This window comes from Salvia hispanica, chromosome 3 (genome assembly GCF_029641045.1).
Source record: "Salvia hispanica isolate PSC_SH4W2 chromosome 3, Shi_PSC_v1, whole genome shotgun sequence".
Classification (NCBI taxonomy): domain Eukaryota; kingdom Viridiplantae; phylum Streptophyta; class Magnoliopsida; order Lamiales; family Lamiaceae; genus Salvia; species Salvia hispanica.
This window is the reverse complement of record NC_142694.1, coordinates 17084152-17145121: the sequence shown is the minus strand read 5'-3', so window position 1 is coordinate 17145121 and position 60970 is coordinate 17084152. Positions and strand designations below refer to the sequence as shown.

Below are 60970 nucleotides of genomic sequence, written 5' to 3'. Positions count from 1 at the left end.
ACTTAAGTAACAAAACAAGCAAAATTTGATTATAATGATAAAAAAATTCAAAATGCAATCAACTCAATTAACAAAACGAGCACAATTTGATTATAATGATCGAAATGCAATCAACTCACACTACAAAAAAAGTCAGTTTACCGACGGAATTGGCGACGGAAAGTTTTCGCTACGAATTACCGACGGAATTACCGACGAAAACTTTTCGCTACGAATTACCGACGAATATTCCATCGCTAATTCTTTTCCTTTTTTAAATTAATGTATTTTCCGTCGATAAAAAAAATTATCGACGAGTTGTTTACCGACGGAAGTCCATCGGTAAATTTTTTTTACCGACAGAAAATACATTAATTAAAAAAGAAAAAGAATTAGCGACGGAAATTCCATCGGTAAGTCGAAGCAAAAAATTGTCCATTGTGATTCCGTCGATAAACTGACATTTTTTTTAGTGTCAACTAACAAAACAAGCACAATTTGATTATAATGATAAAAAATTCAATCAAAAATTGAAAATGCAATCAACTCAAGTTACAAAACGAGCACAATTTGATTATAATGACGTAAATGCAAGTCAACAAACGCAAGCCCACACCTAAAGGAATGGGGTCCGCTGACGTGGCGCGGTGCCCCCAACCCCACCCATCACAGTCCCTGTTTTGGAATATGTGGATCATTTTAATATGAGCACTACTTGACCTAACTATGGGCCCCACATAAGTCCCTCGAATATAGGAAGAAATGTCCAACCAAATATTTTTGTTCCTCACAACATGTCACATATATTTAAATCAAGGTTAACTGCACTCTCTATTTCAACATTTTTAATTTGTTTTCCTCTCTGTTTGGAATGATGAGATTTGTTGGGTTTTTAGTAGTAGATGTTATTTTCAATATTGTTTTATTATATAATGGAATTTAGTTTTACTGCACATGATTGTATAATATAGTTTTGTGCTTCTGAAAAATATTGTTAGATTTATTTATGTATATATATAAAGACTGTGACAGTTTTTTCGGAACCTCCAATTAATTTTAAACAGTGCAGACGAAGCATCTTTTTTTATTTGAATAAGGAAAACTCTAAGATTAAAACATGTTATTCACAAAAATGAATTGTTTTGGACTTCATCGAAACGTTGATTCAACTTTTCAGCTTAGATATCAACACATAATGAAGTAACTCAACTCGTTAATGGTCAAGACTATTCACTCTCTCATTTATACGTCCCCCCCCCTCTCTCGAACTACACACTCATATTCACTTTCACAATTATACATTTCACTCTTTCTCAAACTACACACTCGTCTTCCATGTCAAGTGCAACTATCCTATATTGTGCTACATTCATATGCACATTAAGGTTATCAATCGGAAAATTAAGCCAGCGCCTAATAGACTCAAACAGAATATTGCTCGAAAGTCTAGGGCCACTTTGTTCGAAAATTAAACTCGGTTAAATTAAGAAATGTAAAATATAGTGGTTTAAAAAGTTAGTGAAATATAAAATTTATTTTTTTATATTAATTTTATAATAAAATGTGAATAAAATAAATTATGAAAATATGAATCTTATAATTAGATGAATATAGTATAATTAACTGAACACACCATCTAACAATCCATCGGAACCACTAAAACTTTTGCTCATAATTTAAATGGTGGTAGATCGATATAAATTTTTTTAATATGTTAGAACAAAGACATAAATTTCAAAGGAAAATAGGTCCACATGATGTAATATGCTTAGGTACACCGCTTGACACACTCCAAAAGCCAACTTCATTGATTCTCTCTCATGCAAATTGCTTCACCCCGACCAAATTTAAGAAGCTGTTCTGTCCGCCGAAAGGTCCCCAAGATTCAACACTAATTAAAGCCAATCAAAACTCAGCCCCAACCCCAACTGTGCCCCTCCAAACCCCAACTTGTCCAAATTTCTTTACACAATATTATAAAATAAAATATTAAAAAGGTACACAATTTTCCTGGAACTATCTCTGCCCAATGATATTCTTCAAGTCTGGATAAGTACGAAATCATGGTTTTTATAAGCAAACTTGCCTCTTTGCCACGCAATTCTTACATGGATTTGAGGTGGGTGTCTTTAGGTCAAAGTAGAGGGCACATTGATTTGTTTTTTAAATAGTTTCATTCCTTAAAATTATCGATGGACACGACATGATTAGTCATTAGTGGGCATATATGCGAGACTAATTTACAGTTTTGTGGAGAAAAGTAGCAGCATCTTTTGTCAGCTTTCTAGGGTTTCTTCATCGAATAATTCATTTGATTTTGATCAAAGTTACCGTGGAAAATGGAGAATGCTAGCAACATGGATCGTGACGTGGTACATGTCCTATAAAAATATCAATATTGTGAGGCTTACATTATTTTCTAGTTTCTACTACTACTATAACTTTTAATTACAAATTTAAACAATAGTCCTCCCACCTTGAAGGTAGTTCAATTTGATCTTGTACTAAAATTTACTAATATCTTCATAATTTAATTTCAACAATTCTCTATCAATTGAATAGAAATATTAATCAATTTATTATAGAAATAGTGATGCATAAGAATACAAGAAAGTTGAAAAAGCTAAAAGCAACTCAATTATTCAAATTCCAACAGTCATTGGATGCAGAAAATAGAAGAAGATACAGATAAGGAAGCAAAAGCTATCGTTGGAAATACATTCATTTTCCCCTACTTTTTCCTTCTACACATAATCAACCAGCAAAAAGAGGGAAATCCTGCGCCGACGACTTCAAAATCAGCCGGAAAAAATCTCCGGCAAATAAACCTCTCTACGAGGACCCAAAAAAAAAAAAAAAAAAAATTCGAAAAAAACTAATTTAACTAAACAAATTCAACAATTTCACTTCATTCGCTCGCCGATCTCCGCAAGTCGTCGTCACCGATTCCTCCGAATTCATCGACGGGCTCCCGAGGCGCCGCGGCTTCTCCGGCAAGACGCCGCCTCGGAAACCCGGCGTCAAGCTGAGATCGAGATCGGCCTTCGGCGCCGCTGCTTCCTCGGGCAAACGGCGCCGTTTCACCGGGCTGTGGAGGCGGAACGCGTCGGTGCAGTCCGAGGCGTCGTCCGGCGCCGACGCGCCGCCGAGGAGCTCCGGGAGTGGCTTCAACGCGCCGCCGCGGAGCACCGTCTCCACCGCCGCCTGGCACACATGCCAATTTCCCGTCCCCAGCAGCCCCACCGCCCCGTTCACCGGATTCACCGTCCTTCCGGCCGCCTCGAACAGCAACGACTGAAATAGAGCTGCGTAAAAAAAGAAAAAAAATTAGTGCCGAGTTTTTTTTAAATTAATAAATGAACATAAATTTAAAGGTCGCCTCAATAACTAGTTAATTAATTAATTAGTTACCTGGCCTCTGGGAGTGGGGGACCGCGGAGATGAAGGACATGAGGCCGGCGCGGCCGAAGAATTTGGCGACGAAGACGGTGGCGTGGCCTTGCGCTTCGGTGGTGTCGATCCACTGGAGACAAGGTCTTAGAATACAGGTCTCGCTGCAGCCTTTTCGAAGGACGCGGCAGCCATTGCAACTCATGCTCTTCTTAGATGGATCAAATAATCGGAGAAATGTGAAATATGGGAAGAGGGAAAGGGAATGTAATGGAATTGAATTTGAGGAGATGGAGAGGGGTATATATAAAGAGGAAATGGGAAGAGTGGGGTTGAAGTTTTGGAGTAGTTAACTAGAGTTGAGTTGAAGGAAGGAGAGTGGGAGTGGGTGTGGGTGCGTGGTTAGGTTAGATTCCCAAAGTATTGGGCAATAGCGGCTCCAAGTTTCCGCGGATGGCTATCCTCAACCGTTGGATTCTCCATTCATTTGCTCTAGATAACCTATCACTTTCACTTTTATTTTTAAATATTATGTTTAAAATATACTTCCTCCGTCTACCATTTAAAGTCCCCCAATTGGTACGTGTTTTAAAAATATGAACGAAAGTTGATGAAAATTCCGTTCTGTTAAAATAGGCTGAATTTTCTTTTTTCTTGTCTCGTAGAAATAGTCCAAATACATTTATTGCCTCAACCATCCATTACATTATTTCAATTACTTTTTTATTATTATCTTTTACTTTACCATTACACATTAAAGTTTGTGTCATTTTCAATTAGCCTATTTTTATGTAATGTATGGAGTACCCTACAACATGCGTCTATAAAAATTGGCTTAATAATAGATGACATGAGTTTTAAATAGTACTACGAAATTGATAAAATAAGAGATAGAAAAAAGTTTAAAATTATTACTATTGAAAAATGGGAATCACCTTTCTAGAAGTTTTTTTATTATAATAGAGAAACTATTTTTTATGGACTATGTTAGTATTTGTTTATAATTGAATAACGTTTTAAAGTGAAAAAATGAAATACTATACTCCATCCGTCCCAACTACTTTGAGTCGTATTCTTTTTTAAAATGTCTCAACTAAGTAGAGTCAAATTTTTTTTAAAAAACAATACATTAATCACTCTCACTTTATTCCATTAAATACTTTACGCCTTTTTATTTTTCCTACTCTATTTTGTTTTCTTTTTCTATTTTTTATTAATCTTTTGTGTCTAAAAAATTTGACTCAACTTAATTGAGAGTGGATAGATTATTAATCAATTTTGTAAACAAATTGATTATAAAATTTATCATTTGCGATGCGTGCGTAGAGACGTCTTACTACAAGTTGTACAATTAAAACGAGGGGCCGAGTACGAAATACGAATGTCCTACCTTTTTCATGGTTGCGTCTACGGCCACAAATCGATTCCGACAGAAAAAAAAGTTAAAAACAAAAGAGAGAGAAATATCTATGAGTATATTGTGTGGGGCACATTAATTGATTCCACAAGCCTCACAATTATCTTGGATTTTGGAATTAGCTTATAAGTTTGTAATCTATTTGTGCATAATTAAAACAATTGAATATGTAGCAACAGCAATCATAGGTAGGGATGCTAATTCAACCCGAAATCTGTGGGCCGGCCCGAACAACCCGATAATATGAGCGGGTTAGGGTTGTAATTTTATTACCCGAATACAAAACGGGCTAAACGGGTTGGCCCGAATGGGTTGGCGGGTTGAACGGATTGGCCCGAACGGGTTGCGGGTCGGCCCGATGGGTTGTGAGTTTTAATTATAAAATATTAAGTTTTAGGTGTTTTTTTATATTTTTGAATCTTCAATATTCATTCTACACAATCATTAGTTTTATTCAATCTTCATTCTACACTTTTCCACTTGATTCCACAATATCAGCTTTCAAGTTCCATCTCAACTCATTATTGCATCGTCTCATCATCTGCCACTAGTGTCTTACCACCACCAAAGCCAATCAAGACAAAATTAAGAACCAACCCATCAAAATTTTAATATATTTATCATTTTAATAATGATTCATGTAAGATGTGATTTTTAATTTTCATAAAGAATTAGTTACGAACAATGTCATAATAATGACACGAATACAAGCTTTAATTTATATTGTAGTTGATCGAGATGAAAGGCTTCTTTTCAAGTATTATTGAAGAAAACTATGAAAATTTGAAGATTTTATATGATTCTAAACTAAAAAGAAAAAAGTATCTAAAATTTAAAATCATTTTATAGAAGAAAATTTTGATACAAGAGATTATTTTCGAAAGCTTTTAGGCCCGAATAGCCCGATGGGTTAACCCAAAATCCGACGGGTTAGGGTTAGGGTTAAAAATTTATGACCCGAAAAATCCATAACCCGAATGGCCCGCAGCCAAATAGCCCGGCGACCCGAGTGGCCTGGCCCGAACCCGAACGGGTTAGTCCAATTGACATCCCTAATCATAGGTATCAATGTGTAGATTACATTGAGATTTTCCTTCTATTAGAGAAAATTTCTTGCTCTGAAACATCTCAACAATAATGGGTCCGAGAGAATTCTAAAATAAATGCTTATAATTTGTCACTAGTATAATATTGTTGGTATTTTGATTTTTGAGATTCAAATTTATTACCCTATACTTAAATTATTGTACATACATTTATTAATAATATTATTTGATAATTTTCATATCATTTCATTGGTTCATCAATATTTCAACTTATTTTATTCACATTTCATTATAAAATTATACTATGTGTAAAAATGTGAAATAACATTTTATTGATTTTTTTTCTAACTCATTTTCATTCATATTTAAAATAAGTATTGGAAAAAAGTAAGATCCAATATTAGTGAACTCTATAATGTATTCTTAAGTATGACCAACATAATGCAAAAGACTTATAATCTGATATATAAAGTTATAAATTTTTTTGTTTTACATTTAAATATTACTAGTATTTGAAAAATCAGAGTGTATTCACCAAGTTCTCTATTCTTGTATTCGGTCGTTGGTGATTACACAATAATTACATGTAAGTTCACATACTTTTCCAAATCATATGTTTGCAATCCTGAATTATTATAATTCCAAAATATATTGTAAATTTATATATATTTCTAATTATATATTGTTAATTCATATTGATAGGGTTTTAAAGAGAAATTTAAAAATCAAAGAGCGAGTAACTTCAAGTACCATCTCTATATAATTAACATTCCTTTTTTCCAAACAAACGTTAATATTATGATACACCAAAAACAATGAGTGAAATATCAACTTATAATCTGGATGGAATTATTTTACATGGAATCCTAGCCATCCATGGTAATGCTAATTTTGCACTCGCTTACTCTATACTCAAAGAGCAATTTTTCTTTGAAGAAGCTCTGCTCTTAGAGCATCCACAGCGGCTGACAAATTCAGCCCGGTCTCGTCTCAGAGAGACGAGACGCCGGCGAGACGCTGCTGTGGCGTCCATCTCGTCCAGGTCTCGTCCCGAGCCCGTCCCGCGTCCCGTCTCGCCGAGGCAGCTGGCGAGACGGTCTCGCCACGCGCTGGGCGACGTGGCACGTCGCTGTTGGTGCGTGACGCCCACTCGCTGACCCCGCGAGTGGGCGTCGAATATCTGATTTTAATTTTAATTTTTTTTTTAAAAAAAAATCGATTTTAAATTTTTTTTTTAATTAACGGTAATATTACTGATTTTTTCAACGGTAATAATTTTTTTTTTTCTTTTTTCTTATTCTATAAAATACACACTACTCTCTTTCATTCTCCATTCCACACACAAACACTACAAACACCACATCTATTCTTTTCTCAATTCACTTCTCTTTCCCTCTCCAATTTCTTTAAAAATGTCCGGTGATGGAAACTCCAGCGGCTCCGGCGGCTTCGATTTAAACGCGTTTGGCGACTGGGGGTGCATGTACAACTCGCTGGCTCGTTCGTCAACGCCGGGCACCAAAGGCTCGACGACGCCGTCGCCGTACCAAGCTCCACATTTCGATCTGGATGCATACTATCGTCCCTCCCCCCCTCCGAGGGCAACGCAGGGATTGTCCCAAATTAGGGAGAATTTTCAGGAAGAACACATTCCGGAATACGTTCCGTTCAGCAGCGGTAGAGGCTCCGCCAGCCGCGATACCGAGGACGAAGAGACCCCGGTGGAGGAGGAGGTGGATGAGGATCTAGGCCATCATCCATACAGCTCCAAGGAGACGATGGCTCTATACACCTCTTGGCTCACCGTCTCGTGCGATCCTATCGTCGGGAATCAACAAAACAAATTGTGCTTTTGGCAGAAGGTCACCGAGCTTTACAACACAGATTCAAAGCCGAGGGGGAGTCGCCCCCACACCGTGAAGATGCTCCCCGCTCATTGGGACCGGGTTGACAAAGATGTCAAAAAGTTTTGCGCGGTCTACAGGGGTGAAGCGAAGCATTACCAAAGCGGAGCCAGCGAAGCCGACATTCTGCGAGCGGCGATGCGCGTCTTTAGAGACGACGTCAAAAAAGATTTCAAACATATCGATGTTTGGCAGCTGGTCAGAAACGAAGATCGGTGGGCTGGCGGTGTCCAGTCCTCGAGCTCGAAACGTACGAAGCACACGGGGGGTGGCTACTTGTCTAGTGAGGGCGGCGGATCAGGCAACGCCTCACATGAGGCTGGGGACACGCCCACTGAAGCCGGTGGCTCCTCCTCCGGTTCACGACGTCAGCCGCAAGGGACCAAGGCGGCGAAGGCGGCTAGAGGGAGAGGGAAGGGGAAGGGGAAGAGCCGGGGCGAATCGAGCCAGGCGGGCGCGGGCATGGGCTCGAACACTTCCCTGTGGTCCGTATACATGCTCTCCACGATGGCTGACACTTCCAAGATGACGCCTACCCAATACGAACATCATGTTCTCGGAATGCAGGCGATGGCAAGGCAACTTGGTCTTCAGCCGGGTGCACTGCCACCGGCTTCGGGGGATGATTCGCCGGCTGAGTAGTTTTTTAAGTGTTTTTAATTTCTAGTATTTTAAATTACGTGTGTTTTTATTTTTTTTAGAATTTTAATTATGTGTGTTTTTATTTTTTTAGGATTTTAATTATGTATTTTTTTATTTTTAGGATTTTAAATTGTAATTTTATTTTATTTAATGAAGTGTGTTTTTTATTAATTGGATTTGTTGAAAATAAAAATGAAAAATGAAATTGAATGAATAGTTAAGAGATGAGATGGTTAAGAGATGGATTGATGTAGGTGCTATCTCTTAGTTAAGAGATGGAGTGAAAAGTACAGTGGGGCCCATGAATAGTGAAGAGATGAGACAGTTAAGAGACGGATAAGAGACACCGCTGTGGATGCTCTTAAATTGGTTTTGATTTCTTTCTGGTGACTTTTCAAATGAAGGAAACAGAGCCTATGAATAGGCAAAAATCCCCATTTTCCACCTACAAATTAAATGCAAAGATTTGGGAATGCTTTTGCAAATCCATGCTTAGTCACTTTTGATAAAATTTATCCATTATAGTCAATGGAGTACTTCGTAATTTAATGGGGCTGGACCCATCAACGTCTTGTACTATTTACATGTCTATCACATTGATGAGAGCTAATTTAAATGATTTATTGTTATTAGATTTGAAATACTTGTTTTATGACGTTTAGTACTCCCTCATTTCCGTCTCATCCCACAACAAATGGCACACTTGAGGATTTACACGTGATTTTAGGTGATGTTGTTTTGTATGTTAGGTTCAAAGAGAAAATAGTACATTTATATTAATGTGAGAGAGAGCTTTTTTCAAAAAATGAAATGTGATATTTTTTTAAGACAAACTAAAAGGAAAAGTGTGACATCTATTATGGGACGGAGGGAGTACTTGTTTAGTAATGAATTTTGCTAAACGAGTCACCAATAAACATTGAATCATATACCATACATCAAAATCTTCATCTCGAATATTTTTTATTTTTGAAATAAATATCTCGAATAATTAGTTTTGAATATTGGGTTGCGAAAAAATGTTGGAGAGTTTAAATTTGCAAATGGTTTAAAGGTTGGTACTTGATACGTTTTACTCAAAGTTGGGATACAAAATAGTTATTCTATGGCAGTTATCTCATGACATTATGAATATAGGAGTCTGAATTTAGTAGAATCCCCGATGAAAATGTATAACTAACTGAGCTGCATCGAACCGAGCTCAATCCGGCTTTCCTCAAACTAGGCCGGGTCGGTCCGGCTCAAAAATTCATCGGGCCAAAAATTGTAGTGCTCAGCCTGAAATTCCACTGGGCCTTGAATATCTTAGCCCAGCCTAACCCCAACTCGGCTAGTGTCTCTACTATGTAGCCAATGACAAATTTAAGTTTATCAATCCAATTATAATAACTATTGTTCGAGAAAGGTAACTGCTTAAGCTAAGCCAAAAGTACCTAGGATTTATGTACGTAATCAAGGGTCATGCTAATCTTCTATCTTTGTCGTATCAATTTTATGAGATGTATACAAAGGGACGTGCAATCAAGGAATTAGTGGTCCATTTCAAGAAGATTAAAAATTCCATGGTGGCAGTCATTGTCAAAAGTTTCCTAGTGATAAGAATAAATCAAGATTCCAATGATTTAAGCATGACTACTATTTCTCCAAAACAAAACATTCGATTTTAGGTGGAAATTTAGTATAGTAAAAATGAGTAATCATGGTGCTAGATTGGTTGTGCCTATAGATGTGAAGAAGAAGCCAAGGGAGCAAAAACTGCCTTTGCACAACCGGTGGCACCCTGAGATACCTCCGGTGGCGCAGGTCCGCGCCGGAGAACTTTTCAGGGTGGAGATGGTGGATTTCAGCGGCGGCGGGATCACTAAAGAGTTTACAGCTGAAGACGTCAAGTTTCAAGATCCTTCTATTGTGAGTTTCTCATATATCTGTAATTAATTTTTAAATTATTTATTTTTTTGTTGGCGGACTTTCCTATATATCCCACTATAGATTCTTCTTTCCCATTTTTTTTTAATTAAGACCAAAAGGAGATTCACAAACTTTGAATTTAATTAGAAGTAGATTCAATGTGCCAATATAAATTTCTCTGCAATTCTGTCCATTTAGAACTATGTTGCGTGGAATATGTTGCACTCTATGTTCTATTGTTAAATATGTTATTCATAAGAGTTAAATTTGAAAAATTATAGGAGTATATTCTATTCATGAACTTATAATCCTAATCATCAATTCCTATAATAATTTAAAGTGCTAAAAATAAATATTATATACCCTAAGATGGAGTTAATTACGTTCCCAACCTATAAAAAAGTACTATTACATATATAACTTTTATAAATTCGCAAAATACACCTTAACTTTTCAGCATTTTATTGATGTATGTATTTTGTAGATAAACCTACCCATAAATAAGAAAAAGAAGGAAGAAAAATCCAAAGCACATTGACATAGACATTAACTAACGTAAAAACGACCCCAACTTAAAAGTCTCAACCCTATCACAATCTAATCAACTCCCTAAAACACGATACTCATACGTTTAAATTACTTTTTATAATTACCATTAATTTACCATCATATGATTGATAATGAAAATAATAATAATATTAAGAAAATTACAATTACAAGAACATCCCATCATATCTGTGCATAGTGATAAATACATCTTGCCAAAAGTTGCCAACATCATTTGACAATAGGAGAAGACAACTATAGGATTAGGGACCATCGGAAAATTTGCATCTTCTTTTGTCAGCTAGTCATATTCAACAAATTAATTATCTATTCATAAATATATGGAGTATGTTTCAAGATTTTTTTTTGATGTTGAAAAACTCTCCTCAAAAGCATAAATGATAAGATAAGGTGAACAAACAACACTTAATGAAGCAACCCCCTAATGAGTCATGGCCCCTCCAACTCCAAAACTATTAGTCCCAATAGACTTAAAGAAGAAGCCATGCCAGCAGAAGCTGCCACTTCACAACCGGTGGCACCCGGAGATACCTCCGGTCGCAGAGGTCGAAACCGGGGTGGTTTTTAGGGTAGAGATGGTGGATTGGACAGCAGGGGCAATCTCTGATGATAACTCTGCAATTGATGTTAAAACATTAGACCTATCAACTGTAAGTGCAACTTCTATTTTGTGTATGTACATGCAAACATTAGACTATCAACTAATATCGCATCGGGTCGGGTCGGGTACGGGTTCGGATACCTGATTCAACAGGCTAGATCTGACCCCTATCATCCTTTAATTACCCATTACCTCTAACCCCTCTTTCTCACTCCCCAAAAACAATACTTATTCCAAATAAGTTATTCGTCTGCTATTAAATGTCTCATCATTTAAGATCGGTACATATTTTAAATGGTGAAGACCTTCTATATTTTAATACAGAGGCATCAAGACTCTAATCTAATTCCATTCCTCAACCAAATTAGGATTCTCACAAGTACTAACTTTTATTGCCACACAAGTAACATACACATATATCTCAGGTTCATTATCTAAGTGGACCAATTAGAGTGGTGGATGCGGACGGGGATCCAGCCATGCCCGGTGACCTCCTCGCCGTAGAGATATGCAACTTGGGGCCTCTACCAGGAGATGAATGGGGTTTCACTGCGATTTTCGACAGGGAGAATGGTGGAGGATTTCTCACAGACCACTTCCCTTGTGCAACCAAAGCTATATGGTATTTTGAAGGAATATATGCCTACTCTCCTCATATTCCAGGTAATATGCATATTTCATTACTTGCACCTCATGAAAGTTGCAAACACTAACTAATATGGACTATTCAGGTGTAAGATTTCCGGGTTTGACACACCCCGGTATAGTCGGAACTGCACCTTCAATGGAATTGCTGAATATATGGAACGAGAGGGAGAGAAAACTCGAAGAAACTGGCCTCCACTCCTTCAAACTGTGTGAGGTTTTGCATTCGCGTCCCCTTGCAAACCTTCCATCCACAACCGGATGTGTTCTTGGCAAGGTACACAATGCCATCTAGCAGGAGCGGAGCCAGAAAATTATATAGTTAATTTAACAAATTTGAGAACGGACATTTAGTGAATATAAATATTTATATGGAAAGAAATTCAGAAATTTCTTTTTTTCTTCAATATGTCTGGACCACTGAATTTTTACTTCACATTTTCTTACGACAAATTTGCAACTAAAGAGAACGCACGGACAATTTGCAATCATATATGTTGCGTTACTTGTAGATCGAGGAAGGGAGTCCGGAGTGGGAAAGAATAGCAAGAGAGGCAGCGAGGACGATTCCGGGAAGAGAAAACGGAGGAAACTGCGACATAAAAAATCTGAGCAGAGGTTCGAAGGTGTACCTCCCTGTATTCGTGGAGGGCGCGAATCTAAGCACCGGGGACATGCATTTCTCACAAGGAGATGGAGAAGTAGCATTCTGTGGCGCCATTGAGATGAGTGGCTTTCTTGAGCTCAAGTAAGCTTATTTTTTCATCTTTTCATACACACCAAAAAAAAAAAAGCTCTGTTTTAACTGTTTCATGGTGTTAGGTGTGAAATCATAAGGGATGGGATGAAAAAGTACTTAACTCCGATGGGGCCAACTGCATTGCATGTGAATCCGATATTCGAGATAGGTCCCGTGGAGCCGAGATTCTCGGAATGGCTGGTGTTTGAGGGGATAAGTGTGGACGAGAGCGGGAGGCAGCACTACCTTGATGCTTCCGTTGCTTACAAGCGCGCTGTGCTCAACGCCATTGATTATCTCTCCCGATTCGGATACTCTAAAGAGCAGGTCTACCTTCTACTGTCGTGCTGCCCGTGCGAAGGAAGGATCTCGGGGATTGTGGACGCTCCTAACGCTGTCGCCACCCTTGCAATTCCGATTGCTATTTTCGATCAGGTGCCATACTACTAGTATACACTGAAAATAATAGTCTATTTTTAAAAGTTGCTGAGATTGACCAAAAATTGACTAAACTTAATGTCTTTCTAGCAATTTGTCCCACTAGCATCTACCAACAATATTTTCTTAAAACATGTGCACATCGAATGTTGCATACTTTTCATGGACGATGGACGTATTTCTTTGCAGGATATTCGCCCGAAAACTACAGGTGTGCCAACGGGGCCTAGGCTCTTGAGAAATCAAGGTCTACCGCAGTGCAGCTATGATGGAAACCTGCCTATCACCAAAAATCCGAGTGCCACAAATTAAGACTCTCATTGAACATGAAATTGGTCGTGTTAAGCATTTTTCAGACTATTAGACAGTTTGTATGTCTCAATAATGATGGATCATATATGAATTTCAATATATACTAGTACTGTATACTAGTAATTCTTAACCAGCAATGGCCAATTCATGTGTTTCGTGAGGCTTACTAATTGTAAGTGTGTTATATTTTACATTTTCATTTCTTTCCTAATTCCTTTTGTTTGTGTGTGAAGATGATGCATTCTGAACCTTTTTTCACTAGCTAGTAGCTACTAACCGACTATGCATGACCAAAATCGAATCTGATTCCAAAAATCCAACAATAAAATCTACCAAGTTCGATTAGATTTGAGTTAGACATTTTGGTTTTTGAGTTTATAATTGCTAAGCAAATTTTTTTGGACCCGTTTGGTACCATAGAATTGATGTTAAATTTGAATTGAGTCTTTAATTCTAAATTTTGTGTTTGGTACCAAAAAATATTTGGATTCAAATTTGAATCACGATTCCAAATTCACTCAAATTTTCAATTTGAAATTTATATCAAGAATGGATATTTAAAATTCACACATTGTTTACACATAGCGCACACACACTGTATGTGCATACACATATTATGGGCTAATCGAACTAAAATTTTATCGATCAGTTAAAACATTTTAATCCTAACTCTAAATGTTCAATTTCCGGGATAGTCCAACATGCTAATCAAATTGCTAATGATACGATCGATTTAATATATATACAATGATAAATTAGTTATTGGATCGACCCAGCCAATTATAAATCAGTTTTTTATGAATTCACTTATAGGTAGGGATGTCAATTGGGTTAACCCGCTCAGGTCGGGCCAATCCACTCGGGTTGTCGGGCTATTTGGGTGCGGGTTATTCGGACTGTGAATTTTTCGGGTTATAAATTTTCGGCCCTAACCCTAAATGTTCGGGTTTCGAGCTAACCTACGGGCTATTCGGGCCAATAGTAATCTTATATGTTACTAATTTCTATCCAATCCAATATTCTAAATTATTAAAAAGCAGATTGTCGCAAATAGTAAAGTACTCCCTCCGTCCCAAGATAAGTGACCTACTTACTTCTTTTGGGCATGAGATTTAAGGAATGGTATTTAAATAAGTTAAAGTGGAGAGAGTAAAGTATGTGAGAGGGAAAAGTAGAGGAGAGAAGGGAGAATAAAGTAGGTGGAGAATAAAATAATAAAGATGACTTTTTGCTAAAAATAGAAATAGGTCACTTATATTGGGACACCCCAAAAAGGAATGCAAGTCACTTATCTTGGGACGGAGTGAGTATTATCTAAGTGATCAAGAGAAAGAAAATAATAGCAATTGAAAATTGAAACAAAATAGATAAATATATCGTTTAGTTAATAGCACACATGAATCTGACTACAATTAAATGGAAATCATGCATTTCATAATTACTTCTTTATATCAGTATTTAATATTGATATTACCAAATATACTTCATATAAGTATATAATTCAAAATTTTAATTATATTTTCATATTAAATGCTCAACCCGTAGGCTAACCCGCAATCCATCCGGGCCAGTAGCCCGTCTGCCCGTGTAGCCCGCTTTTGAATATGGGTTGCGATTTTTTGGCCCTAACCCTATGATTTTACCGGATAATTCGGATCGACTCATGAGTTTCGGACTAGATTGACATTCCTATTTATAGGTCCCGTTTTTAACATTTACTTATATAGTATAAAGTGGAGGGACATAAATTTATTAAAATACATGGAGACATGACGGTCCAATTGCGAAGGGTGGCTCAAGTTGCGAGAATCATATTTTATGGATGAAAACAAATGAATTGGAATAATACTTGTTGTGCACACGAAAAGGATAGTAGATTTTCATGAAATAATAGTATATGCATACATAATAAAGTGTTAGGTCAAAGTATGAATTATGAATTTAAAATGTTGATGACATTAAATTCGAACAGGCTCTAGCAGTCTGAAGAATTGTGTAGATACTATATAGATACAAAATACAGTAAAGATCATGTAGGGTCTTGTAAGTATCCACACGACCATTAAATTCTTGTCTACCACTGATCTTATATTGCATCTAACATTTTACAATGATGTGTCGATGCTTGAGAATATATATCTCCCCGTTATGAACGTTGGTATCTAAGAATTATAAGTTGAGAGTGTCATCCTAAGATTTTCAAGACTTTTTTAATTTATTAAAATGAGTGAATTTTAAAAATGGTCCCTAAATTATGGGTTTATCTTGAAAATGGTCCTTGGACTTTGAAAATATCACCAGTAGTCCCTGGACTAAGGGTTAATATCAAAAACAGTCCTTTTGCACTGTTTCGAGACGAAAATGCCCTTTTGAGGGGTTTTGGAGGGTTTGGGCGATTTGGTCTTTTTACACTTTTAACATTTTAAATCTGATATTATTTCAGTTATGTACTATATCTGATATTATTTCAAAATTATCATTCTTCTTCCCTCTTGTCATCTCTACTTTGTTTCTTTATTTTAATATTAGATTTAATTTTATAAAATTAAATTTTTAAATTTCAGTTTTTAAATATCAATAAAATATTTTAATTATAAAAATTATTAAATAACAAAAAATAATAGTCATAATCAATATTTGATAGTGTCTAATATTTAATCAATAAGATATGCCAACGCCTTAGTTTTAATCAATATTTAATAGCTTTAATCATAAATAGATCATATAACACGATTTATTCTGAAATAAATATGCATCTAATGTAAGACTAATATAATTTTTGTTTATTAATTTGAAAACAATCAAAATGACTAGAAAATTTCAACAAAAATACTCTTATATAAAATTTTTAGTCAACTTCATAATATTCAATCACAAGCAATTATAACAACCGAACGAAAGCTAAATAGAATAGCTCATATTTTTCCATCATGATTAATATTATTTTTGTGTACTTCTTCAATTTAGCTGAATATTATATTAAATAAAAAAATAATCGTTTTAATCAATATTTATAGTGTCCATGCATTAATAGTTTTAATTAAAAATTTTTATTGATATTTAAAAACCAAAATTTAAAATTTAATTTTATAAATTAAATATAATATTGAAATAAAGAAACAAAGTGAAGGATGACAAAAGGGAAGAAGAATGATAATTTTGAAATAATATCAAATTTAATACATAACTAAAATAATATCAGATTTAAAATGTTAAAAGTATAAAAAGACCAAATTGTCCAAACCCCCAAAACCCCTCAAAAGGGCATTTTCGTCTCGAAATAGTGCAAAAGGACCGTTTTTTATATTAAACCTTAGTCCAGGGACTACTGGTGATATTTTTAAAGTCCAGGAACCATTTTCGAGATAAACTCATAGTCCAGGGACCATTTTTTAAGTTCACTCTATTAAAATTGTTTTTCGAATTTGCTCCGATCCATGCATCATCAGATGCTTGGAGCAAATTATTTTATTTCTAATATCTAAAAATTATTATTGACGTTATTAATTCTGATAATATATTAAAATTTTAATTTTGATTTATGCACCATTCGCACTTCAAGTAAATAAATAAATTAATAAACTAAACATTCATTTTTACGTAATTTAATCATGCAATTATTACTATGTTGGATAGGACGAGGATATGGTCGTGCTAAATATCACTATTTTTTTTAATATACTGTATATTTCTGGTTACATTGGGAGTAGAGGAATGAGGTGGGCAAGGCATGTGATGTTTGAAGAATAAAGGCAGTTTGGATAAAAGAACAGGAATGTAGACACAATTTGCCCATTACAGGTGAAATAGGAGATCATCTTTATTTCATTTTATCAAATTGGATTGTTCAAAAGATAAAAATGTAGAGATATATTTTCGCTAGTTTATTAAAATTGATCATTCGAGCTAAATTGTACTGTACTATTAATAGTGATAGTTAAAGATATACTTCCTCCGTTCCATAGTAATAGAGGCACATTTTACGTACTCGTTTTGAAAAAATAATTATAAATAGTTAAAGTGGAGAAAAAGTATAGTAAGAGAGAGAATATTATAGATAAGACTATTCTCTACATTATTCTTTCTCTTACTTTATTTTTTCTCCACTTTAACTATTTATAATTATTTTTTCAAAATAAGTGTGCAAAATGGAATGTCTCTATTGCTATGGAACAGAGGGATTAAACATCAACCAACTCTATCTAACATATACTATAAACAAAACATAATACGAACAAATATTTAAAAAAAAAAGAATTATCTATCCTATCAAACTAGATAGTTATCCAACTTCTAGATTATAGAAATTCATAAAATTTGCTACACCGCTTAAAAATCTTATCTCGAAAAGTTGTTTTGTGAAGCTTATCATGAATGAGAATTGTTTACTAACATCAACTAATCAAGCACATCTATACTAATAGAAGCAATTTAGGTCTAATAGAATTCTAACTCCAAAATAAGCATCATTTAGTGGCCCATCACCCATGTGACTCCACACCATTCATTTATATAGAAATTTCTCTTATTTCAATCTATGATATTTGGGCAACAATTTTCTTCATCAAGACCCTTTTACTCACTCCAATTTAATTATTTAATTGTTCATAAAAGTGTATTTCACATTGTGGGAGGCCATTATTTTAAATATAAGACAAAGACAATGTTCGACGAAATCCCAAGCAGAAAATAAATATAAAAGGCTTTCAGTAAAACACTAGAACTACGAAAATATGAGATTATTAAGATAGTGATATTTATTCATTTAATTTTGACTTCAAACTAATAAATTTAGTTTTTACTTCAAACTAATTCATTTGGCTAAACATATCAAATTGTGAGCTGATCAATTATAAAGTCAATTAACAAACCATCTTCCCATATTAAATTATTTTCATTTGCAATTTTAGAAAACACAAATCTTCAAAAAATTTATTAACTATGGTTTTGAAAATATCATTGAATTAAATAATTATCTTCTAGACTATCATACATAAAATTAGCTACCACTTTAAAATCTTATCAATAAAAGTTGTTTGTGAAGCTTATCGTGAATAATCAATTTTAACTACTACAGTATACTAAAATGAACTAATCAAGTAAATAAAGCAAATCAGGTGTAATTGAACTCTTAACCCCAAAGTAAGCATCATTAGTAGTGTCCCATGTGACTCCATACCATTTCTTTGATTATTGTATTTCAATTTATGATGTTTGGGCCACATTTTTCTTAATCAAAACCCATAATTTACTCCAATTTATTTCACAGCGTTGGAACTTGGATGCCATATTACAAAAGTTGATAGATAATGTTCGACGAATTTCCAATCAGAAAATAAAATATATATATATATATATATATATATATATATAGTCAATTAGTGTGGCAACAGTTTTCCATGAAACCATGACACTTTCTTCCACATTTTGATCAAACTTTGAAAAGACCGGTGAGAATTCTCAATTAAAAATTAAAATTAACAAACCATATTTCAATAAACTAAACTAAAATTGATGCAATTTGGTAACAAAGTCAATCTCATGTATCATGTGATAATCTCATATGGAACTTGCTAGATATTTTGGGTGGTTAATAAGTATCCAAAGAGAATATATCAATTTGTTTTCATTTTGCATTTTAAGAATGAAAAGCAACATTTAGTGCCTGAATTAGTTATCAATTAATCCTTTACTACTATTTAAATACGAATTAAGTTATCGAACTGTCATTCCATTGGAATTTATTGAAGACCGAGAAGCCTCCATTGGCTACAAATCTCAATAAGCCGCCGCCCCACGCCGTGGACTTACACCGAATTACTTAAGATTAAACAAAGCTTGAAAAATAAAAATCAAGTCTTTATCTTGTTTGTTTGATTTATGCACTTATTTAATTAATCTTATGTGTTATCTCAACTTTATTCAGTTTTATGCAACTAAACGTTAAGGGAAAATGGTGGTAGTAGTAATAATTTGATTCATGTAGTATAAAAAGGCGTAGGAAGGGGAGGAAAAAAGCGAGTCTTGGTGGTGGGGCGGTGGTGCTGTGAGAGACTCTGCAAAGTGAAAACATTCTCAGAAGAAGTGGCTTTTTTGTGAATACACGGTGTTGCTATGGTGGCTGTCAAACATTAGCGACAACACATCTTTTTTTTCCATGGTTTGGTTTTCTGCTTTCCTTTGTTGCCTTCTTCGTTTCCTAAAGTTGTAGTGCTTGTGTAAAGTAGTGTTTTTTCCACTTGCTTCTTCCTTTTCTGGTGTGATAGGTTGGTTGAGTGTTTGAGCTTTCTTTGATCTTAGTGGATTGATTGATGCAAGTATAGGGTGTGAGAGTTGGTTCTTTTTTGGTTTCACATGGTTACTGATTGTGGGTCTGGTTAAAGATTCATTTTTTGTGTGCTTTCATGATTTACTACCATTTTTCTTGGGTTGAGTTCTTGATTTTTGGGATTTAGTTGATTTCTTTGCATTTGATAGTGTGGTATATTGGATTTGATGCTTAATTTGGGGGAATTTATCAGTTGCTTTTAGTGTATGTTGGTGTTGGTGTTGGCTTGTTTTTAACCATTGATATGCTTACGCTATCTTCCAAAAACTAGCTGGATTCCATTTGTCTGCAGAGTTTGGCAGTGCTTATTTTCTCATAACAAGATCATGTTTGGTTTTGATAGGTCTCTCCGGTCTTCATTGATCCAAAAAGTGTTGTCGAGTAACGTGGATTCTTGATCTTGATTTGTGAAAGTGGACCTGTGGTTTTGTTCCTTGATTAGTAATGGCGATTGATAGCTAATGAGGAAGGTTGATGGTATCAAGTGTTTTGAGCACGTGGGATGTTTGCAGTATTTGACAAGAGTATATTGAGCATCTTCTTTACTTATTGGTCATTTTTGTTCGCTCTATCCTGTCGTAAACTTTTTCTACTCTCGGCCTTTGCCACTGCAGCCAAGCAAACTATTGATTCCCTTATTCGGGCCTTCTTCTCATCAAAATATCAAGCTCTCTTGCATCATCACATTGTTTCGTCACGTGGCATTAGTCCCCTTTTACTTGATCCCTCCTCTTAAGTTCTCAAAAAGTGCTGCGGTTGCTGGTTCCTGGAATTGCCCTTTCAACAACTGCAATTTGCTTCGGTTTGCGTTATTGAATTGGGGATTGCTGGTTTAACTATAGGAGGCAAGGGATCAGTATTTTGAAGGTTAGAGTACACTTTACCTGCAAAATGAAGTTTATGAAACTTGGATCAAAGCCTGACCAGTTTCAGACCGACGGAGACACTATAAGGTTAGCTATGTCTCTCATCAAATCCTTGCTAGCAGCTGTGTAAATGTTAAGTTTGAAACAGATTCTTGTTTTTCATATAAGTATTGCTGCCCCGAGTTTACTTTCACCATGTATGTGTACTGGTCTCTGCTCTAATTTGCATCCGAACTATTATATAGATTCCATGCTAACAAGACTGCTGTGCTAGTTCAAATCATATTTACCATTCTTTCTTTGTATATTTGCATTCCAGCATTAGTAGGACAAGCCAGCCAGGTAAACTGTGTTCGGCTCAAAATTGGCCGAGTATTTTGTATTCATCAATTTAACCATTTTCCGATATGGAGAGAGTAATAGAGTATACTCTTGCATAAACTATAGGTCAAAGATGGTCGTTCTTTGATTAAGCAGCCTATGATTATTTATTATAGATGTTCACTAGTCATACGAGCCTTTCAGCAAGAAGTAGATTTTTGGATTTAGCTATTAAAATGACAGATACTTCAGAATAGGATAGGACTTCATTTTTTCTAGCTGTTGGTTTTGCTTGCTTCAGTGAGTTGAGGGTATGCAACATGGTGTAACTGTAAAATGTACAAATTTGACTAACCCTGTTTATCTTTCAGGTATGTAGCGACAGAGTTGGCTACTGACTTGGTTGTTAATGTTGGAGATGTCAAGTTTTATGTTCATAAGGTATGCTCAATTCGAGGAGGCTGTGATTTAATCAATATTTTTCCAAAAGACTCAAGTTGTCTCAATTTAGTCTAAGTGACTGCTCCTGTTAAATAACCTTGATTTGTACTTTCTATTCCTGAGAATTGCTAGAGTTCTGATTGCTTAAAAGCCAATGTTGTGTTTTCATTTCAATCCTGTTCACTGTATTAATTGGTCTAGCTCTTTGGCCAGTTACTAATGGGGCTGCATTTTGTTTTAGTTTCCTCTCCTCTCCAAGAGTTCTCAGCTCCAGAAGCTCGTCACCAGTGCGGGTACTGACAACAACGACGAAATTGACATCCATGATATTCCGGGTGGACCTGCAGCATTTGAAGTATGTGCTAAGTTCTGTTATGGGATGGTAGTGACACTCAATGCTTACAACGTCGTAGCAGCCCGTTGTGCAGCTGAGTACCTGGAAATGTATGAGACTGTTGAGAAAGGAAATCTTACATACAAGATTGACGTTTTCCTCACTTCTAGCATTTTCCGGAGTTGGAAAGACTCCATAACTGTACTTCGAACGACAAATTCTTTTCTTCCTTGGTCGGAAGAATTAAAGATTGTCAACCACTGCCTAGACTCTATTGCCACCAAAGTTTGCACTGATCCTTCAAAGGTAGACTGGTCATACACTTATAACCATAACAAGCTTGTATCTGAGAACGAGCATGAAGAAAAATGGAACGGTGTGAAGAAACTACAAACAGTGCCAAACGACTGGTGGGCGCAGGACCTGTGTGACCTTCAAATCGATTTATACAAGAAGGTTATTACAGCAATAGTTGCCAAAGGAAACATGTCTGCAGATGTTGTAGGTGAATCATTGAAGTCGTATGCTTTGAAAAGGCTTCCTATTTTTAGCAAAAGCACCTTACAGGAAAGTGATTGCCTGAAGTACCGTTACTTGGTCGATACAATCACATCTTTGCTGCCAAATGAGAAAGGTTCCGTACCTTACGATTTTCTGCTGAAATTATTACATGCATCCATAATGTTAGATTGCTATGAGTTGGGGAGAAGGATGCTTATGCTAAAAATCTCTCAACAGCTTGATGAGGTAACTGTTGCTGATCTAATTATTCGCTCCTCAACTGGTGAAACAGCCCGTTGTAACATAGATGTCGTACATGGGTTGGTTGAGCAATTCGTGATGCAAGAAGATAGCATCCAGACTGGTAGTCCCGACGATAGTGAGTTCAGGGAGATATGTCCTGGATTTATTTCCGATGCTTCCAAGGCTAAGGTGGCTAAATTGGTTGATGGTTATTTGGCTGAAGCAGCTAGAGATGTCTCGTTGCCTCTGTCCAAATTTATCGATCTGGCTGAAATGGTCTCGACCTTTCCAAGATCGAGTCATGATGGGATTTACCGTGCTATTGACATGTACCTCAAGGTTTGTCTGTTCATTCCATATATCAAAATTCCCCACTCTTATTCCATCTTCAAGTTGATCATAACCATAAAGTCCTTCTCACTGAAGTACTATATAAAGATGAACTTGAATTTCACTGATTGACTATCATATTTTCTGCAGGAACACCCAGCGTTGACGAAGAGTGAGAAAAAGAGAATTTGTCGGTTGATGGACTGCAGGAAGCTTTCGGCAGATGCATGTGCGCACGCTGTACAAAATGAGAGGCTTCCGTTGCGGGTGGTTGTGCAAGTTCTTTTCCTCGAGCAAACCAGAGCAACAGCAGCTGTTGGGAACAACGCTCCTGAACTTCCTGGCTCTGTAAAAGCTATGCTTCCACGAGGATCTTGTGGGAGCTCCAGATCTGCAACTACCAATTCGGATGAAGATTGGGAAGGGGACCAGACGTCTGAGGAGCTTAAGGATTTGAAAGCGGAGCTCGCCTCTCTCAGGCTAGAAAATAAAGGAGATAGTGGCGTCATAGTAAATGATGCTAAATCGAATGCTGATAAAGCCACTTCAAAGAAGGTAAAGAAGATCTTCACGAGACTATGGTCAAACAAAGACAGACAAGGTGAGAATAGTAGCTCAGATACATCTGAAAGCCGTGCTTCTACCAGCGTGGAAGAAACAGAGGCAATGAAAGTGGCTGTACGGATGATGTTGCAAAATCAAACGGCGAAGAAATCACAGTAACAAAGTGAAAACGGTCTTCTCAAGATCCTCTGCTTAAACAAGGATCTATCAAGTAAGGAGAATAGCAGCTAGAATTCGTACAGGAGTCTAGAACAAGGCGTAACCCATCCAAGTAATCGGGCTACTCCTCTCTAAACTAAGAGGGAAGTGTTCAGTAACTATCATTTGTAAGTTTTGCTCCTTGGTTTTCCTTAAGATGTTACGTGTCATCCAGATGCAACAGAATGGAGAGAGTGACTGGCTAATCATTTTTCGACACTTGAGGAGCTTATTGGCACAAGAAAATGCTTGTCGGCTTTTATCCTTGGCATAGTAGAAGGTAGGTTTGGTGTGTATCTGCAACTGTAATTGGCCTAAGGATTTTTTTATAGCCAGCCATTGTGTATCTGTAGTTGTTTTAGATGTATTCTTAACAGTATGAAATTTTGAGTTGGGTAAAAAAGATTGCTAAGGCATTACCGCGTTTTTTGGTATAATTATGTCAAAATTCATCATGGATGTAAATTCCCAAATCTTGCGATAATAAGAGTCCAAACCAGAGATTAAAATGGGGTTTAATATATCCCTTTGGTGGCGTTCGCTTCTCCATAATAATAGTAGGATACAATATAAGATAAAGCAAGATGAGTTTTGCTAAATGAGTTGATTAATTGTTAACTAAGTTTAGTTCATATTGAGTATAGAGTTTGTAAATTGAAGCACTGGTAACATAACAGCTAGAGCTTTCTTATTTATATGATATGATAGAATAATCTTTATTCATATGATAAGTGATCTACTTCAATTTTGAAGAAAGCAAAAAAAGGGAACTCTATCTTGCATTGGGATTGGTTTCTTATAATGAGCTCGACAGCTTCCTCTTTTTGGTGACAGCAATAGAAGAAAGAGGGGAAGAGCAAGAAAGAGAAGAGAGACTTGAGAGGTGGTACGATTATAATAGTCAGATATAGGAGGTGAGATGAATTGTCATACTTGGTCAGTAAAAATGTTACTGTCTGGAAAACTATGCCTGAACGAAAGGCGATGAACGTATATAGGATTAAAATTGTGAAAACAATTAGCATATCTCAGTACAGAAAACAGTTCAACAACGATGAATTTAGAAGGTAATCAATGCCAAAGCGAAACACAACTTCTGCTTCATTTTTCAAGCAAAATCAACCATGAAAAAATCTATCCCATAAACCACACAAAGCGCTGATGCCCGTCAAACTTGTGGATGAATCAGATGGTAAGCACGGCATGCAGAGCTACTCAACTCGAATGACCAGTACAAGTTTACAAGAGAAACAAGAATAAATAGGCACCTCGAGTTTGAAACGTCCTTCAAATCCTAATGGCCACGACTTCTGCGGCTTTCTGAGTTCCTTATTGGGTTGAAATAAGGATGGGCCTGTACAAGATTACAACCATCAGTCAGATGGAGTTATATTGGATAAATTGTTTTTTAAGGACAAATATTATTTCCAAAATCTTGAAATCTGCAAATAGAAAGAATAATTCACTGTTTCATTAGAAGTTGGAAAACAGTCTGAGTGAAAAAAGAAGGTACCATTGCTTCCTTTGCAGTTGGCCTTTCTTGATGATCATATCGCAACAATTTGTCAACAAAATCAATTGCCTTCAGATGATCAAAGAATAATTTCAGTCAAACATTATATCACAAACTTAGTTAAATGGAAATTAGGTTCTTGGTAGCCAAATGGATAACTGCTTACATCAGGAGCAGCCAAATGTTGATTATCACCATTGATGAATTTTGTCCATGGCTTTCTACTATGCCTAGATTGGCACAAGAAAATCAGTATTATTTTCTAAACTTCCACTAAAAATCAGCAAGTGCAAAATCTCATATATTTCACCTTCCAACAAGAGCAGCAAGATTTTGGTCTAATTCCAAGCGGTACTTGTTCAAATAGGCATTCAACTCATCCGTACCCAAAACCTGTCATTTGATCAAGATTCAATGCTTTACTAGGTAGTAGAAAAATTTCAAACTATTTACATGAAACCAGTAATGAATCTGCTTGCATGTTAATCATCCACTTCCAAAACTATTTGTCATAAGCATAAACTTATTATGTATTTATACTAAATGATGCAATTAAACCTAGAAGGAAATAATCTAATTCAACAGAAGTTGAGAATTAATTGCTAAAACTTAGGATACATTCCAATCTCTGGCATGTGAACAACTGTCTGAAAGAAAAAATGAGCACAAGTAAAAGTAGATTTTAGAAAGTTATCTTTCAACATACCTTTGCGATCTTGACCAGTTGATCATAATTGTCATGCCCATAGAAGAAAGGCTCCTTGCGGAATATCTGTACACCATATAAGCATCATTACAGAAATAAACTTTTTATACTCCATTTATTTTAGGTGTGACAATTCATATTCCCAAATTTCATCCACCATCTATCACAATAAATCAGATAAAAGTCCCTCATTTGTGGCTTCAAGAAGAACAGCTAGGACAGATATTAAGATGCTATTTGCAATAGATGTGATCATAGTCTATATTAGAAAAGAGAAGGAACCAGTCTGATTCTTCTCATCTGATTTAAAAACATATAGAGGGGTTAGCATTATTAACTTTTTTTTTACCAATTTATATGTTTTTCCAATAGTATACCCTAATTATTGACTAGCACATATGTGGATGAATAGGAGTTTAAATCTTACAAGAGGCAGATTAAAAAAAGAGCATACCATTCCAGCAAACATACAGCCCAAGCTCCATAAGTCCAAGGAGTAATCATAATCTTGCAAATCAACCAGAAGTTCAGGGCCTTTAAAATATCTGTGCATGTGGCAAAAAAGTTTAAATATGTATACATACACATTAAAAACAGCTAGAAGCAATATAATGAAACAAAAGCATGTACTCGTGACCATGAAACTGTAACCAACTTTCAACAATTAAATATTGCAACTGAACTGAGATCTTGGAGAAGAGTGACAAGAGTCTGAGTATTGAGGCCTCTGCCTAATTAAATATATTCACTTGAAATCAAGTTACAGAAACACCATTATTTTCCACCTATTTCAATGCATCTAATGATTTCAAGTTTTTGGGTTTTGACCAAATATATTCTATAATAATTGTTCCAATTAATATTAAATTATCATATTATCACAATGATAAGGCTTATTAATCATGTAAGTGATCAGGAAAATAAATGCATCTCAAAATATAAGAGTTTGAGAATACCTGTCCAACATTTTAAGAGTCCATTTTACACTTGTCATTTTATCACTTCAACTAAACCTAAAATCTCTATTATTTCTCCTAAAACTGGACTTACAGAATTAAAATTGAATTCTCATTGAGCAAACTTGTCATTCTTTCAGAATTATAACTCCCTGTCTAGGTCAAGATAATTCATCATTCTATTTGTTATCAAAGCAGATCTTTATGCATCTGTTCTATCGTTTGCATGACCCAGTAACCTGTGACTGCACGTAAGAACAAAAAAAAATGCCAGCTCTTATATAGTTGGCTGATCTGAAGTCACAGAGCTTTAGTGACACCACATCATGCATATTGCTTAATAAGTTTACCGAGTACAAATTTTTAGCAATCAGAAGCATGATTTAGTATGTCAGAATAGAAAGAAGTAAAATGGAGTTTATGAAATCACAACCATTAAGACCATTAATAAAAATTATTTATACTAAGTTAATGCCTAAAAGAATATTTAAATTGTAAGTATATGGATTTCATTAGTGAAGTGGTACTCCGTATTTATAAATTATACATTGTGATTCTCTTCCACTACTAAACCAGAGCCTATCAGAAACACAGATATCAAATTAGATACTATTCTTTCGACAAAGCAATAGAAATTTAAGAAAAGGGAAGTACAGTTTATTTAATAGAGTATATACTATATAGAACAAAAATAAGACAAGATCATTAGTAAAGCAGACGTGAAGAATGATGGCAAACCTGGAAGCAACACGAACATTATACTCTTTCCCTGGATGGTAGAACTCAGCAAGTCCCCAGTCAATAAGGCGGAGTTTACGCTGCTCGTGATCTATCATGACATTGTGGGGCTTCACATCCCGATGCATGATACCTTGAGAATGGCAATAGTCTAAAGCCTGTATATCAGTGGAAAAAGCTTCAGACCCTCCATCAGGAATTCAGAATATATCATTCTATCACAGCAAGAAAGGCACAGGATAAGGTGAGTGCAGCCGTGCAGGTAACTAATTCATTTAACCAAGCACATGCTCATTTTAATATCAAAGAAGCAAAACAGTCAACTAAATTAACAAGCTTATTGTATTCAAGTCCAAGAATTCACAGTCACACGTTTGCCAGAATCTAGATCTGGAGCCACACTTGTAAATATTATTGCTGCCAGTGTTGCTACCACATAATAAAGAGTAAAGCCTATGGAAATTACAATATCTTTCATTGCTTGTCAATTTTTCTTCTCACCGCCAAAAAATAATTGAGTCCTTGAACTTAATCCATATAATTCTAGTAAACGGTTAAATGCATGCAACAAATTAAAGCAAATCAGACCAGCTATAGTTAAAATTATGTTATATCCATCCCTAAATAATAGTTGCATATTGCCATTTTGGATGTCCACAAAAAATAGTCTCTTTTCACAAATACATTACCCCACAACATCTTATCCTCAATATATCAACTTATTTACACTTTCTAACAAATAGCCCACCACTTCTCCACCCACAATGCATTTATTAATTATTGCTAACACTGCTTTAAGGTTGAACCTTTCTCCACTCACAATGCACTCAACCATTTTGATTAAAACCCATGTCACACTCTATTAACACTATTGCTTGGGACGGAGGGAGTATTCTCCAGGTTCAAGTTGGAAGGACAGGAGTCATGGTTATGGGCATCCATATATAATATCTAATTTTGGGACTGGATCCATTTAGCATCACTGTCCGTCAACAGATTATAGAAAATGTGCACAAAAAAATCAAATTGGTGATGGGAAAATGATAGAATAGCACATGCCAAGTGAATCCCTAGAGTAATCAATACATGAAGAGACTAAAAAAAAGAACAAGAAGATTATAAGGATCAGGAATTTGAAGAACAATAATTCAAACATTCAATCTCCAAAGATTATTCGAACTGTAAATGCAGATAAAAGAAGAGACTTACCTTCAAAAGTTCATATATGTAATATCTAATATCAAAGTCTGAAAGTGTGGGATACAGCACTTTGAAGTCTGTATTGTTCACATGCTCAAATATAAGACTGGGGGTCTTTGATTGCTGATCTCTTACAATATCAAGCAATTTCACAATATTTGGCCCTCCACAGAGATTCTGCAAAATCTTAATCTCTCTCTTGATCTGCAGAAATAGGTACTATCGATCATGATTCATGAGATCCTAAACCAGTTACAAAAGCAGTACCAACTACCAACAAAGAAAAGTATATTAAACAATCTCCTAATTTAAACTTGCTTCATAATACAACCAGAATAGGTGTTAAAGTGACAAGACTTGTTCCACTTTGCATTTTTTTCTGCTTCGAAAGTCATTATCTCTTCTTAGTTCTTGGGAATTCTCCTCCATTTCTAGCATTTATCTTTTCCAATTCTCTTCTCAGCTTTTCCTTAGTCTTACTGTCAATTACCTCCAATGCAGAAAAAGCAAAAACCAAAACTTAAAGTCTCTCTATCTGATGCTTATGCTTAGCCAAAAAAGACGTGAATCCCAAGGACATGGATAATGACTTCTTTCCTAATTAAGTGATACTACAAGGATATTCAGACCCATGGTCTCCAGGAAATTTCTAGTCAATTACTCTACTTGATTGAGTTAGAGTGTTCAGAAATATAAACATTCTCAATTCTCCTCTTTGTTTAAGGACAATCATTCCACAACCATTCTCTCTTCACCCTCTTTGTTTTAGAACAATCATTCATCAACCATATTCCCCAATTCTCAACAAGCAATAATGCAAAGGTAAGATATGGTACAACGAATGGCAATTTTTCTGCCCAGAACCTAGTTAACTTCACACCATAAAGCTAAAAGCATGACACAATCATATAACTACAGCATAAACTGATTATTTTAGCAGATAGCTGGAGAATTGTCACAGTTGGTACTCTCAAAAACAGGTCGCAGCTTGAATTTGAAAATTATGTCTTATTGTTCATAGCACCTAAGAAACACAAAAACTTAATATTTTCCAGGCATGAAACTATCACGAAAAACAATTAAATAATCAGAATATGCAAAAATTACGAGACCTTCTTCTTCTTAACAGGTTTGAGGATTTTGATGACGCATTTCTCGTTATTGGTTACATGAATACCCTCAAAAACCTCGCTATATTTCCCCCTTCCAACCTTCCTCACCACCTCGTAATCATCCTGCTCCCTGCCGCAACCAATCGAAGCCAAAAAGGAATCAATAAAGGTCAAAACAAACAAATTCGAAAGAGAAAAAAAATGAATCGAGCATCCCAATCAATTACCCCCATTGAACAGTTAGCGCCTCGTAGTCCCAATACTCCTTAGGGCGGATAACATTGACGTCAGAGTATACACGCGCCTTCGAGGGGGCTCCAGGCCGCCTAATCGCTTTCCCGATCTTCTGCGACATGGTATCGAGCAGGGAGCGGCGGCTGACGGAGGTGGTTAATTTCTGATGCTGTGGCGGCGGAGGTTGGTGGTTGTGGTAGTGGTGAATATTGTGGAGGAGGGAGATATGAGGGTGGTGGCGCGAGAGCGAGACGAAGAATTGGAGGGGCCTTACGGCCATGAAAGGGTAAGGGTTAATATAAATGGCGTTGCTGTGATGCTCTGCTTTTCCATGGAAACCCTTTTCCCTTTTTCTCCTTTCATTTTCCCTTTTCTCTTTTCCTTTTCCAATTTAGGCGACGGATAAGGTCTCGGAATTAGGTGGGACCCACTCAAATTTCAATTGTTGAGTTATTTTTAATTACTACAGATTTTTTTAAATCTTATTTTTAGTTTTCTAATTGTGGTTTATTAGCGATACTAGTTAGGGGTGGGTACGGTATACCTTACCGAAACCACCATACCGTATATCTTACTGTAAATACGGTACGCGAAAAAGTCATACCTTTACCTTATCAAAGTTTTCGGTATACCGAACTTCGGTATACCTTATTTTCGGTATGATGAATTTCCATACCGATACCGTACCTCATTTTCGGTATACCGTACCGAAGTTCGGTATACCTTACTTTTGCGGTATACCTAACTTTCAACATCAATTAAAATAGAAAATTAGATTTTTTAGAATATTATTTATATTTTATAATTTTAAAAATAAATTAAATATAATTTATTCATAATTATATTTATATTTCACAATAGATTTTATAATTTAAAAATATATAAAATATATTTTATATATAATTGTGTTTATATTTTCGTGGTATATACCTTAGTTTGTGGTATATACCTTAATTTGCGGTATATACCGAATTTCGGTATGCAGCGGTATTTGAAAATTCATACTGTTACCTTACCGGAATCTTTCGGTAAGGTATCATACCATACCGAAAGTCACGGTTACCAAAAATTCGGTAGTTTCGGTATTTTTTTGATATGATAAGGCCGGTATTTCAGCATTTTTCCCATCCGTAGTACTAGTATCAACCCCGTACGTTGCATGACCTATGAAGTTTTCTTTATATAAAATTGAAAATGTAATTAAATAAATTATGATAAAAAGTAAAATTATATAAAGTTTTTAAATCACTAATACAATAAAAACCAATGAAATTAATTACGAAGCAATCTTAATTATGTTATTAATATTTTTTGGTAATGTTGAAGAATTAAAATATATTTCCATACTTTCTTGTTTTTTTTAATAATGTTAAATTTTAATCTTATACTTTGAATTAATTACGTTGTTCATCAATCTGTTTAATTATTAATCATATAACATTCAATAATTTCACTAATAGAAAAAAATCGATTGACAATAGTAAATTAATCAACTTCATTAATAAAATAAACTGATAATAAATAGTAGAATCCAGAATCATTTATGCTCATGTAGCTCTGACCACTGCCCATTAGCATCCATCTATCTCCAATAGCCTTCATCTTCTTCGCTCATCGTCTCCAACACTTTTATCGTCCTGCGTCAACACCATTTTCTCCATCATGCTAGTTTGCTCTCATATGTAGATAAGAACTTCAAACAAAAGTCAACTAAATACTCCATATTACAATTTCGATAAATATTTTCATTCACGAACAATGCAAATACAACTTTGCGTTTTGTACTATACATTTTTTTTATAAATTACTTACCAATTTCAAAATCAAATTTGGCAAGGGGAATGCTTCCATGATTACAACATTTGATTGATAAAGTTGTGGTAGTTTGTAGATCACTAAGAGAGATTAGTTCCATTACCATGGTTTCAACCATCCTCTCTTGTAAGAACAAAACAACAGATATTAGTAACATAATAATCACACAAAAAGAATGCGTAAAGTGGTTAAATATAAAAATATACTATTGATAAAGAGCAAGAACCATACTGAAAACAAATTCATTTTGTAGAAAATTTAGTGATGCAATAGATTATATGTGAAGGTAATGAGAAAGTGGGTAATATGCTGGCTAATGACACATATATAGAGACAAAAAAACATAGAAAAATTATAGTGTGTTAAAATTTAAACTAAATTATTATTAATACAATTGCCAATAATGTGTAATAATGTGGCGATTACAAAGTCAATTACTCCACTTATTATTGAATATTGAAATTAAATCAAAATTATTAAAAATTTGCAACCGCCAAAAATTTATAAATCTTATTGAAAAAAACTTGCATGCCACATTTATCACTCTAATTAGTGTAACCGCCTATTCTATTGCTATGGACGAAATATTATTGGTGTAAGATTGAGATTATTTGATTCAGAGGTTTATAATTGGTGAATTGCAACAGCTATATGAATAATTGAATTAATTTTTTGATAGACCACAAAATATCTAACATTTACGATACAATACAATCCAAAACTTATAAATATTTATAATTAAGACTAAAATTTGCCTTTTATATATGTATAGATAGATAATCCAAAGTTTCAGCACTTTCATTAGCTTAGTTTTTATTTATTAATATATAGTACTACTAGTATAAGCTTTATGCATTCTCCAATTTATATTTATAACTTTAATTTGTTTATTCTTTGGCCTAAATAAATAAATCAATTATAGCCAAGTTAAAAATAATTGGATATATGGTTTCATCACATTCATGCCTACTATCAAATTAAACAAGAAAAAATAATGAAACAAATGAAAACATTGGGGGGGGGGGGGTGGGGGTGTTCAAAATCCTCATTGGGGGGGGGGGGGGCGTTGTTCAAAATCCTCTATTTTCCTTAACTTGTTTGATTCATCAGATAACATGATTTTTTTTTACTTATCATAGTGACATTTTTTAGCCAATTTTTTTATAGGGCTATAATTGAAAATGGTTTAATTATAGTTTGATGTCAACCTTTTACAAAATTTTCAAAATCTATTCCAATATTTGTCAAATATTTTTACACCTTCTCTATTAAGCTTTTATCAAACTTATTGCTTGAATTAGTTTTCGACATCACATTCATGACATAGCATGCCGAAGGATTATGTGTATATTATCTTATGTATCACCTTCCAAAGAAAAAAATTGTTTATCTTTAATGGAATTTAATGGATCCCCTACTGTGGTAAAATTCACAGCAAGGCCTGCTGGCTGCTGTTGACAAAACGCAGGATTTAAATTATAAAACGCAGCACATTTATGTTCATATGGATTTGTTTTCTTATTCCAAAACTTATTTTATAGATATTAAAAAAGACACTACGGTATCCATTTCCATAATTTTTTTATACTACAGCTGATTATTATAGTACTAGTACTATCTTTTATTTTATTTGCATTTCATTAACTATTCTATTTTTAAGAATGATTATAGAGTTCTTTTTTATTGAATTTTGTAATGGTAATGTCATCTTCAATCAGTTACGACGAACTCAAACTCATTTTTTTATTATGAGTCACACTAAAATTAATTTTACTTTAAACATTTACTCCAAACACAAACTCAATAAAATATTCAATATATTTTCTATATTTTTTCATTTATACCTGCATGCTTATTTAAATTATATATTGACCCTCACAATATTTAATTAATAATTTATATAAATTAAATAATTATACAAAATTTTCTTTATATTCAAAAAAATTACACTACTTTTAAAATTAAACTACACTAAACATACTATAATAAAATTCAATTATAAATTGAAACACATTAAAAGATATCACAATTACATTAAAAAAAAGTTAAAATTCAAGACTCGAAGTTTGTATATTGTTCCACAAATGATCAATTAGTGCATTTTGGAGGTTCTACATGAGCATTTTTATTTCTTATTGCATCATTGCATGGTCAAACACTCTTGAAATCGAGCATCTTCAAAATAATAAGGACGAAATGCAATATCTCAAAGTTTTTTCGCAGTAGCTACTCATTGTTTTGTGTTTACGCTAAATTTAGTGTTATTTTATTATTAAAAAAATCAAAAATAGATTGGGGTATGATGTATGGTTCGAAAACTTTTTTACACCAAAAATGGAATTCAGTATATAGTTGAACCAAAATTGGAGTACATGATAAGAACAATAATTAAATAATGTTTAGAATAATAAGAAAAGAGATTTTAATATAAACTATTGTTTTTCCTATACAGCAGGAGCAGGGTATGATAATCTTATTTGGAATGATATATTCAAAACGTAAAAAATGTAAAAAAAAGAAGATAAAGTAATGCTGAAAAAGTTTATTACTTGAAATAAAATGAAAGATGTTAAACTAACTCGGGGAATGAAAAAGTTAACTCCAAAATAATTAACCAAGGAAATATAATTAAAACTGACAAGTATATTAAATTACATATATATGAAAATGGATAACATATCACAGTCTTTTTTTAGTACTATAACAATAAAATAAACGAAGATATTCGTATGAATATAAAATGGGCTGCGTTTCATAGTTTAAATCTAGTGTTTCGTCCATAGCACGCCCTGCTGTGAATTTTATCACAGTAGGGCGTGATGCTTGAAACTTAATTTAGTAATAGATTTAATAAATATTTGAAATAATATGCATATATTGATATTTTACCAATATCTAGTTTGCTTAAATTTTGACAAAAACACTAAATTGATGAGCTTTGCTGAATAAGATGAAAAACAAAGAATATAAGTCAAATTAATTGACAAATAAGCAAAAGGAAAGATTAGCTGGAACTCATTGTTTAGTGTATATAGCTAAAGGATTATGTTAAGATAATAATCCTTTTTTAAAGTGACAACGTACTACCAATCTCGTGCTGCCATGTGGCACATTATCCATCAATATTAGAGACATATCCAGCAATATTTATTTAGTGTGCGTTTATGATGCACTATTTATTAGTGCTAAAAATACTTGCAAGTATACAAGGTAGATCTAGTATAGCTAAAGGTTAGTACCAGAATATCGAACACAGGAATAAGATTGCAACTGTCTATCATATACTAAGCGTCATATACTATCTAGAGACAATGGATGTTTGGTTTAATTTTATAACTAGACATAAAGAAATAAATAAACAAATAACAGAAAATATAAAAATAAATAATATACAAAACAGGCCAAGGAATGTAGAGTTTTAGGAACCACAATCTCAAAAGCTAAAATCCAAAGGACTTCCTTGAATTACGGTCTCTAGAGTTACTAAGCTATCACAGATGTAAAACTACATCTTCTCTCGAAGCATACAATTTATAGATTGTTACCTAGAACCGAAATCTCCTTCCTAGAACTAAGGCAACAACTCCTAAAAGCTCCTAAGATAAATTTGCTTCATTCAAAGGCTCAAATCTCTCGATTTTATTGGCAAAGACGTCAATTTCTCCTATTTCAAATTAGACTACTCACTTCTCAGTTCTTGTTGTAAAATCCACATGCATTCATAAGATGGCCAGTCAAACAAATGTATAAGCACAAGAGAAAACGAAATAACTACAAGAGCTAACAAGGAAAAACAATTGAATTAATAACTCAAAATCATAGCATGTTTACCAAAAATTCTACAAAAGATGTTATTACTCATAGACAAGTAAAAACAACAAAAAGTAGTAGACATGAAGAAAAACAAAACAAAACCCAAGGTTGAATTATACCATCTCCAGTCTTCTCTTGTCTGGATCTGTAGAGCTCCGCTTCAATGGAGGATGGAAGAATAATATGTGGAATGTGGGATGGAAGAAGTACAGAGGTGGAGAGGATTGGAGGCTTTGAGATGAATATTATGAATTAGGTTATGAGGTATATATAGGCTAGAAACGAATTAGGTTATGAGGTATATATAGGCTAGAAACTAGAAAAATGTTTATAATTGGTAAAAAAGTATCCTCCAAGTAATGGGAAACAAGGTAAATTCGAATTCTCCAATTAATAGGAGAGATTTGGCAACAATTTCTTTCCTTCCTTAATTTCCGCCTTATTTTGACTGCACTGAGCAACGTTCGTAAAATGGCCATAACTTTTTCCACAGAACTCCGATTTAGATGTTCAAGGTACCCACGCGAAGCTCTTTCGAAGACGAAGAGAATGATATGTATTAAGAACTGATTGGACTTCAAAATCGCTGGAAGATGGGCTCGAACAAAGGCTCATACACATTGACCATTTTTGCACCTTTTTTCTATCTTTTTTTATCATTTATCAACAAACACGTCAAAATAACAAAATATAATATATGCAATTTAAGAACATAATTTGCAAGATTGACATTTAAAATGAGTCAAATCTAGGCCTTAAAAACATGCAAATCCCGTGTTTATTAGTTTACAGATTGCATAATCGCAATAGGTGGATTGGTGTATAGATTATTGAGTATTATTGTATATGCATAGAATGTTTTAATAGTATAACAATACTACTAAAATAGGTGGATATCATATCACGGTCTCTTTGTTAGTAGTATAACAATAAAATAAACGAATATCAACGTAATACGTATGAATGAATATAAAATGGGCTGCGTTTCATAGTTTAAATCTAGCGTTTTGTCCACAGCACGCGTTGTTGTGAATTTTATCACAGCAGGGCGTGATGCTTGAAACTGAATGTAGTAATAGATTTAATAAATATTTGAAATAATACGAATATATTGATATTTTACCGATATCTAGTTTGCTTATATTTTGACAAAAACACTGAATTTGATGAGCTTTGCTGAATAAGACGAAAAACAAAGAATATAAGTCAAATTAATTGACAAATAAGCAAAGGAAAGATTAACTGGAACTCATTGTTTAGTGTATATAGCTAAAGGATTATGTTAAGATAGACAATTCTTTTTTAAAGTGACAACGTACCACCAATCTTGTACTGCCACGTGGCACATTATTCAGCAATATTAAAGGCATATCCAACAATAGTCATTTAGTGTGCGTTTACAGATTGCATGATCGTAATAGGTGGATTGATGTGTAGATTGTTGAGTATTGTTGTATGTGCATAGAATGTTTTAATTGCAGTATATATATAGACAAATTGTTTTTTATACCATTATTTTGCTATATAGCTAATACAACAATACTCAGCACTCCACACAGCAATCCCCGTAGTACTATCATACAATCTGTAGAAATTCATCTAAAATGTGTACTATGATATTGCTGGATATGCCTCTGCTATTATTGGATAGCGTGCCACGTGGCAGCACGAGGTTGGTAGTACGTTGTCACTCTAACTATGATGGCACCTTAATACTCCCCTTATGGATAAATCCTTCAAATGCAAACATGCTCATATTGCGGAGCCAAAGGCCCATGACGTATTCTTTATTGGGCTTTAGCCCAAAAATGGCTGTTTTCCACATCACTTCTCTAAAACAATTCTTAAATGAAATTTAATTACTTGAGAATCATTGAAGTTTTCTTCTATTACGACGACGAATATTAATAGTAGAAGAGAATTAAGCATTATCTTTTATCTTTTATTATTGGGTTGGGCGTGAGTTTACAAAATGGCCCAATTAAAACCCATCTCAACTAATAAGTTCAGACTAGGCCCATTTCATTTCACTGGTGGGCCCAGCCAGGGCTGAATTGGCCTGACCTAGTTGACAACTCTAGATACCACAAACGAAATTGGATGAACTATTTTTGAAAAGCATAGATACAATAATATCAACTCTTAAACAAATTGTAATAATAACTGATATGTTGGTTTGAAGAAACTGGTCATCTCTTTGTTCAAAATATAAAGAGGTCTTGGTAATAAGTGATTCTTCGGCGGTCTAATCCCTATAAAAATAATATTCCATCCGTCCACAAAAAAGAGGCAAGTTTTATCATTTTGGACCGTCCATCAATATTAGACTAATTCTAAAAATAAAAAGGTTCAAACCAATACTAACCCTATACATCATTGTAAATGTGGACCCTACTTCCACCACATTTTCCCTCCATTTCTCTTATTTTACCAATTATGTGTTAAAACTTATGTCATTTACAACTTTATCTTTTTTTGGACAGTGGGAGTACATTACTACTAATAACTTACTATAACATAACAATTGATACGATTTAAGAAGATTTTTATTAATTAACAAATTGCAATTAATAAACTCTTATTAAGAGCGGCAACAGTCTCATTAATTTACAAGTAAGATAATTGAAAAGAAATTTTAAGTACGTACTTCCAAAACAAATGAATTTGAGCTACAAATTTTATTCAAGACAATGTTGTTATTGATGATATTGAAATATGAGACAAAAGTTACAGTTCAGAAGAAAATTTTGTTTGGCAAGTATATCTAGAAGTGTAGCACAGTAAGATTGCATTGGATGAGGGCATAGTGACTTGTGTGGTCATAAGAAATAGTCTCAAAAGTCGCGTAACCACGAGCCAATCGAAATTTTCCGGTGCCTCCCACCACCGCCACCTCCCTCACCCGCTCGAACTGGGCACTGGTCCCTTGTATTTCTAGTGTGCTACCTTTATACTCGTCATTGATAAAAACAATTGATATAAGGACGTGGGTGTTGGACCCATCGAGGGCCGACGTCACGTATATACCTTGGGCCCGAGCAATCTGGGTTGAGCTTTCCTCGAATCCTTCTGTTATTGGATCGTCAGTGCAAAAAATGGCTCCGAATTTTGTGAAGCTAAGCAGCCCATGTGACGGGTTCGTGATCTCGACCACAGTGGCATTGGGCCCACCCGAATAATCTTGGAAGTAGACTGTCATTTGGATCTCTCTGAGTTTGAGTTTTAGAAGCCCTAAATCTGCTTTCGAAAATGTGAAAAATGCAAGAAATAAAAATAGGTATAATTTGATTGCCATAGGCGTAGAAATTGTGAACACAAATTGAATAATTGTGTTTTTGTGTAATTTGATTTCTTTAGTTCTGAATATATTTATAACATTAATAGCTGAAAGAGCCAAAAGTTAGCATATGAATTAACTCAGAGCCAAAAGTTAGCATATGAATTAACGATGAGTTAATAGCAAGTGAAGCATCTAACGAGGTTTAGTATTAATTAATTCATTTCATAATATACCTTACTTTGTATTTTAGTTCGGAATATGATTAAGTATTATTTTAATTTAAATCAGGCACTAACAAATAGAATGTAGAATCCACGTTGAGTATTCAATTAAATATATGCTTTATTTTCCTCCTATTTCAACCTCTCATGAAATGTGTCTCTCAAGTCAGTTTTTTTTAAATTATAAAAATTTATAAATTATACTCATTAATTGATAATTAGTTTGATTTTTTTTTTTGTGTGTGTTAATCCAATATAGCATTTTCAAGCAGAAAGGCAAGGACGCTGAAGTTATTGGAAGTTATAATTTAATTAACACCTTTTCTATAAAAGAGAATAATATTCCTTCCGTCATTTAAAAATAAAAATTATTTCAATTTTGATCATTCCCTTTAAAAGAGAAATAGAAAAAAAGTCATTCTCTACTACTCATTACATTTTATTTCTATTTCTCTTACTTACTAATATACAATAAAACTCGTGTTTTTTCAAAAGTTTATACTCCCTCCGTTGGCCATCCCATACAAATAGCTGAAACTCCTTTTCGTCCGCCCCATAAAAATATTTCATATCCATTTATAGTAACCTTTTCTCCTTCTCATTTACTATATCATTTATTTCAACTATTTTTTCCACTTCTCTTTTACTTTAGCAATTACGCATTAAAATCCGCGTTATCCCAATTATCCTATTTCTATTAGATGGAGGGAGGAATTTTCAAACACTGATGGGGTATAATTTAGCATTTGTTTGTTCTGCTATGCATTGACCTTAAATTTCTTGTGGTTGAGTATAGGGTGGGAAAAAAATATCAAATACCACCAGTCTTATAGTAGCGGAAAAATATCAAAAATAACGAAATTTGGTATATCGTGATTTTCGGTATGATATGATATCTTATTAAAAGATTTCGGTAAGATAGCATTATGAATTTTCATACACCGCAACATACCAAAATTCGGTAAATACCGTAAGTGTGAATATAATTATATTTAAAATATATTTAATAAATTTATATAAAATCTAATGTGAAATATATATATATATATATAACTAGAGAACTGATCTGCTGCACACCTAATATGAGCGACTGTGAGCGCTTACATGCCACGTAGGCCTGATTTTAAGTTGTTTCCGTATTTCAATTCTGTAATCTCTTTTCTCTTTCTTCTGCAATTCTCTATCCAATATATTTCTCAACCTTCTGCAATTGTCTCCCCATTAGTGAAGCTCTTCATTAAATCTCGCTTCACCGTTGCATATTCTGCAACGCATCATCATGACCTCGTACGGGCTCCAAATCAAAGACCTCCTCACCCTTCCACATCAAAGACCTCCTCAACGGGCTCCAAATCGGTGATGTCGAATCGAAAAAAGGCATACAATTTCGCTCAAAGCTTCTTTTTTTCTCCGGATCTAATTCTCCTTCAACATTGTGTAACCCAGCAGTTCCATTTTTCCTGATTTTTCAGCCTTTGATTTCTTGCTTCTCCTACAATTTCAGAAATCACAACTTCTCCACAATTTCAGGAATCTCAAAATTGCATAGAAATGTAAAATTCTTCAACTCTCTTTCTTCTCCTAAAAAATTCAGAAAAATTGCATAGTGTGAGGCGCAAAACTCATAACCCAAATTAAATCTTGAAATCAATCAAAAATATTTGGTGCGGTTATGATAAAATCCACATGGATGAAGTTTGGGGATTATTTGGAGACGAATCAAAAGAGATTTGTGGAGAATTGCATGCCAACAAGGAAGAAATTTGGCAAGGAAGAATGAAAGATTGAGGCGAGGAGAGAAAAAATGGTTTATGGTGAATATTGGACAATAATTCTGGCAAGATAAACTTAGTGATGCAGTGAACTGACAACATCTGCTGTTCGGATTTCAGAATATTGGGGATGGTTTGTTACCTGCGTGGTTACTTGGTAGGGATGAAGTTACATATAATAAATTAAAAAATAATAAGAAGATTTATTATTCCATTGCCACGTAATTTGTCGCCTCTATATCGCTCACTTAATGGCGCTCAGGAGAACAGATCTCTATATAACTATATACTTTCTCTGTCCCACAAAAATAGTCTTCTTTTTTTCCATTTTGATCTATCCCACAAAAATAGTCTCTTTTTATTTTTGGCAAGTCTTTTCTCTCTTATAAGATGAGCCTCATTGTCCATTAACAGTATTTCAATTACTTTTTCTTTCTACATCTCTCTTACTTTAACTATTTGATAAGCCGAGTTTTATGTCTTGATTACTGGTTGGTTTAATGTGCTTAAAACAGATATTACATGCAATTTAGTTGCTAAGTAGGTAGGAAAAAGATCTAAGCTCCGGGTGCGAAGGCAAATCAAGTATAGTAAAAAAGAGCAAAAAAGTGTGGAAGATCAAATATATTTCCTACATGGGCTCAAAAAAATTAAATTGTTGCTCCAAAATACTTTGAAGGCCGATATCATATAAATAGGAACCCAAAGTGCAGCCTTTAGTTCACATTTCATCAAATGAAGAAATACAAACCGGCCAACCAAGTAAAAGAGTAGAAGAAGAAATTACGACGCAAATAATTTTTAAAATTAGGAATATCATAATCCAAAACTGATTAGCTTTTATTTTTTATAAATCAATTGTTGCTTTCTTATTACTCCATAGTAACGGAAGTGATGAAACCCCTTTTTCAATTTATATTTTTAAATTTTATTGATATGAATAGGTGTGATATAAATAAAAGGCACCACTAATCCATAAGGTTGTGCGAAGCCATGAAATTGAAGCAAAGGCATTACATGGGATGATGCTTGACGTGGGAAATGAACATGGAATTTTCAACTTTCTATTACAAGAAGCAAAATCTTAACTTTATTTCTATTACTTCCCATTATAGAACACCAATACTGTAAGGTAACACCAACATATGTTTATGCACGTTTGATCCAACGAAATGCATTGTCTTTTTTTATATATATAAAAAAAAATTTAAAGAGAATAAAGTTTGGAGCAGTAAATCTCGTATGCATATTTATGTATAATCGTGCGCAATAATTTATTTAATTTTATATCTAATTTTTTGTTTAACAATATGCAAATTTGTATGAATCTCAAGACAATTTGAGTTGCGATTATACCCTACTACAATAAATTAGCGCCCCTCTACTTATAATAATATTTTGTTCAATTTTATTCTACTCCCTATTTATCACCTAATATGAGACCATTTGATTTGATTTATTGCAGCATATCAATGTGCGTGATCGGATCGAAGACAAATTAGGCACACTCTGTTGCATTCAATTGGACATCCATCCACCCTAATAAATTTTCATAATCTATAAATAAATCAGAACAAAAGATTAATAAACTAGTATACATTATTATCATAGTTATGATATTCATGTGAGCAAGCAACACAATTATTCTTTCCTTGCCAAATCACTTTCCCAAATAAATTATGCTAGAAAAAAAGCCACATGTGAAGGATCTTTTTTAAATGTGCATCTAATTGCTAGTGTTGCTTGTTTCGTTCAAAGCGTGACAGTGATACCAAAGAGAATAAATTGAAGCAATAAAACAGAGCATCTGCATAAGTTTGTACTTAAATCTTCATTACAATAGATAATTCTAAAACTAATTTGCAAATGCTACAGGAACTTTATGTACTTGCATAATTAGATTCTTTACTGGAGTAGTGAGAAAGGTTTCCCTTGTCATTGTTTGTATTGGAAGGCCATTTCTAAGTTCATTGCTACTACCTCATAACATCACTTCATCTTGCTCCTCAGAACTCTCTCTCTCTCTCTCTCACACACACACACGTTCAAATGTAGGATCAAAACTGAGAAATGGAGTAAACCAAAAGAGAAGCAAAAGATGAGAGATCATATCTTGAGAATGTTCCTCATCATATCTCTCGTTGCGTCATTCAAGGTCCAAGTAATCGATGGAGCACAATCAAACTGCCCGGAGTGTACATGGCAGCACAACAGCAGGAGAATTCTGCACCAACCTCTGTTTCCGGTGGACTCAACACCGCTGCCTCCACCTCCGCCTCCCATGCCAGACATCCCGGATGAAGGCCAGCCGTTCTCAAATGAAGTTCCAGCATTCGATCAGGGCTATCAATCCCCGCCCTTGCCAGACATTGGTACATCAGTGGAGAGTCCATTCGCCAAGGCTCCTCCACCGCCCAACCCAGTCAAGAAACTGGTGATCATAATAGTATCAACACTTGTAACGGTGGGAATGCTGTTAGTTTTGGCATTCTTTCTCTGTAAGAACCGCCGAGAGCACCACAGCAACGAGTCCCAGGAGCTTGTTGGTGAAAATTTACAGAGGATAGACGAAGAATCAAGAGTGCCACCACCTGCATTCCTCTGCCTTGAGACAACAGAGCCATCCACCACCAGCGGTTTGGTAAATGAAGCCAACATTGCCAGTGGCTCACCGTACCACAAGCTCAACTCGGGTAAAAGATTCAATCATTATAGACCCAGTCCCAACCTTCAGCCAATGCCACCATTGACGAAGCCACCACCACCTCCAAGAATGAGCTCTCCACCACCCATGTCATCATCAGATGATGAGGGCCAAGATACCTGTTTTGACGCCCCACGAGAGATGTCTCCAAGTCACGAGTCCCCAAGTTCGCAACACTACAATGTGAGCAACAAAACCAGCCCAGTGAGCCAGGCCATACCAGATAATCCTGCTTCTAAACCTCTACCTCATTCCAAGAGGACTCCACCAAAATCTCGATTTTCAGCGTCTTCTCCAGATACAAGGCCTGCGAATGCACCATCAATCAAACCGCCTTCACCACCACAACCAACAACTTCCTTGGGACCGTTACAGTCATGCAAACCACTGCCACTTTCTCCTAGCAGGACCAAATTTTCAGCATCACCTCCATCGCCGGTCATACAACAGTATCGATCAGTTGCCAATTATGAGCAGAAAGCATCAACATTTAAAATTCCACACCCACCACCACCACCACCACCTCCACCTCCCCAGCCATCAGCAATGACAAGAAAACATGCGGCGGCGAAGACATATACTTCTTCACCTATTTTCAAGCAAACAAGAAGGTCAAGCTCTAAAAGTCCTAGCCCGAAAGCAAGTCCATTGTCAGAGAAGACAAGGTATGTCAAAGAAGTTAACAAAGGTGTCTGTTCACCAGAAAAGTTTGATGCTGAGAGCAAGGAATCAAGAACCAAGATGAAGCAATTGCATTGGGACAAAGTACGGGCCACTACAGACAGAGACACTGTTTGGGACCATTTAAAGTCAACCTCATTTCAGTAAGTAAACTAAAACCTTTCCTATAGGAACTAAGAGTGGTTCTATGATATTTCTTTTGTGTGCCCACAGGTTGAACGAGGGTGCCATGGAGTCGTTATTTGGGTGTAATTCTGCGACTCCAGTACCAAGACAAGCACCTAGGAAATTTGTCCTCCCATCTTTTGAGCAGGAGAACAGAATACTAGATTCCAAGAAGTCCCAGAATATTGCTATTCTTCTTCGTGCTTTGAATGTGACAAGAGATGAAGTCTCTGAAGCACTGTTAGATGGTATGTACCCTTTCCCCTATTCCAGTTTCTATAGCACAGGAATAAAAACAAGTTAGTAGCTAGCTAGCTGTTAACGTGATGTCAGATACATGTAACTAAGGAAAACATGAATTTGAACTTGGTAAAAGTAGACTATAACCAGAAAAGTACAAAGATGACTAGATATGTAAAGAACATTTTTAAATTCGAAGTCCATTCAGACAGAAGACTTCAAGTTTTTGGTGTCTGCAAAAGAAACTATTACCTCATTAACTGTAGGATTTCTGTCCAAGCGAGTCATTTGTAAAAACTATATGAATCAACAATCAAGGTTTGAGGACCAATCAGGAATAAAACTGTGTGTGATCAATTTCTAGTTAAGATGCAATTGGCAGGGTCCCACAGCCACGAGCTATCAGAGTGAATTTCAATAAAACAATATGCCCACATTTTAAAACCCACATGCTAACTCATTATAAAAAAAAGTTGAAGCATATGATAGTTAGAATAGCAGCATATTGAGATAAGTGAAGATGATAAGCACTTGATGCTGAAAAACTTCATCACTAGGTCCATGACAAGGGATTGGAGTGTTGCTGAGGCACACAGTGTTCTAATTCTACTGCACTGTATTCTGTAATAAATTGTGTTTTATTATAAACTTTCATATGCCTATCATACATATATATTTAGGTTTTATTTATTCAATAAGATCAGAATCATTTTGCTTGTAAAATTCATGAAATGCATATTCTATTTCTATATAAAACCCATAATTATCATATATGACAGAGAAATTTGAGAATATCTTGCCATAAAATGGAAAAACATCTGTTTTGATGCTACAGGAAATCAAGAAGGACTAGGTCCAGAGCTTTTTGAGACTTTAGTGAAGATGGCACCAAGCAAGGAAGAAGAGATAAAACTTAGAGAGTACAATGGTGAGATCTCTAAACTAGGCACAGCGGAGCGATTCCTCAAGGCAATACTTGATATTCCATTTGCCTTTAAAAGAGTGGAGGCACTGCTTTTTAAAGCAAACTTCAATATGGAAGTAAAGTATTTGAGGAAGTCTTTTCAAACCCTAGAGGTACTACCCATTAATCTGTTTAACTAGCTGCTACAACATGAGCTACATATTTGTGCACCTGCTCACCTCAGTTACTTGTCATCCACATAAATGGTCTTATATATGGTTTTTTATGCAAGCAGGAAGCCAGTGAAGAACTGAAGAATAGCCGCCTTTTTCTTAAACTACTTGAAGCTGTTCTACGGACAGGAAATCACATGAACGGTGGTACTAACCGTGGTGATGCAAAAGCCTTCAAATTGGACACTTTGCTGAAACTTGTGGACATAAAAGGAAAAGATGGTAAGACAACCTTACTTCACTTCGTTGTCCAAGAGGTTATCAGATCAGAAGGATCGGGCACCAATACAAGAAGTGAAAGCCAGCTGCAAAAAAGCAATCTAAAATTCAATGAAGAAGATTTCAAAAAGGAAGGATTGCAGGTTGTAGCAGGGTTAAGCAAAGAGCTTGGCAATGTCAAAAATGCAGCAGGGATGGACTCCGATGTTCTGAGCAGCTATGTAGCCAAGCTCGAACAGGGATTTCAGACAGTCAGGCAGGTGCTGCAGTACGAGAGTAACATTGTGGAAGACAAGTTTGTCGACTCGATGAAAGTGTTTCTGGAAGAAGCTGCTGATGAAATTTCCAGGGTCAAGGCTGAAGAGAGAAAAGCTTTGTCCTTGGTGAAAGAGGTAACACAGTATTTTCACGGAGATGATGCGAAAAGAGAAGCTCATCCCTTGAGGATTTTCATGGTCATACGAGATTTTCTCTCGATACTAGATAATGTGTGCAAAGATGTTGGGAGAATGCAAGACAAAGCTACAATGTGTTCAGGAAGATCATTCAGAATATCAGCGGCAGCGCCTTTGCCGGTGCTTAGCAGATACAACATGCAGAATGATAGAAGCTCCGACGATGATAGCATGTAATACTGCATAAGTCAAGAGATAAATCAATATAACCAAGTATAGCAAGAATCAAACAGCCATATATTATACTCACATTGGAATTGGACAGCTCTGAATGCATCAGCTGCAAAGTGGAATACATACTGAAGATCTTTAGTAGCAAACAAAGGAGAGATGTAAACAGCAGGTTTTGGATTCTGAATAAACACATGTTGATTCAACCAAGAGTAGTGAAACAATAGGAAAGAGGCTTGTATTTTTTGGTGCTTAGCTGTAGCCATTGATAATAATATTGTGCTTGTTCTGTTCATACATACCAGGATCATTTCAGTAAATTTCATTTTAATTTTTACAATTACACTCCAATTTCATCCCTACTCTGCCTAACAACATTACAATCTATGATTAATGCACATGTATCATTGCATAAAACAGAGCAATCGCCTAAACTGATTGAAGAGAAATGAATTGCCAAAACTGCAGCGTTTATGATTACTTACCCAAATCTACTTATCGACACATTTCACTTAATTTTGGGCAACTTTCACGGACTACATTTCCTAACTGTTGAGAGTTTCGAGGTTTCACCTTCTTTTCTCAATGCCACAACCTTTTTCTCAAATTCCGTCATAGACTCCTCCAAATCATCGCCGGCGGAAGGTGAATCAATCTTTGAGAGAAAGCAACTATTGATGTTTTTCTGAAATTAGTTGAATTAAAATATTAGTATCAGTGAAAATGCCATTTATTTCAATGTAAAATAGATAAAAATTAATTTTAATGAATTTACTAAAACAAAAAATTAGAAATAAATGCAATTAATAATTAATTACTATAAGAGAGTGGTATATCTAATAATGCAAGATGGATCATTGAAGTACAACTGGTACTAAATATTAAGAGATGTTGTGAATATTAAGGGTAGTTTAGTAGGATTACTTTGTTTTAGAATGTCAATTGGGTCAAGAGATTAATCTAGGGATTAATTAAGTGCAGGCTAATCTATCGAGCTAATTAAATTGCTAACGGTAAAATTAATACTATATGATCAGTATAAAATATTTATTGAATGTAAAGCAATTAATTATAAAAAATTAATAGAATATAAACTTAAACTCAAATATAAATAATTATTAATAGTATAAAAATATAACATAAGATAATAATAATAATAATAATAATAATAATAATAATAATTTTGTAAAATTAATTTATAATGCATCATGAACTGGACATTTAATATAAAATTTAAAAGTTAAAATAAAACATGAATACATTCATTAAAAAAGTAAAAGCACATTTTTTAATTAAAATTGTTTCTATATTGAACTTTTCAATTTATTTATATGCTATTATATTAAAATGGAGGAATGATATGATATACATACTTTATGTGAGCACCACTCTCATTTAACACATGTTTAGTGTTGTTTGTTTTGATTTATCTATTTAGTTTGATTCTAATACATTGAAAAATGTTATTACAATTTTTAATTTCACAAAATTTATAAAAATAAAGCTCGATTTGCTGGTTTTCTCTATATTTTCAAATAAATGAATAAAATAATAAATCAAGCTTTGATTTTTATGAATTTTGTGAAATTAAAAATTGTAATAACATTTTTTAATGTATTAGAGTCAAACTAAATAGATAAATCGAAACGACCAATGCTAAACGTGTGTCAAACGAGAGTGATGCTCACATAAGGAGCCCACATAAGGTATGTAGCATATCATTTCTCTATTAAAATGATACTCCCTCCGTCCCATTGAAGATGACCCACTTTCCTTTTAGTTTGTCTCAGCCAAGATGACTCATTACTTAAAATAGAAACACCTTTATCTCTACTTTATTCCCTCTCTCTTACTTTACTCTCTTCTCTTAACACACAAAATACAATTGCATAAAATCTCGTGCCGCCCAAGGAAGGGGTCATCTTCCTTGGGACGGAGGGAGTACTACAAACTACTCCCTCCGCCCTGAAAATTTGTAACCTATTTTCATTTCTGTCCGTCCCTAAAAATTTGTTACCTTTCATTTTTATCATTTTTGGTAGTGGACCATACATTCCACTAACTCATTCACACTCACATTTTATTATACAACTAATATGTAAAAGTAGGACCCACATGCCACCAACTTTTTCAGCCCCTTTCTACTACATTTCTTCAAACTCGTACCGGATAAAATGGTGATGAATTATTAGGGACAGAAGGAGTAATAGATTTAAATATAAAATGAAAGATTTTTTCATATTTATTTTTATTATAGAAATTTATCATTGAAATGTCAAATCGGTTGTTAAGCAATACGACAAAAATAGATAATAGTACATTAAATTCAACCCACCTTGCCAGCGTATCAAGTTCGAGGTCAACCTTATTTGAATTGTAGGTCGATTGCGTGCAGAATAATCAAATTGTAATTTTTTTTTGGATAAAAAATTTATAACCTGAATCCTCTAAATTTATCAAGCTATTCAACTTTAACTCAGACCTGCATATACATCCCTTGTGTATTAATTTGATTAAATTGGGTAATTACATTAGCCATACTATTTGTACCAAAAAATTTGCCCTTTAATCTATTTTATTTATTCGATAGTCTTCCCATAAAATTTTGAAATAACAGGAGTAACTCAATTTTCTTCCAATAATAAGATTCGAGTGACGCCTTTTGGAAAGTTCATGACTTCATTTTAATGTAGCGTTGGAAAGTTTATAAATCCTCAATATCTTTAGCCCATACTATACAAATACAATTCATTCATTTCCTAACTATATACATAAATTTTCTCCCAAGATTCTCCAAGAATTCTATAAAAGTCAAGAAACATTAAAAATTTTAACAAACACACCCCCAAAAAAATGGATTCCGGAAGCTCACAGCCTCGTGAAGAAGACGACGGCTTCTGCTCTATTTCCGATTCCGACCGCCAATACATCGAAACGCTACTGCAAAGCGAGACCTCCGTTGAATCCGAAGCCGACGCCGATTCTGTCTTGACGGCCGCCTGGTGGCTTGAATCCGAGCGCAAAGACATCATCAAATGGATTCTTCATGTCTGTTTCTCTCATTCTTGATCACTGATTAGTAATTTCTTCTTTTATGATTGAATTGAAAATTTGAAATCTTACTCTGTTGCAGAAAAGGGTTGAATTTGAGTACACGGAGCACACCGCGTATCTATCAGCGCTCTACTTCGACCGTTTTCTTGCACGTTTCGTGGTTAATGTCAGTATACATTAGTACATTATTCTTGTCTTTTTTTTCTTTTTTTTTGCTTATGGATGATTTTTTGAAGGACAGGATGTGGAGCACAGGGTGATGCTTCGGCTTGTGGTGATAGCATGCTTGTCGTTGGCTGCGAAAAAAGAGGAGTTCGAGGCGATGGCTTTAGGGGAGCACGTCGGAGAGAGGAACTACTTATTTGAATTGAATTCGATCAAGAAAGTGGAATTGAAAGTGTTGGAAGCGTTGGAATGGAGGATGCACATGGTCACTCCTTTTATCTTCTTCGACTATTTTGCCGCCTTATTTATTGTGAAACGTAGTGATCATCGAGATTTGATCGGAAAAGCCAACCGTCTCGTTTTATCGATAATGGAAGGTATTTGAGTTACCAACACTTTTTTTTTTTTTTTAAATTTAAATTTTTTTTTGTTGAATGGTGTTTTTTGGTGCAGATATTGATGTGGCAAGGCATCGGCCGTCTGTGGTTGCGGCCGCGGCGGTTATGGCAGCGCATGATAAGTGTATGAGTAGAGAAGCATTGGAGAGCAAGTTTGATGAAGTTCCTTCTTGGGATGATGATGATATGGTGAGTTTATTGCTTTGTACTATATCAAATAGTTGGTAACTTTATTGGTTGATTTATGTGAATTAGATGGTGTTTGTAGCAAAATGCAGTGTCATGCTATAGCAGAATGCAAGGAATTATGGAGTTGGGGACACCAGAATCGGTTGTGTTGGACAATGTGGCATTTGCAGTTGATGATTCAGCAAGCACAAGCAAAGGCACCAAAAGAAGACTTCACTTTGATTGATGAGTATTTAGGTGCTTCATTTTTGTTTTTGTTGTTAGTCAGTTATAATTTCCTTTAATTTTTGGATTGTTGCAATAATTAGTAAATTTGACTCAAGAGGGGTTGCTATAGTGAAATAAAATGTGAAGTGAACAGATAATCAATAGCAAGAATCAAGTAGTTATATACTCACTGCCTTCTCAATTTGAATTTAAGAATTCCCACTTACTAGCTATATATTGATAATAGGGATAGCCGGCGGATTTAGATCATGTCGGAAGAGAAATAGATGAGTGGTAACATTGTGATTTCACAAATAAAGATGTGAAAAATCTCATAAAGACATCAGTTGATATATTCTTCGTCTTCCATAATAATTTTCACAGATTGGCATGACTACAATAAGGTTTAATGCCAATTATAATGAAAAATTAAGTCATCATTGCGATTTAGATCGGCCATTACATTTCATAGAAATTTTATGAACTTTGCTAGTCTCCAAATTAAAATTGATGTTACTCGAGAACATACGCGTAAGAGTTATCTGCCATTTCTAATAAAAACAGTGTTGTTTAATACTACATGTCATTATATATTTCATTCATCTTAAAACACTTAATTATTTATATCAATAAATATAATTATATGATATTAAATATATGTAAGCTCCATTGTACACTACTAGCATTTCAACCACATTTCTCTCTTTTCTCGTACTTTACCAATTATGCAATAAAATTTATGTCGTTCATAGCCGAGGCAATCAAGACATTGTAATAAAATTTATGGAGTATATATTATCGTAGTTTTAAATCAACAATATAATGACTATGGTCTACTTACTATTGCATAATATACTTATCATTTGTGACAGTATCTAAGAAATTAATTATATGACATTTATTGTTGAATTCCGATTCTATTACATATATGACAGATAAATCTTATGTGTATGTTCTCGAGTACCATCAATTTTAATTTGGAGACTAGCAAAGTTCATAAATTTTTTATGAAATGTAATAAATCTATGGCAGATTTAAATCACAATGATGACTTAATTTTTCTTTAAGATTGGGTCATCATCTCAATCTTTGAAAATTTTTATAGAAGATGAAGAATATATCAACCGATGTCGTTTTTTTATATCTTTATTTGTGAAATCACAATCTTACACTCATCTGTTTCTCTTCCCTCCTGACTTTATATCCGACATCGTTTTGAGATTTTTTACATCTTTATTTGTGAAATCACACTTACAATTTTACAGTACTCATCTATTTCTCTTCCCTCGTGACTTAACCTCCATTATTTCGGAAACTCTCTTATTCCGTCAGCCATTACACTAGTTTCCACGCCCATTCACTAATTAAAATTTATTTCCCCTCACATTTTCTGGAAAAAGGACTTCAGCTAATGACATTATTTTTCAGTTAACCTTTTGTTTTTCTTGTGTTAAAAGAAGTTCTTGAATTGTGTGGTTATTAAAAGTCAGATTGCGGCTAAGCTAACTATACTATCACAATGATCTCATTCTGCCCAGCAAATAAAACTATTTTAAAGTAATCTCCAATTTCTGAATAATGTCGTTCATCAATGGCTGATCAATCTCTCTCTCTGAGGAATGATACGACAATTTCTGCAAAATTGCTCAAGCACTGTCATCCGCAATCTGTTTTTTTTTTTAAATATTGGAATCAATATTGTAAGAATAATGAAGAGAGTAAAAGAAAAAGAGAAAAGGGCGGTGAGAAAGATTAGGTGGAATTTATTTTTATTTCTGAAATTAATTAAGTCAAAATGAAGTTATTTTGATTGTCACATAGTATTTTCTAATTTTCCATTATACCAATTTTGTTTTTCCGTTTTTGGGGAAATATTAGAAAAATCAAAGTTTATGTATCCATATTCAAAAAATAAAGTTGAAGGATAAATAAAAAAATATTAAAATTAATGTATTTACAAGCAAATAATTCTTATTTATTTATTAATTTATGTAAATTTCGTTAATCACTATAAAGCATATCGTAAGCTGTTTCACTGGTTTTCTATGGTTCTTTCCTGGGATCGTAATGAAGAGACAAGTTTTCTATGGTTCTTTCTTGGTTTGTGGGTTTGTAATGAAGAGACAAGTTTTCTAATGTTTTTTCTAAGTTCGTAATCAAGAGAGTAGAATGCAAGGGTGTACATATTATAAATAGAGTTTTTGGCATTAATATATGAGAGAATAGCCTTAAAAATCATGAACTTTTTTAAAAAATTGGTATTTTCCACGAACTTTGAATGCGGTGGGAAATATCATGAACTTTGATAGATGTGTGAATTTTCCATAAAATGAATTTTCAGGCTAAATTTAAGTAACATAGCTCACCGAATCTCCTACACATAACCTCCGTAAATAGGATAAATGCAGTGTTTTTAAAATAGCAAAACGTGATCGTTTGAATACTAACTACAATTATAATCATATTCCCCAAAATCAATGAACTTGGATGGATCAAAGTTCATGAAATTTCCCACTGCTTTTAAAGTTTGTGGGAAATACTAATTTTTTGGAAAAATTCATGATTTTTAAGGCTATTCTCCCTTGATATAAATACAAGATTTTTTTTTTGTCGATATCTCTTCTTTCTCTAAGTTCTCATCAACTAGGGTTTGTAGCTTCTATCCTAATACATCATCCAACACAGTATTCCAGAAATTTTTTCTCAAGTTTATGAATTTTACCAAGTAAGTTTGTTCTAGTTAACAATATTTTTGTTCTTTATTAAATTATGAAAAAAGGTCTTCTAAATCTCAAGTCATCTCATTTCACTTATTTTCTGTTGTCTCATTTAACTTGTTGACACGTGGCTTATTTTCTGTTGTTTCAATTAGAATTTATTCTTTTCTCTTGAGTCATCGTTTTGGTAGACTGCTGCAAATTACAGTGTTTACTATGTCACAAAAACCTAGAATTATGTACTATGAAATTGCTAAACTATTGCATAATGAAAATTAGGTTTTCCTAAAAAATTTGGGTGCTGCATTTTATTGATCAACGTTAGCACTTAGCAGGAGCTTTTGGAGCAACTATTGAAAACTTTGCATGATCAACGGAGTCAATATCATAAACTAAAATCAACATTTGATCGGGAGGCGGATAAATGAAGTGCACAACTCTACAATGGATCTTTATCTCCAGCGGCGGCGGATCCATGGACTTTTTGATTTGAAGGTGTGAATTTTATAAATAAATATATAAAATATTAAAAATAAAATAATACTTCTTCCATCCCACAATAAGAGTCAAACTTTGCCTTTTTGGCCGTCCTACAATAAGAGTCACATTATTTTTACCATAAATGATAAATAGGTCTCACATTCCACTAACTTACTTCACTCACATTTTATTATAAAATAAAATATAAAAAAGTGGGTCTCAAATTCCACTGACTTTTCCAACCTACTATTTTTTACATTTCTTAAAATTCGTGTCCACAAAAAAAATTGACTCCTATTGTGGGACGGAGGGAGTATTTTGAAAGTCACGTATATTAAAATACAAAACAACACCTATATTATAGCATAATTAAACTAAAAATTTGTATTAAGCAAAAAAGTACTCCCTCCGTCCGCTATTAGCACTCCCATTAGATTTCGGCCTGAGTTTATGAAATATAAAGAAAAAGTGAGAAAGAAAAGATAATGAAATGTACGAGCCTATGACTCATTTTTATACATTAGTTTTATAGTAATAAAATGTGAGTGGAATGAGTTAGTAGAAAGTGATGTATACCTATCATTTATAGTAAAAATAAATTCGGACTCCTAATAACGAACAAACTAAAATAGAAAACAGGAACTCCTAAGGCGGACGGAGGAAGTACTAACAACAAATATAACCACAAAACAAAACAACAAAATGTAAACTATCTAATATCTGAAATGGAAAATACGACGTCAAGTTGAGTTCCCGAATTCATACTAAAGGATTAAAATATTAATTAAAATAAAATATTCCTTTTGTCTCATAAAAGATGTCACATTTGTAGAATGACACGGAACGAAGAGAGTACTAAGTGTCTAAACTAGAAAAAAAAATGAAAAAATGATTCTCAAATTCATATTAAAGAATTAAAATGTAATGCTAAAATACAACTATATAATAACAAATATATGTCTCGTTAATGAATCTCAATAAAAGGTTAACATTATTTTATTTGCTAGTACGCTTGTTATGAGATGCTCCGCATGCTCCGCTAGCGCCAATAATGATTGGATATTAGTAGTTAGGATTAGGAAGCATAGCTAGTAAAAATATTGCTTCCACTACAAAAAAACACGCTACTTACGAACGGGAAATATACGTGGGTAAAATCAATTTATCCGTTGGAAAACAACATCACCAAGGGATTACCAAGGGATAGTAGCCATGAGTAAAAGCGCCGACGCTAATTTCTTTTAATCCCAATTTCCAATGGCAAATCCCTCGGTAAATCTAGCTCAGGGTTTAGGGAATTTCCAATGTCAGTTGTCCGTTGGTAATTGATGATTGCAGAAATTTTATCAGCACCATTTCCCTTTTCATCATGCCGGTACAATATCATGCTTCTAGCTATATAATTAAATCAATAACCAATAAATAATGACCATCAAAATGAGAATTAGGATAAATAAACCTTAGAATTCTTCGTTAAAACGTAACCAATATTGTACGAATAAAAAAGAAACATAGAGTATGAAGTTTAGAAGTTAGTGTGTGAGACACCAATTCTAAGTATATAGTAGCAGCAGCGTCATCATCATCAACAAAAGGAGTTTGACTTGATTGTTGGGGTTCCTTAAGTTAGTTTGTGAGGCATCAATTTTAACTAGCATCATCATCATCATCATCATCATCATCATCATCATCATCATCATCAGTGTGACTTGATTGTTGGGGTTCCTTAGACATGAACCGCTTCATCATCTCTTTCAGTTCCAGCCCATGCTTAAGAAATTCTTATTGCATTTTAGCCATCACTTCTTGTTGCATTTGATCTCGCATCTGGTTTACAATGGAAGGATCCAAGCCAACTGAGGGGTTTTGTGTCGAGTTGTTACATATGAGGCGTTTTGCAAAGTTCCGTGCCCCTATCATCCTCTTTTTCTTGTCTAGCTTGCCTCCAAGAACATCATCTATGAAAATCTTGCTCAAATTTGGATTATCACCCTTTGTTGCAGCAATAGCTTTCACATTCGCCTAAATAATAGTAACTAATTTATACATGTAAAATTAGCATTTGAGGAATATCAAACTTACACTTGATATTAGTTTAAGAACAAAACTATATGCGTAAATCTCATGACCTGAACAACGGCCCTTCGCAAATAATCAGATGTTCAAACTAACACAACGTCAACCATAAGAGGAGTATTCGCACCATGTAAATGTTCTAAGGCAACTCAGATATGAGCTGCTACAGCCAAAAATTCTCTTGGACCACACATACAACAATTCATGATCTTTGCATGAGTCCATCACTAATCCCATAAAAAATTGCAACTTTATTTTATCCTTTCCTTTGATCTTCACAAATAAGAAAATCACAAAACAAAAGAGGCAAATAGCAGAGTGCCGTGAAGCTCAATTTCACATTATCCATAAAATCAGGCAGCAAAACAAAACCGATGATCAAATACGAAATGCGGGATTTGCAATAAAATGATTGGATCCTTCATTCATACAATAAGCAATAAAAAAATCATACCTTATCTAGAAAATCAGGCAGGAATCCGGTAAGCAGTCAGTGGTCAAAGAAATACTAAGTAGGATTTATCGGATCCTTGGTTCATCAATAAGATTCAATATCAGCAAACCTGAGGTAAACCAGAACAACAGAAAATCATCAATGTCAGTTAATTCCTCAGCATTGAAAGAAGAAGAAAAGGATTGGAAATTAGAGGTAAACCAAGGTCTAATGAGAGGAATACACATAAATGAAAACAGAAGGTATGCTCATCCTCTCACTTTCCTTTCTCTCTCTCAAAGGTCCTTCTCTTCCTTTCTTTTTCCTTGATTATTCCACTGCTTTTAAACAAAATTCAGAAGAAATAGAATTTCTTTGCTTTGTTGTGATGAGAAGAAATGGAAGTAGATTAGTGGCATGGCTATTCTACCTTATTATATATAATGGTGTTATAAGTTAAAAACATGTCAAAAGACAAACGCAGCTAGAAATAAGAAAGAAGCAGCGTGAAATATTCTGATTATTGTTAATTTAACTACAAGAGTTATACTATTACTTCGTATGAGTATCATAAATCTCTCTTTCAAGGGAAATGGAATGTCATCTCAAATATTAGTTAACAATTGCCGGAACGTAATAAAAGTCAATATTTTGCATAGTGTTCCTCACCGTGGAAGTTGCATAAGTAGGCCCAGAGCCTTCTATCAGAATTAAGCCTTGTTCTGAAGCCTGGTCCATTGCCTATGGAGCATAAGCAAGTAGCAGATGAGCACAAAGTAAAATGGTACTACATCCGTTCTTCAAACACAGTCCATTTCTTTTTTACACAGGTTTTAATAAATGTTAGACAAGTGCATAGGTGTTATGTAAGGGCTTGGTTATATGTAAATAAGTTTATATGGTAAGGAGAAAATACACCGAAACTGGAATGGGCAATGTTTTGGGGCACAAACTAAAATTGCAAAATGGGCAGTGGTTTTGAGGGACTGAGGGAGGTTTATTTTCCAAAAAAGAAAAAGCCCAAGTCCAGCCTAAGTGAATCCACTCGAGCAATTTTGATAAGCCTCATGCTAGATTTATCAGCAATTTAGGATGCAACTGCAAACTAGAAAAAATTGAATTAAGGATTCATCCAATGTTGAAATACTGAAGTGGAAGAAGCATAGACTACAGGGGTAAAAAGAAAAGGTTATGAGAAGAGTTAGTAGCAAAACCATGTGATTTATGCGATACAGAAATTAACATTAATGTAACAAGCCAACTTAGGGCAATTGATGATTACAAATGTGTATTGTGACAGTGTAATATATCTTGCTTTTGACATGTAACTTATAACACCAAAATCAAAAGAAATCATAGAATGAACCATCTATATTTGATAAAACAGCTGACATTTTCTCCTCATTCATTCTTCGTTGCATCAAAGAGTTCAAATAAAAGCAAGCAAAAGCAAGAATGTCTGCCAACATAATTAAAGTTAATGATTAGCAGCAGTACAAATCAAAGTATCAACCGCAGAGACATATAGCAGATGAGAGTCACATCAATGTGAAATGATTTCCATAGCCTTGATAGATTCTACTAGTTTGAGAGTTTTTCATAAATTAATGCAATGAAAAAAGGGCAATTCTGCCGAATATGCATTCTACTTCAGGCGATGAGAAATGTTTGTGAACACCACAACCTTCTAATGCAATGTATACTAGTAGTTCATAGTTTAACCCAAAATCAACTCTAATTCTGAACTAAAAATCAAATGCATCAAACTATATGGTAATTGCATAGTTGAATATAGAGAATGAGAAAATGCACACCAACACTCATGGACGAAAATTGTCAGAAAAATGTGGAGAATTCCTAAAGCAAATGGCAGAAAAAAAGAGAGAAATCACCGCTATATAATCAGTGTGGGAAAAAACGACAGCTCTCTCTCCTTCCTCGCAGTTAAAATGCACAAGCTTCAGAGCAATTTTCACAGATTGGAGATATAGAACCGAACAATTTTCACTGATGGGAGATATCAATTTTCTCGAGAACCGAGCAATATTTGATTTCACGTACGGTAGAAACGGTACAAACAGAGCTAGGGTTAAAGTAAAAAAGCGGAATAGTGCATTTTAATTTTCCCACGAATATTGGCTCTTGGAAATTAATTCATAAATTAATGATTAAAAATGGAATATAGCATTTTAATTTTCCTACGGATTAATTCATAAATTAATGATTATTAAAATATGACAGTTTTAAGTTTTCCGACGGCATTAGTCACTCGGTAATGATTTATAAAATAATTATTTTAAAAAAATATTAGCTTTACCCACGAAAATTATCAGTTGGTAAAATAAACAGACAAAGTCCGTGACAAAGACGTTGGAAATAACGCCGCGAAAGTTATCAATGGCAAATCCCTTGGTAATCCATCAGTAAATTCCGATGGATATTTTGTTGACAGAAAATCCCTTGGTAATTAACGTTTTTTTTAGTGTTCAACAAAGTCTATTGATTAATTTATCTCATTTTCTTTTTGTTATTTTTTAATTATTGTATTATACTTTATTTTACGATATATAGATGGTTTTTAGTGTTAATTTATTATCATTATTAAATATTTTTTTATGGCACTTCCAAACATCTACCATAAAAATAAAAGAGGAGAGGAGAAGAATAAAAAAAGATACTGGCAACGAGAATACTCACATGATTCATCTAATCTCTTGTTCTATTTATAGTTGGTGGATGAACTCATTATATTTTCTAAAGTTTTCTATAATAAGTGGAATATCTAGTTTCATAATTTCTAAATTTCTCGTACAATGTCTAATTAGATATTTTTCTAAAAGTTCTAAATAGTTTTAAATAGCTAATTTAATATTATCTTCCGTCAATAAAAATATGTGCAGTTTCATTTTTGTTCGTCCCATAAAAATATGTGCATTTTTATTTATGGAAAATTATCCAAATTTATTACTCATATATATAGGGTCTTGTTAGGTTGAGATTATTTAGCTAAATTGAGAAATGAGATGCAATATGGGCCACTAATCCACAAGCTAAACAAAATGGCAACAAATACAACATTATGTCAACAAGGGGGTAAAATTGTAATTTCATAAATAGAAAAAGCATGAAACATCCAAACTGATTTCAAACTCTAAAATCTCTCGTCAAAAATCTCTCTCGCTGATCTTCATCCACTTCGAATCCTTTAAAATCTGCAACAACTCGGTGATTTTCAAAATTCAAACCAAAAACATTGAAAATCTCGCTGATCAAAATGACGAACGAAGAGGAAAATCGGAAAGAATCGATTGAAAAATCGATTGAAGTTGAGGAACAACAGTCAAAATCGGCAACGCATGAAGCTACTTCTTCAGGTTAAGAAATTGATTCATATTTTAAGTATATTGCTTTGATTTTGGTGTTTTAATAAACATCTCGATTTCGTTTTTTATGAATTCGATACTTGCTGAATTTTTTTGTTGATTTGCGATTGTAGAATCGGATAAAATGCCAACGAAAATTGCTGCTGTAAAAAAAGGAAGAGAAGAATCTTCATCTTCCAGTTAAGGATTTGTTTAAATTTTTAAGATTATTGACATTTTATACTAGCTATTGACATAGCTATAATAATATACTGTTGACAGTAATGAAAGTAGTGTATGCTTGTTTGAATAGGTATTGACATAATAATATTGACATATTGTATGCTTGTTAGAGTGGTTGTAGAAAACTTACAAATGTATGGCTGTAGTAGTATGTCAACAACTATTGACATAGGGTATGCTTGTTTCAATGGCTGTTAGGATGGCTGTTAGTAGTATGTCAACAACTATTGACATAGGGTATGCTTGTTTCAATGGCTGTTAGGATGGCTGTTAGTAGTATGTCAACAACTATTGACATAGGGTATGCTTGTTTCAATGGCTGTTAGGATGGCTGTTAGTAGTATGTCAACAACTATTGACATAGGGTATGCTTGTTTCAATGGCTGTTAAGATGGCTGTTAGTAGTATGTCAACAACTATTGACATAGGGTATGCTTGTTTCAATGGCTGTTAGGATGGCTGTAGAAAACATATGTATGGTTGTAGTAGTATGTCAATAGCTATTGACATATTCTAAGCTTGTTTAAATAATAGTTGACATAGTCATATTTATATAAACAGAGTATAATTGCCATAAACTTTATAAGATAATCAACAGGTTATGTCACCTTTAATTGTTGACATAATAGTAATAATATAATTGTTCTAACTATATATGAAAAATACCTTTTAATGATAGAGCATACTTAATGCCTGAAATTCTGTTAATTGTGATTGGTATATCTAATGAAATAATTTTAGTAATATACACACACTTGATGTCAACAGAGTACACTTGTTATTGTCATGATACTTTGTAT

General features: G+C 34.2%; 7 protein-coding genes and 1 long non-coding RNA gene across 12 annotated transcripts; 4 read left to right on the top strand and 4 right to left on the bottom strand.

The window, feature by feature from the left end:
• Positions 1–2593: 2593 nt before the first annotated feature.
• Positions 2594–3659, bottom strand: LOC125211959 (LOB domain-containing protein 37-like). The gene is made up of 2 exons (XM_048111935.2): positions 3391–3659; positions 2594–3284 (listed from the first exon to the last, which is right to left on the bottom strand). The coding sequence occupies exons 1-2, from the start codon at positions 3572–3574 to the stop codon at positions 2860–2862; spliced, it is 609 nt and encodes a 202-aa protein (XP_047967892.1). The 5' UTR covers positions 3575–3659; the 3' UTR covers positions 2594–2859.
• A 6362-nt stretch (positions 3660–10021) lies between these two features.
• Positions 10022–13799, top strand: LOC125214856 (uncharacterized). 3 transcript variants are annotated; one of them, XM_048116043.2, is made up of 6 exons: positions 10022–10286; positions 11880–12117; positions 12186–12376; positions 12612–12847; positions 12922–13273; positions 13466–13799. In XM_048116043.2, the coding sequence occupies exons 1-6, from the start codon at positions 10068–10070 to the stop codon at positions 13586–13588; spliced, it is 1359 nt and encodes a 452-aa protein (XP_047972000.1). In that variant the 5' UTR covers positions 10022–10067; the 3' UTR covers positions 13589–13799. The 3 variants fall into 3 exon arrangements, with proteins under 3 accessions (XP_047972000.1, XP_047972001.1, XP_088925386.1); XM_048116044.2 differs by lacking the exon at positions 10022–10286 and adding an exon at positions 11232–11503; XM_089069260.1 differs by lacking the exon at positions 10022–10286 and adding an exon at positions 11734–11751.
• Positions 13800–19367: 5568 nt separating this feature from the next.
• Positions 19368–24151, top strand: LOC125213045 (phototropic-responsive NPH3 family protein NPY5-like). 3 transcript variants are annotated; one of them, XM_048113396.2, is made up of 6 exons: positions 19368–19748; positions 20260–20440; positions 20531–20869; positions 21475–21544; positions 21786–22961; positions 23103–24151. In XM_048113396.2, exons 3-6 carry the CDS (start codon positions 20808–20810, stop codon positions 23673–23675), a joined length of 1881 nt encoding a protein of 626 aa, XP_047969353.1. In that variant the 5' UTR covers positions 19368–19748; positions 20260–20440; positions 20531–20807; the 3' UTR covers positions 23676–24151. The 3 variants fall into 3 exon arrangements, with proteins under 3 accessions (XP_047969353.1, XP_088924196.1, XP_088924197.1); XM_089068070.1 differs by having other exon boundaries at positions 20260–20869; XM_089068071.1 differs by lacking the exon at positions 19368–19748 and adding an exon at positions 19771–19854 and having other exon boundaries at positions 20260–20869.
• A 534-nt stretch (positions 24152–24685) lies between these two features.
• LOC125213790 (casein kinase II subunit alpha-like) lies at positions 24686–30542 on the bottom strand. The gene is made up of 10 exons (XM_048114526.2): positions 30167–30542; positions 29940–30069; positions 28837–29031; positions 27628–27785; positions 26388–26478; positions 25934–25999; positions 25538–25620; positions 25394–25457; positions 25228–25296; positions 24686–25068 (listed from the first exon to the last, which is right to left on the bottom strand). The coding sequence occupies exons 1-10, from the start codon at positions 30451–30453 to the stop codon at positions 25009–25011; spliced, it is 1203 nt and encodes a 400-aa protein (XP_047970483.1). The 5' UTR covers positions 30454–30542; the 3' UTR covers positions 24686–25008.
• An 8023-nt stretch (positions 30543–38565) lies between these two features.
• LOC125209362 (dirigent protein 22-like) lies at positions 38566–39096 on the bottom strand. Its single transcript, XM_048108962.1, has one exon. It carries the CDS (start codon positions 39094–39096, stop codon positions 38566–38568), a length of 531 nt encoding a protein of 176 aa, XP_047964919.1.
• A 3847-nt stretch (positions 39097–42943) lies between these two features.
• On the top strand, positions 42944–47186 carry LOC125211857 (formin-like protein 6). The gene is made up of 4 exons (XM_048111800.2): positions 42944–44602; positions 44673–44872; positions 45700–45941; positions 46064–47186. The coding sequence occupies exons 1-4, from the start codon at positions 43173–43175 to the stop codon at positions 46850–46852; spliced, it is 2661 nt and encodes an 886-aa protein (XP_047967757.1). The 5' UTR covers positions 42944–43172; the 3' UTR covers positions 46853–47186.
• On the bottom strand, positions 46732–47521 carry LOC148930270 (uncharacterized). Its single transcript, XR_016136984.1, has 3 exons — positions 47420–47521; positions 46926–46955; positions 46732–46854 (listed from the first exon to the last, which is right to left on the bottom strand). It is a non-coding gene; the product is annotated as an uncharacterized LOC148930270 (long non-coding RNA).
• A 2178-nt stretch (positions 47522–49699) lies between these two features.
• Positions 49700–50878, top strand: LOC125209361 (cyclin-D5-1-like). Its single transcript, XM_048108961.2, has 5 exons — positions 49700–49894; positions 49980–50066; positions 50142–50442; positions 50519–50652; positions 50732–50878. Exons 1-5 carry the CDS (start codon positions 49700–49702, stop codon positions 50876–50878), a joined length of 864 nt encoding a protein of 287 aa, XP_047964918.1.
• The last annotated feature ends 10092 nt before the right edge of the window (positions 50879–60970 follow it).

Coding starts and splice junctions, on each gene's coding strand:
- LOC125209361 (XM_048108961.2), top strand. CDS start 49,700: ATGGATTCCGGAAGCTCACAGCCTCGTGAAGAAGACGACGGCTTCTGC. Junction 50,067..50,141: donor TTGCACGTTTCGTGGTTAAT/GTCAGTATACAT, acceptor TTTGAAGGACAG/GATGTGGAGCACAGGGTGAT. Junction 50,443..50,518: donor CGTTTTATCGATAATGGAAG/GTATTTGAGTTA, acceptor TTTTTGGTGCAG/ATATTGATGTGGCAAGGCAT.
- LOC125211959 (XM_048111935.2), bottom strand. CDS start 3,574: ATGAGTTGCAATGGCTGCCGCGTCCTTCGAAAAGGCTGCAGCGAGACC. Junction 3,285..3,390: donor CCCCCACTCCCAGAGGCCAG/GTAACTAATTAA, acceptor TTTTTTACGCAG/CTCTATTTCAGTCGTTGCTG.
- LOC125213045 (XM_048113396.2), top strand. CDS start 20,808: ATGAAGTTTATGAAACTTGGATCAAAGCCTGACCAGTTTCAGACCGAC. Junction 20,870..21,474: donor ACCGACGGAGACACTATAAG/GTTAGCTATGTC, acceptor TTTATCTTTCAG/GTATGTAGCGACAGAGTTGG. Junction 22,962..23,102: donor CTATTGACATGTACCTCAAG/GTTTGTCTGTTC, acceptor TATTTTCTGCAG/GAACACCCAGCGTTGACGAA.
- LOC125213790 (XM_048114526.2), bottom strand. CDS start 30,453: ATGGCCGTAAGGCCCCTCCAATTCTTCGTCTCGCTCTCGCGCCACCAC. Junction 29,032..29,939: donor AACCTGTTAAGAAGAAGAAG/GTCTCGTAATTT, acceptor CTATTTCTGCAG/ATCAAGAGAGAGATTAAGAT. Junction 26,479..27,627: donor AATGTTCGTGTTGCTTCCAG/GTTTGCCATCAT, acceptor CCACATGCACAG/ATATTTTAAAGGCCCTGAAC.
- LOC125214856 (XM_048116043.2), top strand. CDS start 10,068: ATGAGTAATCATGGTGCTAGATTGGTTGTGCCTATAGATGTGAAGAAG. Junction 10,287..11,879: donor AGTTTCAAGATCCTTCTATT/GTGAGTTTCTCA, acceptor CATATATCTCAG/GTTCATTATCTAAGTGGACC. Junction 12,848..12,921: donor AGTGGCTTTCTTGAGCTCAA/GTAAGCTTATTT, acceptor TCATGGTGTTAG/GTGTGAAATCATAAGGGATG.
- LOC125209362 (XM_048108962.1), bottom strand. CDS start 39,096: ATGGCAATCAAATTATACCTATTTTTATTTCTTGCATTTTTCACATTT.
- LOC125211857 (XM_048111800.2), top strand. CDS start 43,173: ATGAGAGATCATATCTTGAGAATGTTCCTCATCATATCTCTCGTTGCG. Junction 44,603..44,672: donor TTAAAGTCAACCTCATTTCA/GTAAGTAAACTA, acceptor GTGTGCCCACAG/GTTGAACGAGGGTGCCATGG. Junction 45,942..46,063: donor AGTCTTTTCAAACCCTAGAG/GTACTACCCATT, acceptor TTATGCAAGCAG/GAAGCCAGTGAAGAACTGAA.